Here is a 72,089-nt window from a genome sequence, read left to right as displayed (position 1 = left end):
TTGCGGCCCTTGAGCCAGAGCGGGCCGCCCTATAGAGGGCACAGAAGGCCCTGGAGGTGGAGTAGAGGGCTCGGTCGGAGGTGGATCAGGAAGTGCTCGTGCTCCAGAGCCAGGTGATGGGGATGGAAGACGCGAGTACCCGGTTGCGTGAACAGGTGGCCCGACAGGTAGAGGATTTCTCCACCCTTGAGGCCTCTCGCACCGGTGCGTACCCTTTTGTTTTCTTGTGGTGTTGATTTTTCCCTCAGCCTATTTCTAAGTTTGTTGCCCTTCCTCCAGAGTTGGGTGAAAGGGTGAAGGCGCTAGAGCGAGACTTGGAGATGTCCAAGGCGAGCTTTAGCCGGAACGCTGAGGAGCTGGCCAAGTCCCATGAAGAGCGATGCGCTCTCGAAGGGGATCTCGACCAGATCCGCAACGTTGCCCGACTTGTCGTCTCAGAAATCTTCGGGTTAGCGCCAAGTACCAGTACGCCCGCGGTCTAGCTGGCGGAGGTCCCGGGTGCGGTCAGGGACCTCATCAGGAGCGGGGTGTTTTCTAGGGCATTGGGGGTGCTGACCTTGGTGGCGACGCACCACCCTAACCTGGACTTTGACGCTATCTATAGTGGGTATGCTGAAGGTCTGAGCATGGAGGACATCCAATCCATCGGGGTGAGCTTGTTGCCGCACGCGCGGTCGGTGTCAGAGCAAGTCTCCACCGAGTGGGTGATGGACGTTCGCCGTCAAGACATGGCCTGAAGCATGCATGGAGAGAATGCTTCTGAGCCTGCGGATAGCCCGGAGCCTAGTTCGGGGGGGGGGGGGGGGGGAATGTCGCCTCGGCCTCGGTCGAGCCGAACATCGTGCTGCCAGGGGGTGAGCAGCCTACGCCTTCGTCAGTTGCGCCGCCAGCAGATGCCACGGGGTTGGTTTAATACCTTTTTTAAATACAAGTAGTTAGTAAATGTAAGAAGTTTAAGTTCGTGGGGGGAACCCCTGTGTAAAACATTCGTGTGCGTTTAAATGACTGCAATCAGTTTTTGTTTTTGTGATGGAGTTGCTCCGTTCAGGGAAGCTTGTTCCCTTTCGTTCCTTAGTTCTCCCTTAGCATAATTTTGTTTTAAATTTCTTTCTATCTCATACCTGCCCGTTTGTTCCGTAGGTCACAACCTTGCGAGCCCGGGGCATGGCCCACGAGGCTCGGCCGGTCGTGATCGTAGGAAAAGGTGGGGTGCGATCAGTCGGAATGTTCTAAAGCAAAGTTACGTAAGGTAAAACAAAGGAACGAACTACCCTTTTGTTCAAGTAGGAAGGTGTTTCTTCATTCAAAACCAAAAGAGTTCTTAAGGTAAAAACAAAAACAAAGGGGTAGTAGAGCCCCCTAGTGGAGCCCCCCGAGCGCCCCGAGCCGAAAAGTGTTCGGGTCGGGGTGCTCTTATGGGAGCGTTCGCTAAGTAAAGGTAAGACTGAAACTTAGGAAGAGAAGAAGAGACATAGCTATTCCAAGGTCATCGGAGAGAGCGTCATTGTCATTGTCCTTCAGTTGGTAGGCTTCCGGATGGATCCCTTCATACTACAGTCGTCTAGATCCTTGTCCGCTGCGCCCCCTTCTTCAGTCGCTGCCTCCTCGCCTTTTTCTTCCCTTGGCCTACCGGCCTACCTCAGCAGGCGCCTGAGGAGCTGGCAGTCCTTGTAGAGATGGTTCACGGGATAGTTGTGGTTGGTGCATGGGCTCTCCATGAGATTGTGGAAGTGGCCTGAAGGGTCTTGCTGGGGCTGCGTGCCCATGTGATCGGCCGCAGTGACCAATGCGAAGTTAGCTGGTTGGTGGTGATCGTTTCTGTTCCTTTTTCCCCTCTGTGTGGAGGGGCCCTTGTCTTGATCCTAGCGCCTAGCCTTACCTTTGTCGCGGCCCCCATTGAAGCGCGGCAGAAAAGGCGCTTGCTGGGGGTGTTGGACAAAGGTCCGTGGTTCCAAACTGTCAGGGCTAGGACTCCGGTCGACACTGCGCGCATCTTGGTTCGGCCTGAGCCACGCATAGATAGGTGGTCGTCATGGGGCGGTCGTCAAGTCAAGACAAGGAGCGGTTGTGGCTTCTTGTGCCGCAATCGGTGGTTGAGATGATGACAGGGTGTAGTGCCCCATCTGTTGCGTCCCTATTCCCCGGACAGGGAGTGAGGTCACGAGTCGGCGTCACGATACGGAGTACTCCACCTGTTGAACGGCGACGGTCTCCAATAGTGCTCGGAGGTTCTGGTGGATAGCCCGTCCGCGAGGGTCATTTGGCTCGGGCAAGTCATGCAGGAGCATTGCCAAGGCGGCAATGTTCTAACTGGCCCAAGCGAACTATGGGGGGTTGGTCCCCTAGACTGAAGCATTGCGCTGGGGTTGACGGGCATGACCCTAGGTGCCACTCGCAGGTCTATGCGCACGAGGCGCAGTGTGGTGCGCCGAGCGCGTTGGTGCAGTTGGTGGCTGATGCAGCCACTGTCATTGTTGATCCTCCCTGTGCTCACGTGTGAGCTCGGGGGTCTCCGCGTTAGGGGTCGGCGGGGCGTGGGTCCGGAAGGACTCCGTTACCCCTAGCGGCTGTTCTGGGGCGTCTACCGCAGCGTATTCCCAGGACCGATGGTGGCTAGGCACCACATCGCCGATGCTGGAGCCATCGCTCCTGACGTCGTCATCCATGATGTCGAGGAAGCAGGTGGGAGCATAGCTCGCCATCCCCACGAACTTAGACATGGGAGGGTGCGGTGCCAGCACCTTTTGGAGTCCCCGAGCGTATGCGTCCGTGGAAGACACGAGGCCATAGGGGAACTGGCCGTATGGCGGAGCGGGGTTTGAGCAGAGAGTTTGCTCAGAAAGAAGCGTAGGTGCCGCACCGTTGAAGTTGCATGTCCCGAAGTCAATGGAGGATGTCCCTCCGATGGGTGTCGGGTCGTGCGCCTCCTCGCGGAGGTAGAGTACGCCAAGCCGGTCAGCGACGAAGTCCAGGCTCCCAAAGTGGAAGGCCTGGGCTGGCTCGAAGATGGGTGAAACCCGCATCCTGGCGGGCGAGGGTGTAGGGAACTCCAGCGAGCCAAAACGAATCGTATCATCCGAGCCCGCCACAGCGGGGGTGGCAGAAAAATGGGCCATCCGATGACCAAAAGAGTGTTGAACGTACAGCGTCTTCCCCACGGACGGCGCCAACTATTGGTGTAGAAAGTGACCAACTAGTAAATATTTATAGTTTTGTTGTACGTTGTGATCGGAGGTGGCCTAGCACTCAATGACACAGGATTTATACTGGTTCAGGCAACGTGCCCTACATCCAGTTGGGGTCGGTCGGTGACTTTATTCCTGAGTCCAGGTGCTCGAAGTCTGTAGTGGGGTTACAAATAAGAAGGAGAAAGGAGGGGGTATACAAGAGGTTCAGAAGGCTCCGACCGAAAGGGTTGCGGTCGGAACTTGGTGGTGCTACGGTTGTGAGGGGTTGGTGTCGATCTAGTGAGTCTGAGCTTGAAGAAGTCGATCCCCCTAGGTTGGAGGGAGCGCATCCCCTTTTATAGATGAAGGGGATGGCTCTTTACAGGTGAGAGGGGGAGAGTACAGATATTTCTAAGCCTTACTACCTACGGTGATGAAAACTGGATAATTGTTGAAGCCTCCCAATCCTATTGATGTCACTGTAGGATGTCAGATGTGCACGGAGGATCGAGATATCTTCTTCAGGAAGGATGGACGTCGGTACCTGCAAATACTTCTGGATGCTTGGTGGCATGTGAGGAGTTGCGCTATGTTCACTCGGTATGGTAGATCCTAGAGCCCATACTGTGATCGATGTTCAGAGACACGTGGGGGCTTACCGTATGGAAGTTTCTAGCGGACCCTACAATACTTTGTGTCAGGGTGGCTGTAGAGCACTATTTCGCGTAGGGTATGTTCCCTGGTATAGTGGTTTTGACCTATGAGCCATGCCTTGCCTTTCTCCGCACGTCTTCTGGTTCCTTCCAAACGGGGAGCCCACAATCGGATGGCTGCAGTCGGCCCTTAGTGCGCCAGTCAGAGAAGAGCGGTGAGCAGGCTTCCCACGAGCCCCGGTCGTGGGGTCGGAGTCTCGGGGTCAGAGTAGGAAGCTACGTTTTGGGCTAAGCCTTCCGATTGGAGAGACTGCTTGGAGACGGCTGGTGCCTGAAGTGAGTGCTCCGATCGGAGAGGTGGGCCGAAGAAGCTAACAAGTGGGTGCCTGTTCTTACGGGTAGACCTTCCGGTCGACGACCGGACTGCCCTTCTGGCCTGCTGTGTTTTAGTTTTTTGGGCCGTCCCATGAAATATATGTTGTTTTCCTAGGCTGAGCCTGGGCGTGGGAGCCGGTCCTCGAGGGACCCCGGGTTTATGAACTCGACACTACCTTTTCTATATTCAAAGTACTTGGAGATTTTGTTTTTGATAAAAATATCATAAAACCGTAGTGTCACAGACTCCTCAATGTGAACAATTCCTACCAAAGCCATATATGACATCTTGCATGTTTTAAACCTTCTACATATGCTCTTGTTGTTGTATTGAGTTTGGTTTAACCTTGTTGAGAAATTTATTATGCTCCCAAGATTAAGATCACGTACACGCCACATATATATGTCACTTCTACACTGGGAGTACGCAAAAACATGCATTTAATTTCCATCAAATATATGATCTGTATTTTTAAAAAGTGTGATCTCTCTTTAAATATATGGTTTAGTAGAAGAGACATGGTGTCAGATGATTTAACTCTGGCAATACATAGCAACATGATCACGTAAGATGAATTAGATGGTAGCACACGAGACACAAGGATTTATACTGGTTTAGGCCATGGTGCGCATAAAACCCTAGTCTAGTTGGTGCTGCTGCTCTTCTCGTATTCATATGCTCGATTACAGGGGCTGTTACTCCTAGCTACGTAGTAGATGGGATGGAAGAAGGTAGAATTAGATGATATGATGCCAATCGTGAGGTCCCTACCACCTTTATATAGCCAGAGGAGGTAGGGTTATAATGAGGGTGATCGGCCTAACAGATTGGTTTCCTAATTTGTTTACAAAGAAATCTTCTAGATAGAATCAGTTTCTAGATATTTATTGCTACGCCTTGTCCTCCAAGCTGATGGATTCGCCTGGCCTTCGTGGCCTTCAACCATCATGGTCTCTGGCCCAATGGATGGACGTGGTCAAATATACGGGCAGTGCGGGTACCCCTGACCCATATATCGAATAGTAGCTCCCGCAGGACTTAATGACAAGCTAGTCGAATAGCTCCATCCTCGGGTGCTACGAACCCCTGTAACTCTTAGCACTGTGAGTGTCGATGAGCTCTTCTCGGGTGCCAAGGTCTTGAGTAGCAAAGTTTTGCGTCCTTGAGTGTCGAGGACTCATTGGCGCTCTGCTCGATGTGCAGAGGCCGCTTCTCGGGTGCTGAGAAGTTTGTTTAGATGGTAGCACCGCGTACATAGGAACTTGGTTCCTAGAATATTGTAACGCCTATACAAGCTTTAGTTGACGCACATCATTGAGTCTTGTTTGAAGAAAGGATCGATAGGACAGGGTGTCTGAACTGCCTCATCCCCTCCACCCATACTGTTGCACTTGTGACATGCCTGGGTCGTTGTTCTAGTAGACTAGAGAAGGAGAATTCAAGTGGAGCCTAACAGCATTCACTCGAACAGTTATGGTTGAAGATATATTTTAGAGATGGTGTGACCGGATCGAGATAGCTTGTCATAGGTCACTCAGGAGGTAGAGGTTGGTAATGACTTGACCGGCTCAAGATGACCTGTTTGAAGGTGTATTTGAGCAGTCATTACTGATGATACAGGCGGAGGCAGTGTGCCCCATAGATGCAGGTGGCGTGTCCGACTCGAGGTAGCCCTCAAGGGAGTACCCAAGGGTCATTGCCAACGATGTAAGCGGAGGTAGTATGCCACCGTAGATAGAGGTGGCATGACCGACTCGAGGTAGCCCCTAAGGGAGTACCCGAGGGTTGTTGCTGATGTTGTAAGCGGAGGTAGTGTGCCCCCGTAGATGGAGGTGGCATGTCCAACTCGAGGTAGCCCCTGAGGGAGTACACGAGGGTCATTGCCGATGGAGTGCCTGAAGGCGGCATGTCAACGTAGCTGGAGGCAGCCTGACGATGTTGCCTGTGGTGGCGTGACCGGCTCTAGGTAGCCCCTAAGGGCGTACCCGAGGGTCGTTGTCGACGGAGTGCCCAGAGGTGGCATGTCGACATAGCTAGAGGCAGCTTGACGATGTAGTCTTTATTATTGTACACCTACAAGGAAAATTATTAGCAAAGAATATCTTATATGGAATATGTAATTGTTACCTATTTTTTCGATTTACTCAGGTATTTTGGTGATTTTTTGTTCAGTCAAACTGTCCTTGCATTTTTTGGGGCCCTCCTTCCTAACCCGATGGGTAGTTAGTGTAACTATGGGTTATGGAGGCGATCCGAACTAAAATTTTACTCTGACCAAGTGTAGTCATTCATGGCTCCTAAAGCCAGTGATCTTGAATGCTCAAGGATCACTTGGGTGAATAGAGAACACATAAACCTCTGGGGGCTGTAGCGTATGCTATTTTTTTGAGTTAATAGTGGGTAGAATAGGTGAACGTCCACTTTCGGAAGCGGCAGGACTAAGCCTAACCAGCGGGGGCACATCATAAAACTTGGTTTCCAGATTTTGGAAACTCATACTTTGGTTGCAGCCATTGGCCAACCAATTTTCTAGTTTCTCACAAAGGGGCACACATCCACCGAAATAAGGTACTTTGGGCCCATTCGAACACTCAGGAGATTTACATAGCCTCGAGGCCAGAGGTTTTAGGATTGGCTGACGACCCTCCCAAACATCCCCTTCACTCTGAGATGGTAGTGTTCGGCTTTCACGGTTCTAGGCTGGAACCACCAATTGCGCCTGCTGCTTTGGAGGGCTACGTCGGGCTTTGGTGGGGCCCAAATGTTGGTCCACCCAGTTTTACCAGCAAGGTTTGGACCACTCGGTGGTCGTTGTTGAGTCAACTTCATGACAAGATAGTAGGTTGCTCAACTCTTTGGGTGTCGCAGACCCCTGTTATTTTGGGTACTGTGAGTACCAACAAGCTTCTTCTCTGGTACCGAGGTTCTTCCTAGGGTCTCGAGGGTTCTGTTGTGGTAGTAACACCGCTTATTTGGGAACATAGCTCCCTGGGCACTGTAAGAGATCGGCTTGGGTGGTAACACCTTGCAACTAATAGCGTAGCTTCCAGGGCGTTGTGAACACCTTGTTCGGGCGGTAACACCATGTTATCGAGAGCTTGGTTCCCGATGTATTTGGAATCTTGAGAACAAGATCAGTAAGTATTTATTCGGTAGTTGAATATGAGATAAGCATGTTGTAATGCAGGTGTTAATTTCCATTTATGAGCTATATTCATTGTGTTATGCACTTTATCGACTAGACTATAGCCTTGTGCGTAGGATGCTGACTATCGAGGCATGACCCGTGTAGCATGGGGTTTGCTGCATAGGTCGTTACTACCAACAAAGCACAGTACATAGAACATGTGTCATAAAAGTACTTAATGCAGTTTTAAGGGTTGTTGCCTTTTCTCCTTGATGTTGTTTTCCCTTTATAAATTGCTCAGCGTGTTGTGCACTTTGTTGACAAGACCATAGCCCCTGTGCGTGGGGTGTTAGCCATGAGATGGCATGACCCGTATAGCGTTGGGATGTGGCTTAAGTCATTGTCGTGACAAAGCTTTACACATAGAGTGTATCATGTAGGTACTTAAATCGCGGAGAAAAAAGCAAACATGCCCTAGAGTGTGATTATTATGTGTAGTATCTCCCAACTTTCTGCTAAGTTTGAAGTAACTTAGTAGAAAGTAAGAGTAAAAATAACATAATGAAAACATTATAGAAGCGACTTAGCTGATCCAACTGGTTGTTGGTGCCATTATTGTTGAGGTGGCGACATTGGTGTCGAACGCTACCACGGTGAGAGACGGCAGGAGGTCGAGAGCCATGACGAGAGGTCATGTATTACCAAGACTCAGGGAAGCCTATCGATAGCATGCTCAAGTGGTTGTTGTCGATGACGTAGTCAGAGACGACATGACCAGCCTAGAGTTGTTTGTCAGTGATGCACCCGAATTGTCGTTGTCGATGGTGTTGTCACCGTACGTACACCCAGCTCAATGATATGGATGACGAGTCGATGACGCTCGCCACAGCGTGCTGGTGATGAGGGCCGCCGTGGGACGATGACAAGTCGATGATGAGGGACACCGATGAGGGCCTCAGTTGGGTTCCTGCCGATTATAGTCACGTAGACACGAAGATACCCGAAGATATATTTCATAGAGTATTTAATCGAGATAAAAGCGTGACTTAGCTTTTGTGCTGATATATCGTGGTATGATACCCGCCACGTTAATTCATCTAGAACGAGTGACATCCACTTGACCAGCTCAATTTAAACAAACCAACCTCGACGACTCCCCTAGGAGCGCACTTGGCAACTCCTTTTCAGGATCAGATTGAGTATCATACCACGATAGCCTCCACAACTCAAGATTACATCTTATCATCAGAGGACATAATAATTCAGTGGAAAACATATATTACAAGTCTTATTAAATTTAACAGATTAATTATACAACATTAGAGAAGACGTTTACTCAATTCAATTATATGTAATGAGAACCAACTACTATCTTTACCATCTACAACTATGATATACACTCTCACTAGTAACGGGTAGCCGCCTTGCCCATGGGCGTCACTACCATAGCTTGGACGGCTCCTGCCATTCACTCACTTAGCCACCAATTATGGAGTGAGATGGCCGCCAATGTCCTTTACCTGCAAAACAACTTAATGGCAGCACCGTGAGTACATTACGTACTCGCAGGACTTAATTCCAACATATAAATATCTGGTGGATACAAAGGGATTAGTAGACATTTGTACATTTGCATAAAGGCACAAGGTTCATTAAAAGAATGGCATGCTCATGATTCATAATTAAAAGTATTAGCATTGACAGTTCATGATAGCAACATAAGTGTTCAACACATGTAATTCATATCATCATTAGGTATCATCATCAACACTACAATGGGTATAGAAGAAGGAACAACCAGTTATGTCCTGAAGGACTTTAGGTTTTCAAAAGACTCTGCGCAGAGGGTACAACTATACTCACACAGAAATACGGGACTAACTACCATACTCTAGGTCCTAGAATAAGGGTTGCCTCATGATTTCCAACCTTTCCCTAATCCGGTCAGAATGTCACATAAAGGTTCGACTGAATGCCCGGGTCAGGTTTCCACCATCATCCTAGTTCCTCAGGTCAGGCTTCTGTACTGTACTATAATGGTTTACCGGGTCGTTACGTACACCATCTTCCTGGCACCATCCCCCTTTCCAGTTTCACGGATAGACCTATCATAATTAATTACTTGGCTTACCACCCCCATTTGCGGTATGTGGTATGTATGGGTGGTTACTCAGACTCACTATCCCAATGAACGGTCCTTACCTGCTCCACGAGCTACGTTACTTGAGATCCCACACTCACAGTGACCTACCCCTCGCATGAGTAGAGAGTAACAAGGTGACCATTAGAATATATCTCAAGTTGAGGTTGGTCCTTAGTCATATTTAGACAACTATAAATCAAGTTGACATCCTCACAAGTGTTAGGTAATTAATCATCCTGGTGAAGCTCCTACACTCACGAGAGTGAGTTCCCTTCTCACACTCGACTTCTAAATGCAACTAAGAAGATAAGCAATTAAAGCTCCCATCCCGTTGGTTAAGTGAAGGCTCTAATTACTTAGTGGGTAGCTCTAAGTTAGTGAAGCAATATTAAGTTGTTAATCATATTCAAATGATATGCATACTCATAATGAGACAAGTAATAAGTATCCAAAGTAGGGTTCATAGTAGTGGGGTGCCTGCCTTTTGGATGAGCAAGGATCCCATAGCTTGGAACATCGCTGGGCGTCTCTCCGATATCACATGCCTATATATGTCCATGTATGAGATACTTATGTATGCATGACATTATATTAAACATGTAAGAGGGAGTGTTCAGGTATACATTGAAGGACTGTTGGTTTGTGTTATCAGATAGTCCGACGTGAATGTCAGACAGTCCGATGGTTCTAGGACTTAATGGGAAAAGGACATACTAGGAACATCGGACTCTCTAAACTAAGATCGGACTCTCCGGTATGAAGTCTATGCTCTCGGGAAACTCCTTTGTCTGTGATTTATAACTTATCGGACACTCCAGGGTGTGTGGCGAAACCTCCGATAAATTATAAGGGCTTAGCCTCTTCCGGTGGTAAAAAATGAGATATGCTTTTTGGTGCCGTATTTATGTTTAGGTGGTAGGAAATATTCTATGGAGCACGACGAAACTCATCAAACGTATCTTCTATGACCTTTACAAATTGGGGCTGTACTGACGTGGTACAACGTACAGTCCGCGAAGTCAGGCGGACAGTCCGTAAGGGACGAAGGCGTGCATCGGAGCATTTCACTGGGACAAACACTGGCGCCGATAGATAGTCCGCGAGAACGACGGACCATCCGGTAAAACGACGGACAGCTCGAGTGTAAAAACATTGGAGATGATTCCCGGGACATCCGGGCTCCAAATCAAGTGTGGTTTGTTCTTATGACTTTCTAGTGATGTAGAGAAGCTTGTACAAGTGTTGGATGTGACATGCATGATGTGTGTTGAGCTCAACCCCATCCATGGTGGTGGTCGCCATGGGTGAGAGGTGAAAGCTCATGGGATGGCCATGAGAGGTTGGGGAAGATGAAGTTCGGCTTTAGGGATGTGCTCACCATGTCTTGGGGAAGCTCCATCTACAGCAGTTCGGACCGGAACGCCTTGTGGTGGGAGATCGACGTTGGGCTTGGTCCATGTCTTGAGAAAGAAGATGACGAAGCTTGGGGCCGTCTCCTCCAACTCTGGCAACGTCGAGGGCGTGGAGGTGGTGCAGCAGGTCGCTGGCGTCCTCCAACAGCAAGGGTGGTCGCCATCCTCCTTCCTTCCCCTTCTTCTCCTCACTCCTCTTCCTCTTCTCCTCTCCTCCTCCCTTCTCACTTCTCTGTTTCTTGCTTCTCTGAATACTGAACGTAAATGAGAAATGGGGAGGGATAGAGAGCTGCTGGTGCCTTTGTGTGTGCGCGTGGGTTGACTGCATGCGTGACAGCAAGACATTTGCATGTTATAGGTGTCACTGTGATCTGACGGACAGTCCGCTGTGAATGACAGACGCTCCATCAGCGCACGAGCGTGTCTGTGTGTGACAACGCAATACCTGTTTGGGACACATGTCAACACGTGTTGATGGACAGTTCGCCGTGGGTGACGGACAATCCGCCAGTGCTGGACCGTGCCTGATAGACTAACTGTCGTGCAAGGATTTCGACAGACACTCCGCCATGACGGCGGACACTTTGACAGTGCACGGGTTGGCCAAGGTTATCCTAAGTCTATGAGATATCCTAGCGAACGGTCCGGTGGTGATGTCGAACGATCTACCAAGTCGGGCAGTGCTCGGTCTTGGCTGGGCTAAGCACATGTTGACTTCCAATTTTTTATGTACTTGATGTTCTGGATGCTTTTGACAATTATAGTGGTTTTCGGGTCGTGACACATGGACTATGCAAAAGTATAAAAACAATTATGGACACGTGAAGGTCCAAGTATTAAAAAAATACGAGCACATGAAGACTCATACTAAATAAAAAAAGAAAGAGAAAGAAAAAAAAGAAAAAGATAGCCATGTCTAAAAACAATAAGTTATATAGAGAGATCATATCTACAAAAGGAGTATACATCCACCATAAGATGCATTGTACTCTTTTCTTTATGTGAGTATATTTCTCATATAAAGTTTTTGATGAGGCAATGTCAACATAAAGTTATATGCTTATCATCTATTTTTCTCCACCAAAATTTTTGGAAGATGATATTTGACGCATATTGACTGTATGGTCAAGGTGTTTCTAGACTAAGACTTTGGGTTTATCTCAAAGGGTCTAATAACATTTATGGTTGTATATTATGGTGTTTCTCCTTATTTTTCACACTAAATTTTAATAGTTTTTTCTAGTATACCGGTATTACTTTGATTTTTTCGCACAGGGTTTTCTAAAGATTTATAATGATGCACAGCGGATCAGTTTTAACCGAACAACTTTAGCTTTTTTCACAGCACAAGTTCATAGTAAATTTTTCACAGCTTATAGCTTACAATAGTTTGTTCATATCTCACGTCTTAAAACAATTTTTCATAGCTCATAACAGTTTTTTCGAACCTCGTAACTGAAAGCTGAACCAAACAGACCCTGCTGCGCAGCGCTCTGCGCTACGAAAACGCCATCGTAACAATGCAGGCTTCTCCAAAGGACAGCACCAACAAAAAGCTGAAAAAGCGGGTGCACATCACTTGGGCCAAACCGCAGTATCCAATCGTCCTACAAGACAAGGCGCTGCAACACAGGATAAATACAAGACATCACAGAACTAAAAATATGTACTCCTTTGTTCAAAAAAATACATATTATTCAGGTTCAAAGCTAGAATTATGTTTTTATTTTGACGGAGGAGTATACGAAAGAACTTCATAGCTGATAGTTATGCCTGTACGCCCAACGTCAAGGGGGGCACTAGCAGCGAGGAGACTGCTCCGAAGGTCAGCTCACTCATAGATCTCGCCACGCCATTCTCTGACATCCCACGTCACATCGCTTCCACTCACCTTAGCACTCACCTGCAACTGAAGGGCAGGCAGACTCTAGGGCTAACGAAGACGGCGATCCTGATCTTCCGTCAGGTGATGGTAACTATCGTTGTGGCGGAGAATGACACACCAATCCGGCTTCAGATCGAAAGATCGAACCCTGCAATCTTAGCACCACAGCTCCTCTGGTTATCAACCGAGTCATGGACCAGGTTGACCTCGCCAAGAAGGCTAATCCCTGCCTGCGCAACGAAGAACACAAGCAAGAACAAGAAAGAACACAACCAAATTGTAGATGAATGATTAAACTCACGAAGTTGGGGTCTCACAAACCGATGAATGGCGAAACTGTTCTTGATAGATTAATCTAAGCAAAACCCGAAACCTAACGACAGCGGCGGCGTATGATTATAAAGGTCTTAGAGTTGTCGCCTACCCTGGACATGCCCCCTAATGGGCCCAAACACGATACACGGTCCAACGGACCAAAAGAAGGTGTCGCAGCACCCTGGCAGATTCTGGATGCTGACTTGTTTTGAAGATTCCCGTTGATTCCGAAGAGCTTTTGATGTGAAACTACTTGGATTGGCTTCCTTATCAAATTGCATTTCCATCCATATGTGGATCATCGAAAACGGAGTCCAGATGCGTCCTGGATGACCAGTTTAAGGCAGACTATTCCTGGATTCCGAGACAGACTCAAACTTGAGTTGCTTTGGGCCTCCACCTCGGGGACTCGAACCGAATTAGCCTCGGGCCTCCTTCTTAACTTAGACACCCTTGCTGACCTCCTTCCCCTTCATCCCATGCACCAAACATGGTCATATGCATGGGTGTCATGTCCTCATCATCCTCCCCTTCTTGATGAAAAGCCGACATCGGGGTCGATTGTGCTTGAAACTGATCCTGCACAACATAAAGGAGAACGGGGTTGCGATGATAAAGAAAACTGAAATAATTATGAGAAGGAACGTGACTAAGTTTCCAAGTTTCTAGCATGTCATCTCGCATAAAAATTTCAGCAAGCATGTAGACTCCATGATCCAAATGCACACGATGTATGTCAACACTATCCTGCAAAAGATTAGAACTAACCAAAGACAATGTAGGAATAGATGGTCGAGCAGACATATGTAGCAACCAACAATGCTCCCCTTCTTGGAAGTGAACTTGTTTCTTTAAGGAATATGAGAAAATGTTTGTATTATTATGGCTGTCCTCTAAACGATCATAATCTTGTACAACAAAAGGAGAATTCATATTATTACGAATGTATACTCGATGTATCATATATTGTCCCTTGTTGTTATATCTGCCAATAACATGATATGTGTGTTTAGAAAACCAAGGCAAATCAGCATATTTAAAAAGGATATCTTCCAAACAATCTAGGATACACAAAACATCAAATTCAATGTAACCTAAAGTATGTAAAGAAGATAACAGTTTGAACTCATCAATTTTAGTAGCAATATGAATGACATGTTTATTTTCAGCATAAGTCACTAGTTCCAAAACATGTAAAACTGAAGCATCTTCAACCAATTCATCTTTGTCACAAGGAACATCAAGCAAATTATCATGGGATAAAGATAAATCAAGAGAGGGTTCTACTAACAATTGCTCTATGACAGCATGGTTTATGGAGAGATTTAGTACATTAAGACAATTTTCACCTTCCGTGAGTGTAGGACCATGGGCATTACCTATGTTCTCAGCAGGAGGAATAGGTGCATGGTGAAGCGATGGTTTTGAATTTGCATATGAGGTTGTGAGCTCCTCGTTTTCTTCCACATCATCCTCTCGCTTATGTACATTATTCTGCCAAAGGTTAGTCATAGCAAGAGGAATAACAACAGACTCTTCCTCTAAATGGTGCACCTCAGCATGCGAAGTCAAAACAGGAGGTGGATTAACAAAGGTTTCTCGCATAAGAAGTTTCATATCATTCCAAGTTTGAGGTTTATCAGAAGAATCTAAAGACTCCCACCAAGATAAAGCAGAATGTCGTAAAACACTAGCTGCATTTTTTACCTCCTTCCTTGGACACATAAAGCGAGTAGCAAATATGTTATCTATGGCAATTTCCTACACCATGTACTCATCAGCACCTATACCATCATAAATCGGTGGATACGAACAACCTATCATTGTAAACACAAAAACAAGGAACAAACGGTAAAAGTTATCCCTATCAAATGACTGCGTGGTTGCAGTGATGTCACTTTTCACAGCAAGTGGAAGCGTCTTACCAAGCTCTTACAAAGTTCTTACCAACGCAAGCAGTGGCGATACAACCGGTGGCTGGTTCATGATACCTGTGAGGCAGTGGTACCGAGATTGCAAAGCCCTTTTTCTGTACTGATCTAAAGAATTTGTGAAGCTTGAAAGGCACACAAAGAGTAATATGTATATCTGGCACACAAGTCAGTAACAGAAAATAATGCTGAATTATAGTCCAAAGTACTTGTTCTCGTTGCTGATCTAAAATGTTCCAAGTACCAGGTGTGTGATAAAAGTATGGTGGATAGCAAGGTGACAGGTGTATAAAAAATAAGTATGGTGGATAGAAACAGCAACACAAATAAGGAACCAGACAGCACACGCTAACACAGCTCACTTTGGTCTTCTCTATGTGCTCCTCTAAATATTATTCCTCTTTTACCCCTCTCTTTTTTTCTATTTTTTGGGCTGTTGTTTTTTTGGCAATTTCGACTTTTTTATTTTATTTTATTGATATTTTTCCTTTACTTAGGAGACCAAAAGAAGTAACCATAGAAAATATGAGCAGAAACAAGTGTAAGACGTGGCCTGTGAAATTTTCAGAAAACTTGCTCAAAATCAACAAAAACCTTATGACCACAAAAAGAGGATCTTGTGATCACTTTTTGACCAATCTAAAATTTCTGAACCACAAAAATTCAGTGGATGCATGGATTCGAAATTTTTTTTCTGATCCATTTTGATATGTGGAATGTCGAAATCGGAGTTCGTATGCGAAAACTAGACCAGTTTTAAGAATTGGCTCCGAATTAGAGGACAAAACGGAAATAATATGCGAAAAACTGGTCACAACAGCAAAGATTTGATGGAAACGATAGGGGAAAACACACGAACTGGACTCTAACATGACCTAACCAGGAACAAGACCTCGACCAGGACACAAACTCAAGACGACGGACTCTAAAACTGAAATATGCAAAGGCTGTGGCGCGGAAGGTTCTAGGACAGGAAAAACGAGTATAGCACTGGACTATGGGATGAATGCGAAACACTCAAACTAGGGAATAAATGTGAACCTAACGGTATACCTTAGCTCTGATACCACTTAATGGAGACGGGGATCCCGATCTTCCGTCAGGTGATGGAAACTATCGTTGTGGCGGAGAATGACACACCGATCCGGCTTCAGATTGAAAGATAGAACCCTGCAATCTTAGCACCACAGCTCCTCTTATTATTAGCCGAGTCATGGACCAGGTTGACCTCGCCAAGAAGGCTAATCCCTGCCTGCGCAATGGAGAACATAAGTAAGAACAAGAAAGAACGCAACCAAATTGCAGATGAATGATTAAACTCACGAAGTTGGGGTCTCACAAACTGATGAACGGCGAAACTGTTCTTGACAGATTAATCTAAGCAAAACCTGAAACCTAATGATGGCGGCGATGTATGATTATAAAGGTCTTAGGGTCGTTGCCTACCCTGGACGCACCCCTAATGGGCCCAAACACGATACACGGTCCAACGGACCAAAAGAATATGTCGCAGCACCCTGGCAGATTCTAGATGCTGAATTGTTTTGATGATTCCTGTTGATTTCGAACAGCTTTTGACGTCAAACCACTTGAATTGGCTTCCTTATCAAATTATCTTTCTATCCATATGTGGATCATCGAAAACGGAGTCCGGATACGTCCTGGGTGACCAGTTTAAGGCAGACTGGTCCTAGATTCCGAGGCAGACTCGAACTTGAGTTGCTTTGGGCGTCCACCTCGAGTACTCGAACCGAATTAGCCTCAGGCCTCCTTCTTGACTTGGACACCCTTGCTGACCTCCTTCCCGTCCATCCCATGTGCCAAACATGGTCATATGCATGGGTGTCATGTCCTCATCATCCTCCCCTTCTTGATGAAAAGCCATCATCGGCGTCGATTGTGCTTGAAACTGATCCTGCACAACATAAAGGAGAACAGGGTTGTGAGGACAAAGAAAACTGAAATAATTGTGAGAAGGAACGTGACCATGTTTCAAAGTTTCTTACATGTCATCTTGCATTAAAATTTCAGCAAGCATGTAGACTCCATGATCCGAATGCACACGGTGTTTGTTAACACTATCCAGCAAAAGATTAGAACTAACCAAAGACAATGCAGGAATAGATGGTCGAGCAGACATATGTAGCAACCAACAATGCTCCCCTTCTTGGAAGTGAACTTGTTTCTTTAAGGAACATGAGAAAATCTTTGTATTATTATGGCTGCCCTCTAAACAATCATAATCTTGTACAATAAAAGGACAATTCATATTATTATGAATGTATACTCGATATATCATATATTGTCCCTTGTTGTTATATCTACCAACAACATGATATGTGTGTTTAGAAAACCAAGGCAAATCAGCATATTTAAAAAGGCTCTCTTCCAAACAATCTAGGTTACACAAAACACCAAATTCAATGTAACCCAAAGTATGTAAAGAAGGCAACAGTTTGAACTCATCAATTTTAGTAGCAATATGAATTACATGTTTATTTTTAGCACAAGTCACTGGTTCCAAAACTTGTAAAATCGAAGCATCTTCAACTAATTCATCTTTGTCACAAGGAACATCAAGCAAATTATCATGGGACAAAGATAAATCAAGAGATGGTTCCACTAACAATTGCTCTATGACAGCATGGTTTGTGGAAAATTTAGTTCATTAAGACAATTTTCACCTTCCATGAGTGTAGGACCTTGGGCATTACCTGTGTTCTCAGTAGGAGTAATAGGTGCATAGTGAAGTGATGGTTTTGAATTTGCATATGAGGTTGTGAGCTCCTTATTTTCTTCCACGTCATCCTCTCGCTTATGTACATTATTCTATAGAAGGTTAGTTATAGCAAGAGGAATAACAATAGACTCTTCCTCTAAATGGTGCACCTCAGCATACGAAGTCAAAACAGGAGGTGGATTAACAAAGGTTTCTCACATAAGAGGTTTCATATCATTCCAAGTTTGAGGTTTATCAGAAGGATCTAAAGACTCCCACCAAGATAAAGCAGAATGTCGTAAAACACTGGCTGCATTTTTTACCTTCCTCCTTGGACACATAAAGCGAGTAGCAAATATGTTATCTATGGCAATTTCCCACTCCATATACTCATTAGCACCTATACCATCATAAGTCGGTGGATACGAACAACCTGTCATTGTAAACACAAAAATAAGGAACAAACAGTGAAAGTTATCCCTACCAAATGACTGCGTGATTGCAGTGGTGTCACTTTTCACAGCAAGTGGAAGCGTCTTACCAAGCTCTTACAAAGTTCTTACCAACGCAAGCAGTGGCGGTATAACCGGTGGCTGGTTCGTGATACCTGTGAGATAGTGGTACCGAGATTGCAAAGCCCTTTTTCTGTACTGATCTAAAGAATTTGTGGAGCTTGGAAGGCACACAAAGAGTAATATGTATATCTGTCACACAAGTCAGTAACAAAAAGTAATGCTGAATTATAGTCTAAAGTACTTGTTCTCGTTGCTAGTCTAAAATATTCCAAGTACCAGGTGCGTGACAAAAGTATGGTGGATAGCAAGGTGACAGTTGTATGAAAAACAAGTATGATGGATAGAAACAACAACACAAATAAGGAACCAGACAGCACACGCTAACACAGCTCACTTTGGTCTTCTCTATGTGCTCCTCTAAATATTGTACATTTTTTGCTCATCTTTTTTCTATTTTTTGGGTTGTTGTTTTTCGGAAATTTTGACTTTTTTATTTTATTTTTTTGATACTTTTCCTTCACTTAGGAGCACAAAAGAAGTAACCACAGAAAATATGAGCTGAAACAAGTGTAAGACGTGGCATGTGGAATTTTCAGAAAACTTGCTCAAAATCGATAAAAACCTTGTGACCACGAAAAGAGGATCTTGTGACCACTTTTTGACCAATCTAAAATTTTCAAACCCCGATTATGCAGGGGATGAAAGAATCCAAAAATTTTTTCTGATCGATTTTGATATATGGAACGTCGAAATCGGAGTTCGTATGCGAAAACTAGACCGGTTTTAAAAATTGGCTCCGAATTAGAGGACAAAACGGAAACAATGTGCGCAAAACTGGTCACAACAACAAAGATTTGATGGAAACGATGGGGGAAAACACACGAACTGGACTCTAACATGACCTAACCAGCAACAAGCCCTCAATCAGGACATAAACTCAACACGACGGACTCTGAAATTGAAATATGCAAAGGCTATGGCACGGAAGGTTCTAGGACTGGAAAAACGAGTATGGCACTGAACTACAGGACGAATGCGAAACACTCAAACTAGGGAATAAATGTGAACCTGATGGTATACCTTAGCTCTGATACTACTAAAATGGAGACGGGGATCCCAATCTTCTGTCAGGTGATGGTAACTATCGTTGTGGCGGAGAATGACACACCGATCCGGCTTCAGATCGAAAGATCGAACCCTGCAATCTTAGCACCACAGCTCCTCTGGTTATCAATCAAGTCATGGACTAGGTTGACCTCACCAAGAAGGCTAATCCCTGCCTATGCAACGAAGAATACAAACAAGAACAAGAAAGAACGCAACCAAATTGTAGATGAATGATTAAACTCATGAAGTTGGGGTCTCACAAACCGATGAACGGCGAAACTGTTCTTGACAGATTAATCTAAGCAAAACCCAAAACCTAACGATGGCGGTGGCGTATGATTATAAAGGTCTTAGGGTCGTCGCCTACCCTAGACGCGCCCCCTAATGGGCCCAAACATGATACACGGTCCAACGGACCAAAAGAAGGTGTCGCAGCACCCTAGCAGATTCTGAATGCTGACTTGTTTCGATGATTCCTGTTGATTCCGAAGAGATTTTGACGTGAAACCACTTGGATTAGCTTCCTTATCAAATTGTTTTTCCATCCATATGTGGATCATCAAAAACAGAGTCTGGATGCGTTCTGGGTGACCAGTTTAAGGCAGACTGGTCCTGGATTCTGAGGCAGACTCGAACTTGAGTTGCTTTGGGCCTCCACCTTGGGGACTCAAACCGAATTAGCCTCGGGCCTCCTTCTTGACTTGGACACCCTTGCTGACCTCCTTCCCCTCCATCCCATGTTCCAAACATAGTCATATGCATGGGCGTCATGTCCTCATCATCCTCCCCTTCTTGATGAAAAGCCGTCATCGATGTCGATTGTGCTTGAAACTGATCCTGCACAACATAAAGGAGAACGGGGTTGCGATGATAAAGAAAACTGAAATAATTGTGAGAAGGAACGTGACCATGTTTCAAAGTTTCTAGCATGTCATCTCGCATAAAAATTTCAGCAAGCATGTAGACTCCATGATCCGAATGCACACGATGTATGTCAACACTATCCTACAAAAGATTAGAACTAACCAAAGACAATGCAGGAATAGATGGTCGAGCAGACATATGTAGCAACCAACAATGCTCCCCTTCTTGGAAGTGAACTTGTTTCTTTAAGGAACATGAGAAAATGTTTGTATTATTATGGCTGCCCTCTAAACGATCATAATCTTGTACAACAAAAGGAGAATTCATATTATTACGAATGTATACTCGATGTATCATATATTGTCTCTTGTTGTTATATCTGCCAATAACATGATATGTGTGTTTAGAAAACCAAGGCAAATCAGCATATTTAAAAAGGCTCTCTTCCAAACAATCTAGGATACACAAAACATCAAATTCAATATAACCTAAAGTATGTAAAGAAGACAACAGTTTGAACTCATCAATTTTAGTAGCAATATGAATGACATGTTTATTTTCAGCACAAGTCACTGGTTCCAAAACATGTAAAACTGAAGCATCTTCAACCAATTCATCTTTGTCACAAGGAACATCACGTAAATTATCATGGGACAAAGATAAATCAAGAGATGGTTCTACTAACAATTGCTCTATGACAGCATGGTTTATGGAGAAATTTAGTACGTTAAGACAATTTTCACCTTCCGTGAGTGTAGGACCATGGGCATTACCTGTGTTCTCAGCAGGAGTAATAGGTGCATGGTGAAGTGATGGTTTTGAATTTGCATATGAGGTTGTGAGCTCCTTATTTTCTTCCACGTCATCCTCTCGCTTATGTACATTATTCTACAGAAGGTTAGTCATAGCAAGAGGAATAACAACAGACTGTTCCTCTAAATGGTGCACCTCAACATACGAAGTCAAATCAGGTGGTGGATTAACAAAGGTTTCTCGCATAAGAAGTTTGATATCATTCCAAGTTTGAGGTTTATCAGAAGGATCTAAAGACTCCCACTAAGATAAAGCAGAATGTCGTAAAACACTAGCTGCATTTTTTACCTTCTTCCTTGGACACATAAAGCGAGTAGCAAATATGTTATCTATGGCAATTTCCCACACCATGTACTCATCAGCACCTATACCATCATAAGTCGGTGGATACGAAAAACCTGTCATTGTAAACACAAAAATAAGGAACAAACGGTGAAAGTTATCCCTACCAAATGACTGCGTGGTTGCAGTGGTGTCACTTTTCACAGCAAGTGGAAGCGTCTTACCAAGCTCTTACAAAGTTCTTACCAATGCAAGCAGTGGCGGTACAACCGGCGGCTGGTTCGTGATACCTGTGAGGCAGTGGTACCGAGATTGTAAAGCCCTTTTTCTATACTGATCTGAAGAATTTGTGGAGCTTGGAAGGCACACAAAGAGTAATATGTATATCTGGCACACAAGTCAGTAACAGAAAGTAATGCTGAATTATAGTCCAAAGTACTTGTTCTCGTTGCTGATCTAAAATGTTCTAAGTACCTGGTGTGTGACAAAAGTATGGTGGATAGCAAGGTGACAGGTGTATGAAAAACAAGTATGGTGGATAGAAACAACAACACAAATAAGGAACCAGACAGCACACGCTAACACAGCTCACTTTGGTCTTCTCTATGTGCTCCTCTAAATATTGTTCCTCTTTTGCCCCTCTCTTTTTTCTATTTTTTGGGTTGTTGTTGTTTTTTGGAAATTTCAACTTTTTTATTTTATTTTTTTTTTGATATTTTTCCTTTACTTAGGAGCACAAAATAAGTAACCACAGAAAATATGAGCTGAAACAAGTGTAAGACGTGGCCAGTGGAATTTTCAGAAAACTTGCTCAAAATCGACAAAAACCTTGTGACCACGAAAAGAGGATCTTGTGACCACTTTTTGACCAATCTAAAATTTCCGAACCCCGAAATAATGGGGGATGGACGGATCCGAAATTTTTTTCTGATCGATTTTGATATATGGAACGTTGAAATCAGAGTTCGTATACGAAAACTAGACCGATTTTAAGAATTGGCTCCGAATTAGAGGACAAAACGGGAACAATGTACGCAAAACCGGTCACAACAGCAAAGATTTGATGGAAACGATGGGGGAAGACACACGAACTGGACTCTAACACGACCTAACCAGCAACAAGACCTCGACCAAGACACAAACTCAACACGACGGACTCTGAAATTGAAATATGCAAAGGCTATGGCGCGGAAGGTTCTAGGACAGGAAAAACGAGTATGGCACTGGACTATGGGACGAATACGAAACACTCAAACTAGGGAATAAATGTGACCCTGATGGTATACCTTAGCTCTGATACTACTAAAATGGAGACGGGGATCCCGATCTTCCGTCAGGTGATGGTAACTATCGTTGTGGCGGAGAATGACACACCGATCCGGCTTTAGATCGAAAGATCAAACCCTGCAATCTTAGCACCACAGCTCCTCTGGTTATCAACCGAGTCACGGACCAGGTTGACCTTACCAAGAAGGCTAATCCCTGCCTGTGCAACGAAGAACACAAGCAAGAACAAGAAAGAACGCAACCAAATTACAGATGAATGATTAAACTCACGAAGTTGGGATCTCACAAACCGATGAACGGCGAAACTGTTCTTGACAGATTAATCTAAGCAAAACCCGAAACCTAACGATGGCAGCGGCGTATGATTATAAAGGTCTTAGAGTCGTCGCCTACCCTGGACGCGCCCCCTAATGGGCCCAAACACGATACACGGTCCAACGGACCAAAAGATGGTGTCGCAGCACCCTGGCAGATTCTGGATGCTGACTTGTTTCGACGATTCCCGTTGATTTCGAAGAGCTTTTGACGTGAAACCACTTGGATTGGCTTCCTTATCAAATTATCTTTCTATCCATATGTGGATTATCGAAAACGGAGTCCGGATGCGTCCTGAGTGACCAGTTTAAGGCAGACTGGTGCTAGATTCCGAGGCAGACTCGAACTTGAGTTGCTTTGGGCCTCCTCCTCGGGGACTCGAACCGAATTATCCTCAGCCTCCTTCTTGACTTGGACACCCTTGCTGACCTCCTTCCCCTCCATCTCATGCGCCAAATATGGTCATATGCATGAGTGTCATGTCCTCATCACTCTAGGGCCGAAACCACATCTTCCATTGATGGACGGTCAACACCCTAGATGTTTCTCCCAACTTTGTGAAACACCTTTAGGGTTTTAGTTGGCATGTATGTGTATCCATTTCAATTTCAATTTATATGTGTTGGAATAGAATTTAGTTTAATTTTACTATAATCCACTTCGACACACGTGGATTAAGATAAATACATGTGCAACCAATCAAGTCCGAGTCAATCGAATTGAAGTCCGTCATGCAACTACGTGGCCAGCCTTCCAAGCCATAGGAATTCCATTTCACTTCCCAGTTTAAAATGACGCTGAGCGCATAGCACCTCAAGCAACACAGCACCAAAAGAATAGACATCTGATTTCTCTGTTAATTCGTGCACAGGATCGCGAGCGTTATGATCCTCAGTCTTTATCCTTGTCAAGGGAGGATCAGTCACTTGGTAACCTGTAATTTTGGCTACCAATTCCTTATCCAGGACCAGGAGAATATTCTCCGGGCTCAAGTCGCGGTGGATGACAGAGGATGCCACATGTGTGAAGGCAGTGCAGGCCACGAGCTGCACCGATGCTGATCTCCAGACGCTGCTTCCAGGTAAGTGGATTTAGGGTCGCGAAAAGGTGCTCACCTAGGCTTCCTTGATCCATGTAGTTGTACACCAGGGTCCTCTCACCATTCTTACCACAATAACCAATAAGTGTCCTGTACATAAGCACGAAAGAAATCTTGGTTATACCGGTGCCACCAATGCTCTACAGTCACCATGGTTGCTCCATCATCGATCACTCCACTGTAAAATCTACCAAAACCGCCCTGACCAAGAAGCTGCGACTCATCAAAGTTCCCTGTCGCAGCCACTATCTCTGCAGATGAGAAGCGACGGTACGGGGGTGACACAGCAGGGAAGTTCACCGGCTGAGCTGGCTTGGTCTTCCTTGCCCAATAGAAATATTCCACACTCTGCTTTCCCACAAGTGAAGCTTTCATTGCTTTGGCAAGACGTTCTACCACATGTTTCATCCCAAGACGTTTTTCCCTGTTCATCACCAGGGCCCAGGCACTGAGCTGCTAGCTTTCCCAACTCATCAAGAATTTTCATGTTTCTCCAAGGATCTACATCATGTTCATTTCATCGTAATCGATCGTGGATTATTTACTGCTGCCTGGTTTGGTGTGAGAGAAAAATATTGTTCCAGCTTATAATCCACGATCGTATAAGCCCAGCCGAACAGGCTGCTAATTCGGAGTCAAGAAACTTCCTCACATCTTTGATCCTGCCTCTCTCATGAGCTTCAGAAAATATAGTAACCAGGCTTGCTTCATTATCTGCTGTTACCTTTTTTGTAGGGGTTTTTCACTTTTTCCTAGTTAACAATTCCAAGAGGACAACTCCGAAACTATAAACATCACTCTTGGCAGTTAGACGTCCGTCCTGAGCAAACAGTGGGTCCATGTAACCTATATGCTGCCTATTACATTAGCTGTATATGGTGTCTTGTCTGTGTTGACTAGCCTTGATATTCCAAAGTATGATATTTTTGCATTCAGGTTGCCATCTAGAAGTATATTATCAGGTTTGATGTCCCCGTGCATGACCTGAGTATACATGTCAGAATGCATGTATGCCAATGCCTCAGCACACTGTGTTGCAATTCTAAGTCGTATTTCCAAAGGGATGGGAGTGTTGTCATGGTGAAGAATGGCGGCCAGATTTCCATTAGGGATAAACTCGGTAACCATCATCAGGACATCAAGAAGAGGAGGAGACACCGAGGCGAGATAGCAGAAAGCGAGGAGAGAGATGCAATACCCGATCTACTTTTGAAACATCCAAATGAAACATTTGCAACATACGTTCGAAAACAATTAAAATACTTGCAACATACGTCTGAAAACACTTGAAAAAGCCATTGCAAAATATATGCAACATCCAGATAAAACACATGCAACATATGTGTGAAACACGTGCAACATATAGATAAACACACTTGCAATATACGTTGGAAAAATAACTGAAACATTGGGAACAAAATCTTGCAACATACATATACAACATATGCAACATCCCGATCTACTTTTGCAACATCCACTTGAAACATACTTTTGCAACATGCGTTTCCAGCGTATCATGGAGCTTGACGCCACGCCGCGGCACATGGAGCTCGCCGGTGCGCCTCTAGGCGAGGACCTGCTCGGCAGCCTGGGTGAGCACCTGCGCGCAGGGGCAGATCTAGAATTTTCATCCATTGATGTCACTAAGCTATAGTCTTACCATACCTTTATGATCATCTACCGTAATACATTGGTGTTCTAGTGGTATTTGTACAAAGTCATTGATGTCGCGTGACATCAGTGCTTATATTGTGGATCCGCCCTTGCCTGTGCGAGGCGCGCAAGCACCTGCTCCGTGGCCTGGGCCGTGCACCCTGGGCGCGGCGGAGGACGGGGCTTGGCGCGGTAGGGGACGGAGGCGCCGTGGGGCGCGGGTATGGGCAGCAGCGGCGCACCGGAGTGAATTATGTTTTTTTCGAGAACAGGCCCGTTGGCCCATGTTTTATTAAGAAAAAATAGAGTTTGTTACACGAAGCATACAATTCGCACTCACTCGAGAACCAAGATTGTTGCCCTACAGTGAAGCCGAATGTATGCAAAACCATATTCTCCGTAGGGAGCTGAGGAAGGAGTATGTGTGCTCTGCTTTCTAATCGCATTTGCGCTGCATCTGCTGATGCCGCCATCAACAGCCTGCATGTGCCCAAGTCACCAGTCCACTCTGTTGAAGATAATAACGCGGGACTGCGGGAGGCCGAGTCACCTGTGGGCTGTGGCGCACGCTGTTTGAGATGGGCGAGGGCTGTTCCGAGTAGCCAGCCGCCGAAACAGAGAAAATAGCTACTCCCTCCGTCCAAAACAACAAAAGAACGTAGACGTGGTTTGTGAGGAGTAACCAATCTTAAATAAAAATAATAATAGTTATGATACTTAATAAACTTACTTATACTGCTTTTTATAAAATTAGCCAAATTTGAAAATATTTTATCATTACTTCTGCTATATTTCAGGTACTTAAATTTTAAAATGATTTTAGGTAACCTTATTGTACAACCAACCATTAAAGTAAATTGCTACTTTTTATGATTTTGTTATTTGTGTTTGTATCATAGCCTTTCAAATTTTTGTTCTTATCCTACTATAGAAACAATTGTAAATTGTCGATTGTCTTTGTGCCAACATGGATTAGATTTTGTCGGGTTTGTAGTTTTTTCTAACGGGTTTTTTATTCTTGAAATAAAAAATTGTAGATTATGCCTACATAAATTGCAACGAACTAAATCTTTAATTTTAGTATAAAATATATTCAATAATCATTGTCTGAAATTTAAGCACCTGAATTTTAGTAAGTCCCTTTGACTATACGAGGAGTGAGTAACATCGACTCGTTGCATGTAGGTTTCGTCGGAAATAGGAACGGCCTTGTTGCAGATTTTGGGATTGAATTAGAGAAATGAATTAGAAACAGTGAATCAGAGTTCCTGCGTTCTGTCTCGAAACTTTCATAGCAGTATCTTTGGATGAATAAAAAGCAATATACAATTGTACAAGCCAATCGGAGTTTGTAAGTACAGCAGCTGACAAGCTACTTTGCATGACATAGTAATACAGGAATCCTGACCGCACTTTTTTTTTGCGACGAGAATCCTGACAGCACTGAGAGATCATTACCACAACTCACGAAAACATGGTGAGGTAGTGAGATTAAGCTCGCTGCGTGGTGCTCGTCAGGAGCTGCCAGAAGACGACGTTGATAGGTACCACCAGGCCATGGAGTCCTTATTGCTGTCAACCTCCAGGCTCATTGCATCACCTGCCCTGCTGCCACCAGCCTCTGCACTCTCCTGCAACTGAAGTGTGTACTCCAGGTCGGCAATCACATCCGCCATTGATGGCCGGTCAATACTCAGATTAGCAAGACACTTCTCACAAGTTTCGACAAACTTGAACAAACTGTGTGGATCCATCTTTCTCTTTAGGTGACAGTCGACAATCTGATGAAGGTTGCCCTCTTCCTTGCAACGGACCGCCCAGTGTAACAGGCAATCTTTTCCCAGAAATGGCCGGGCACAGAGCACCTCAAGCAACACAGCACCGAAAGAAAACACATCCGATTTCTCAGTTAGCCTGCCGGTAGAGTCGTATTCAGGATCGTAGATATTACCGTGCGCATTGCATATCGTGTCGGTGATTGGATCAGTCTCGATATTATCTGAAATCTTGGCGACCCACTCGTTATCCAGGAGAATATTGATCAGCTTCACGTTGCGGTGGATGATGGCCTTCTCTGCACATGTGTGAAGGTAGTGAAGGCCACGAGCTGCGCCAATGCAAATCTCTAGACGCTGCTTCCAGCTAAGGGGTGACTTCATAGTGAGGGGTGAGTTGTGTGTCTCAAACAGGTGATCACGCAGACTTCCATGAGCCATGTACTCATAAACAAGGATCATCTCATCCTCGTCACAGTAACCAATCATTGGCACAAGATGACGGTGACGAAGCATCGATCTAATCTTTACCGTGTGTCGACACTTCTGACACTTGATAGCCACCATATTTGTCCCGCTGCCATCAATCATTCCACGGTAAACCCTACCAAATTCACCCTTACCAACAAGAAGGGACTTGTCAAAGTTTTGTGTCGCAGCTTTCATCTCTGCAAACGAGAACTTGCGGTACAGTTCCGGAGAGGGAGGTGCAGGAGGCAGGCACTTGGTGGCCCAAGAAAACCAGCCTCTCCGTTTTTGTCCCTGAAGAGAAGCTTTCCTGAGCCTGCGAAGGCGCTCTGCCACAGCAATCATCTCAGGACGTCTGACCCTTTCCATCCTCAGGCACTCACCTGCTAGCTTTGCAACCCCTTCAAGAATGTTCATGTTATCTGGGTTAGCGATTTTGTCATCAAAAACCCCTCTAATTTCTCTTGAAAGAGCATCTGTACATAGGTCAATGATGCTGACTCCCCCCACTTTCGTTGTTGCCTTTTTCCTAGTGATCAGTTCCAGGAGGACAACTCCAAAACTGTACACATCACTCTTCACAGTGAGACATCCATCCCGAGCAAACAAAGGGTCCAGATAACCTATGCTTCCTTTTATATTACCAGTGTACAACGTATCATCTGTGTTGACTAACCTTGAAATTCCAAAGTCCGATATTTTGGCACAAAAGCTGTGATCTAACAATATATTAGCAGGCTTGATGTCACCATGGATGACCTGAGTATACATGTAAGAGTGCATGTATGCCATTGCCTCCGCACACTCTGTGGCGATTCTAAGTCGCATGTCCAGTGAAATGTGACCACTGTCATGGTGAAGAACATCACTCAGGTTTCCGTTAGGGATGAATTCAGTGATCATCGTTAGAGCATTTTCCTCCATACAGTAACCGATGAGCTTTACTACATTCTTGTGGTTGATTTCGCGATGGACAATCAGCTCTTTAGCAAAATCTTCATCTTTCACATTGTTGATAAACCTCTTCACTGCAACCATATTTCTGTCCTCAAGAACTCCTTGGAATACTTCTCCAAAGCCACCTCTGCCGATCATAGTTCTATAGCTGTTGGTTATGATTTCTACATCAGATTTTGTGAAACATCTTATGTTATGATTACTATGCACCATCCACCTTGACTTATCAGCCCCTGGGATCAGTTCTTCAACCTTATGTTCTGGAAGATTCATCCTGTGAAATAAGGTAGTAAAGCAGTAAATAGCAGTTAGCTCTGACTGAAATCCTCAATGGTAGCTGTAGAAGATAATCTTGGCCTTTTTTTACGAATATAGGTTTTTTTTATAGATAAAGTGAATATAGGTACTCCTACCTTAGTGGTGGTGGTGTAGTGTATATGTGCAGAAGTAGAACTGTACCAGAGATGTACCAGTAATTGGTAATCCCAAACAAATAGATGCCTGTTCCCTCTGCAGGGCTCCTAATATCGTTCCTAAAAAGACAATTGCAGTGGATGTTCAGAGTGCTGACCTGAGAATTGTTCCCAGTCTTATGCAATTCAGTTTTAGTCCAGCACAGTTTAGCAATATCAGGTCAACTCAAAGCATCAAAGAAATATCAGGTGATTTATAGCTAGGCGGGTGTTCCATCGACCAACACCGACGTTGTAGTGATTTATGTGGTAGAACACAGATAGGAACTACATGATGCGTTAGAAATGATTTAGCCATAATTCACAGAGCATCTCCTCTAGCTGATTTATATGTTCTGTCTTGTTGGCCTTTTGGGTAGCAACGGGACCATGACATCACTATATGTTCCATTTTCTCATAAGAAAAAAAAAGGTAAGATCGATCTGACCATTATTGTGGTAAGTAGAACAAGGAAAAAAATACTATACATATGATGCAGACAGGAAGCATCATGCTCAATCTTTCTTTCTACTCCAGCTAGCAGCTACTGTGTAAGTTTTTGCTTGATCTCAAATAAATATTTGCACATCAACATGAAAGCCCGGGACAACAAAAGAACAAGAATATAATCTAGAACGTGAATTGCATCCAACAAGACGGCGATGTATTGACATACCTGCTGTAGTTACGGATGGAACTGCGGATGCATAAGCGGAGCATGAATCATCTCCACCCAACAGTTGACCCTCGCATCGCCATGGATGGATGGGCCGGGGAGTAGGCTAGCTACAGAGAGTTTGGGGAGGACGAAAATAACATATGCAAATGGAGGGTGGCTGACAAGCAAGTCAAGCGTGAACTGAAGGCATTAATTAATTCCGTGTCTTTCATGTCATTGTGCAAATTGGCACCCATGGTGTTGGTGGAGTCAGATTCATTGACTTAGCTCTTGTATGAGTCACTGTCAATTCTCTTGCAACGGCTTACGGCTCCCGCGTTTGCAAGCATATGAGGAGCCCAGACTTGACGGTTGTGACCGAGGTCCACCGTCGGCCCTTGGCACCCGCCGGCACGCGCCCTGCGGGCCGGAGCTCGCCATAGAGCACGTTGTGAGAGAGCAAGTTCCTACGCTACGCATTATAGGCTTTTGTCATGGGGACGGTTTTCACTGTGAGCGGGTCTGACAAAGGGCATTAGGCCAATGAGGCAGTCTGTCGAGCAGGTGATCTGCTCTGGCACTCCGAGTCTTGAGTGCGTCGCCGGTCGCCCGTCGCCAGGCACCCACCAGTCACCACACCATTGCGCGCTATGCGCTATGCGCTACGCCTCGCCGACCGCCCGTCACCCGGCTCACCGCCGACGCCGAACGGAAGCCTGCAGCCGCGGACACGCGTGGGCAGAACCAACGAACGCAGGACCGAGCTGGGTGCGGATCCATACGCTTGGCCATGCAATAGAAACTGCAGGGAGCCGTGCTGCCGGCCATACAGCGAAGTAGGAAACTTACTTTTGAGGTTAGATGAAAGTGTTGCGTTGCGCGCATGCCGGCATTAGAGTTGGAGCCTTTGAGCAGAGCACCACCTATGGCACTCTCACATCAGCTCTGGTCTCCGCGGCAGGGAGGCCGGTGTCCTGCCGAGATGACACAGAGGGAGGGATACATCCTCACAGAAACAAGGGTGAGAAACAATTCTGTAGTGTTTGCGTAATGCGCTAATGTACCATAGTTGGCATGGAGTAACTGTAGAATGCAGTAAACGAATCTCCAGCCTCTCATTCAACCGAAGGGCAAACTCCAGGTCCCACAGTGCATCTCGCATCGATGGAAGGCCAAAGAGGACTTCGAGTAGCACAAGGCCAAAACAATAGACATCTGATTTCTCAGTACGCAGACCAGTGCGCAAGTACTCTGGATCGATGTAACCATCAGCTTCACAGACTTCAGTTGGGTATCCAAAAGATTGGGAAATCTTAGCAAGACATTCCTCATCCAGTAGAATATTTGACGTCCTCACTGCCCCGTGGGTGAGCTGTAATCCGTGAAGGTAGCACAGGCCACGAGCAACACCAATGCAGATCTCCATGCGCTGAATCCAGTTAAGGGGTGGCTTCCTGGTCCCATAAAGGTGCTCACGTAGATTTCCACCAGCCACGTACTCGAAGACCAGGAGCGTCATCTCCTGCTCATGGCAATAACCAATCAGTGGCACAAGATGACCGTGACCGAGCTTCGACATAATCTCTATCAGGCTATGGAAGGCACGTACACTGTACACATGCGTAACATCCACCAAGGTTATTGCCATCCCATCGATCTTGCCACGATAAACTCGATCAAATAAACCACTATCAATAAGGAGTGACTTATCAAAGTTGTTTGTCGCAGCCTCCATCTCTGCAAGCCAGAACTGGCGGCATAGACGTGACGCCAAACTATTGGCACGTTCGCTTGCATCTGCACTCTGCTGCCACTGAAGGGCATGCTCCAGTTCTGAAATCACATCTCCCATCGACGGACGATCAATGCCTTGAGGAGCAACACATTTGAAAGCAGTTTCAGAGAACTTGTTAAGAGACCACAAATTAATTCCTCCCATCAGGTATGGGTCAACAATCTGATCAAGATTCCCCTCCTCCTTGCATCGCAATGACCAACACTTCAAGTCCTGCAGTTCTTGTCCTTCTTGACGAATTCCCTTATAAGAACGCGCAGAGAGGGTCTCCAATAACACAACACCAAATGCATAGACATCTGATTTCTCAGTAACCACACCGGTATGGTTGTACTCAGGATCGAGGTAGCCAAATGTTCCAGCCACCAGTGTCTCGACTGATGTCCCAGTCCTAGAGAAAGATCTGTAATCTTAGCAACCCATTCCTCATCCAGCAGGATCTTTTTCATGGTCAGCTCACGATGGATGATCTGTTGTTCGTGAAGATAGCGCAGACCACGAGCTGCACCAATGCAGATCTCTATACGCTGCCTCCAGGTAAGTGGCGGCTTCTGCTCCCCGTGGAGCTGGTCATGTAGATTTCCGCTAGCCATGTAGTCGTAGACCAGTATCATCGCATCCTCTTCAACGCAGTAACCAATCAGTGGCACTAGATGACGGTGTCGGTACTTTGGCATCATCTCAATCTCAATATAAAATTCATTAACTACGTGCTGTGGAAGCCAGTTAGGATTGTAGTTGTAGATACACTTGATAGCCACATTGGTTTTTCGTCCATTAATCTGGCCAACAAGGAGTGACTTATCAAAATTGTTTGTTGCAAACTTCATCTCTGCAACAGAGAACTGGCGGCACACGCCTGATGGCAGAATATTAGCCCGGTTGTTCACTAAAGCTGGAACTGCTGGAATGCTCTTCCTTACCCAAGAGAACAGATCTACTCGCTGCCGTTCCTGGTCCTGATATGATGACTTCCGTAGCACCCGAAGACGTTCCGCCACATCAATCATCTCAGGACGTTTGTCCCTCTCCATCCTTAGGCATTCACCTGCTAGCTTTGCGACTCCTTCAAGAACCTTCAAGTTATTCTTGCTTGCAATGTCAACATCTAACATATCTCTCACACCTCTGACCCCCCTTGTAAGAGCATTACTAAATGCGTAAACATTGTTGACGTTCTCAACTACTGCCTTTTTCCTAGTGATCAGTTCAACAAGGACAGCTCCAAAGCTATAAACATCATACTGAACAGTGAGACGACCATCCAAAGAAAACAAAGGGTCCATGTAACCTATGCTCCCAATTACATTCTCTGTGTACAGTGTTTTATTTGTGTTTAACCTATGCTTACAACCGTCCCATCCCGCAGCGGACAGCACAACGGCGCGCATCGGCGCACCGGCAGTGAAGAAGAACCTACAGATCTGCTTGCACCGGGACGGATTCGGCTCGACGCTGACCTAGCAGGTGTGGAATCCATGGCTGGGATGAGATTTGAGAAGAATGGGAGAGGATCGACAAAAGAGACAAGGAAGAAGAGAGGACTGTCAGCTCTGAACCGGCGTTCCTGACGCCCGGCGAGCTCGCGATTACAATCTCCAGAGCACAGAAAACCAAGAATGCTTGGAACTCAGGTTTTTTTTTTTTGCTGCGCAACAACTACAGCGTTTTCTTATCTTGAGTTCTTTTATTGTATGAAAAACACACAGAGAGCATAGCTCTCGGAGGCCGACTGCACGTCGCCTGGTAGCGCGTCCATCCCCACGCGTGCGACGTCGCCCACTCCCGATCACTCGGATCATGGCGAGCTATTCTCGGCCACTTCCCCTACACGCACGGCGACCACAGAATGACGGTGCTCGTGCGCATGCATAACAGAAAGTAAACATGCAAAAACTAACTGAATGACAAAGCAACTAACTGAACCATGCGATGCAAACTGAAGAAGAAAAAAGAATCCTATGAACAAGACTTACTAACAGATCTCCTCCTAAGCCTTGTTCATGGTCTGCATATCAATGACGCCGATTTTGGAGCGCAGTTCACAGAACCTTTCTCGCCCCAACGCCTTCGTCAGAATGTCTGCAAGCTCTTCAATTGTCCCAACGGACTCCAGTATCACCCTGTTCTCCTCGATGCATTCTCGTATATAATGATATCTCACATCTATGTGTTTACTGCGGTCATGAAAAACTGGGTTCTTACTTAGTTGAATGGCAGACTCACTGTCGATCTTCAGTGTGATGGCCCTGCTCTTCACGCCTCTAAACTCAGCAAGGAGACGGGCCAACCAAACACCCTGGCAGGCTGCAGTAGTGGCGGCAATGTACTCGGCTTCGCATGAAGATAAGGCCACCACTTTTTTGCTTCTGAGACTGCCATGTGATGATGCTGGAACCGAGGAAGAAGAGAACGCCCGTGGTGCTCTTCCTTGTATCAATGTCACCGGCCAAGTCACTGTCGCTATAGCCAATGAGTTGTGCCTCCTTCTTCCTCTGGTAGTGGCAGCCGAAATGCAGAGTTCCAGCAATGTACCTCAGCACCCTTTTTACAGCCACCATGTGCTCTGTAGTCGGAATTTCCATGAACCGGCTAATGTATCCCACAGAGTAAGCCAGGTCCGGCCTTGAATTCACCAGGTACCAGAGGGAGCTCACTATGCTCCTGTATTTTGTTGCATCAACTAGAGGAGCAGAGCTGGACTTACTGAGCTTAAGTCTAGACTCCATGGGAGTGTGACTTGGATTGCATCCAGTCAGGCCGGCGCCTTCCAGAATCTTTGCAGCATAGGCGCTTTGACAGACTGTGATGCCGCTCCCCATCTGCGTCACCTCTAGCCCGAGGTAGTAGCGCAGAAGCCTGAGGTCGTTCATCTTGAATGTCGCCTTCATTTCTTCCTTGAAGGTGCTGATGTCTCGTGGATCCCCTCCGGTGATAACCAGATCGTCCACATAGACGCCCACGATGAGGGGCGTGCGCCCACACCGCGGAGGTAGACAGCATGCTCTGACGTGCTCCATCGGAACCCGAGCTTCATCAGGGACTCATCGAGCTTGGAGTACCATGCTCGTGGGGCTTGACGGAGTCCATAGAGGGCCTTGATCAAGTGGAGCACCTTTGTTTCTTGGCCCTTCAGCACGAACCCCGGCGGCTGCTCAACGTAGACACCCTCCAGGAGCTCACCATTCAGAAAAGCAAACTTGACGTTCATATGGTGGACAGCCCACCCTTCGCTTGCAGCGAGCGCCAGCAGCAGCCTCACAAACTCTAGGCGTGCAACCGGGGCGAATACTTCATCGAAGTCGATGCCCTGGCGCTGGACATACCCCTTGGTGACGAGCTAGGCTTTGAACTTGGTGACGAGCCCGACTTCATCCCGCTTCGTCTTGTAGACCCACTTGAGGCCGATTGGACGCACCCCTAGTGGTGGGTCAACGAGCCTCCAAGTGTTGTTCGCCTCAATAGAGGTGAACTCGTCGAGCATAGCGTGGCACCAGTTCTCATGTTCCAGCGCCTCCTAGAACAATGTCGGCTCGGCCTCGCTTGCTAAAGCAGCTGCTCCTCCATCTGCCGTGCGGCGAAACCTGACGGCGTGGCTGGCCCGAGCACATTGTTGATGTCGCGGTACCGAAGTGGGGAGTTGTCGTCATGGTCTGCATCCAGCGCATTTGCGATGCGCCGGCACCTAGTGGCGACACGAACTCCACTGAGTCCACGTCTTGTAGTGGGGTTGTGCCCGGCGTCATGCTCCCAGTGCCTTGCACTGGTGAGGCATTGGCCGACGATGCTCCAGGCATCATGCTCCCTATGCCTTGAGCCGGTGAAGTGTGGACTGATGACGTCGGCGAGGCCGAAGGTGTAGCAGCAGCTCTAGCCGATGAAGTCATGCTCGATGTCGTTGTCGTGGTGGTCGATCCGGGCAGTGGCAGGTGTTCAACGACAAAGTCATCCACCTCACTGCACTGGCCCTAGGTCTAGATCCATTGCGCCGCCTCCTCAAACACTAGGTCGCGGCTGACAAGCACGCGTCGGGTCACCGGGTCATACACCCGATACGCCTTGGAGCCGGTTCATAGCCGATGAAGATGGTGCGCCTGCTCCTGTTGTCGAGCTTCTTCAAGTTTGGCGTTGTTACCTTCATGTGTGCAATGCAGCCGAACATGCGCAGGTGTTGAACGCCAGGGACGCTACCGGTCTAGAGCTCATAGGGGGTCTTGCCACCCACGCTCTTGGACGAGGATCGGTTGAGCAGATAAACGGCCGTGTGAAAGCTCTTGTTTGGTTTTGGTGAATTGATGAAACCCTAAGTGCTAACCTAGTTTATCAAGTGATCATGAGATAGGTAGCACACTTCAAGTAGAGAAGCTTATGAAGATCATAGCATGACAATGGTGATGGCATGGCGATGATCAAGGGCTTAAACTTAAAAAGAAGAAAGAGAAAAACAAAAAGCTCAATGCAATGGTATAACTTGTAGGAGCTATTTTGTTTTGGTGATCAAGACACTTAGAGAGTGTGATCACATTTAGGCTTGATAGCCGTACTATTAAGAGGGGTGAAACTCGTATCGGAATACGGTTATCAAAGTGCCACTAGATGCTCTAACTCATTGCATATGCATTTAGGATCTAGTGGAGTGCTAACACCCTTGATAATATTTGTGAAAATATGCTAACACATGTGCACAAGGTGATACACTTGGTGGTTGGCACATTGGAGCAAGGGTGGAGAAGTTAGAAGTGAAAACAGAGGTGATGCCAGCGTCGGTCAAGTGACCGGACGCTGGATCCAAAAGCACCAGACGTTGACTGCCTGTGTTCGGTCGTGTTGACTGGCGGTACAGTGGCTAGGGTTTACCACCGGACGTTGTGCTATGTTCGGTCGAGGAAAACTGGTTTTCAACCCTTACTGTACTCGACCAGACGCTGAGGCTCTAGCGTCCGGTCCATTTTGCTGGAGCGTCCGGTCAACTTCGTAGCCGTTGGAATCTGACGAACAACGTTTGAAGCTAGTGACGAGTGGCGTTCATCAGTGGACCGGACACTGAGTCCTGAGTCCGGTCAGTATGACCGGAGCATCCGGTCAGAGCGCAGTGTGCCCAGTGAAGGGGTACAACAGCTCTATTTTGTAGGTGCTTCTATTTAAGCCCCATGGCCGACTGTGGCTCACATCTTTGGCCATTTTCATTGACTTAGCAACCTTGTGAGCCTAGCCAAAGTCCTCCCACTCATCTCCATCATTGATTCATCATTATAGTGAGATTGGGAGTGATCCAAGTGCATTGCTTGAGTGATTGCATCTAGAGGCACTTGGTGTTCGTGTTTCACTGTGGATTTTGCTTGTTACTCTTGGTGGTTGCCGCCACCTAGATGGCTTGGAGCAGCGAGGATCATCTAGCGGAGGTGGTGATTGTCTCCGACTCCGATCATGGTGATTGTGAGGGGTTCTTGACCTTTCCCCGGTGGAGAGCCAAAAGGTACTCTAGTGAATTGCTCGTGGCTTGTGTGATCCTCATCTTGTGTTGGTTGTGCGGCACCCTATTGAGGGTTTGGCATGTGAAGCCGATTAGCACGTGAACCTCCAAGTGAGTGAATCGCCACAACAAGGACTAGCTTGCCGACAAGCAAGTGAACCTCGGTAAAAATCATTGTGTTCATCATTGATTCCGAGGTGATTGGTCTTCATTGTTATTCATCTTTGTGATTGATTGGTTCTTCATCTACACGGCGGTATAACTATCCTAATCACTCTCTTTACTTTACCGCAAACTAGTTGACAAGCTCTTTAGTGTAGCTAGTTGTGAGAGCTTGCATGCTTAGTTGTGTGGCTCTTTAGTTAGCCTTTTGAGAGCACACTAACATAGGGTAGTGTCATAGCTCTTGTGTGAATCGACACTATCTAAACTAGAATTGTGGTAGGTGGCTTGCATTTCGAGTAGGCTAGCGCAACACTCGCTTCGCCTCATAATTGTCTAACCATTTTGTTAAGTGTTGTTGTAGAAATTTTTATTAGGCTATTCACCCCCCCCCCCTCTAGCCATTAGGACCTTTCAAGTGGTATCAGAGCCGAGGTCACCGTTATTTGAGGCTTAACAACCTTCGGTGTAAAAATGGCTCAAATCAACAATACCAAGAAGCCACCCCAATTTGATGGCATAAATTATTCCTATTGGAAGGCTAAGATGACAACATATATCAAGTCAATCAATAGGAAGATTTGGAAGGTGGTAGAAACAAAAATTGAGATTGAAGATGAAGAGACTCCCACCACCGCCGAAGAATTGCTACTCCAAAACAATGGCATTGCTCTTAGTGTCATCCATGATGCTTTGGATGAGAGAACATTTGAGCAAATCAAGAACATTGAGAGAGCTCATGAGGCATGGAAGAAATTGGAAGAATCATTTGAGGGCACCAAGGCAATCAAAGGTGCAAAGGCATACATTCTCAAGGATAAATTTGCTAGTTTCAAGATGAAGGAAGATGAAAGTGTGCCGGACATGTTCCATTGGATGGAAGTGATTGTAAATGATCTCAAGGCACTTGATGAGAAGATAGAGGATAAGGAGTTCTCAAATAAGTTCTTGAGATGCTTACCCTCAAGATTTGGTACATTGGTCACTATTCTAGTGAGGTCCGGTTTGGATACAATGACACCAAATCAAATTTTGGGAGATATCATGACCGATGATGCCTATAGAGATGATGATGAGAAGGAAGAAAGGAGAGAGAAGAAAGAAGAGAAGAAAGATGACAAGAAGAAGAGCGTGGCATTCAAAGCGACATCATCCAAGGACAAAGCAAAGCAAGAAACATCAAGTGAAGAAGATGAATCTTGGGATGATGATGATGATGAAATGATGGCTCTATTTGTCAAGAGATTTGGCAAGTTCATGGTGAAGAAGGGCTATCATGCTAGAAGAAAGAAGTCTTCATTCAAGAACAAAGAAGAGTCAAGAAGGTGCTTCAAGTGTGGAAGCAAAGATCATCTTATTGCTCAATGCCCATACAATAGTGAAAATGATGATGACAACAAGAAGAAGGATAAGAAGGAAAAGAAAGAGAAGAAGGACAAGATGGCCTTCAAGAAGAAGAAGGGTGGTTCATATGTAGTCACTTGGGATAGTGATGCTTCCTCAAGTGATGATGATGATGATAGTGATGATCACAAGACCACTAAGAAGAAGGTTCTTGCAAGCATTGCCATAAATGAGAAGCCTTCTCTCTTTGAATCTTCATCATGCTTCATGGCTAAGGCCACTAAGGTACAATCTTGCGATGATGAAAGTGATGAAGAACATGATGATGATGATGAACATAAAAATGAAAATGATAGTGATAGTGATGATGATGAACCTACTAAAGATGAATTATTTGGCATGCTAGAAGATGCTAGAGAACACTTTGATATCAAGAGAAGGGAATGCAAAAGCTTGCGTAAGGAACTAAAAGCCCTTAAGCAAGCCTTTGATGAGCTCAATGCATCTCATGGGAGGCTAGAGGAAGCCAATGAGAAGCTTGGCAAAGCTCACAAAAAGCTTTAAAAGGCTCATTCCTCTTTGCTTGATGAGCAAAATAAAAAGAAGCATGTTGAAACTTGCAATGTAGGTTTAACTTGTGAAATAATTGATGAACCACCATCTATGCCTATCATTGTTGCTCCTACTAACCCTTCTTGTAGCACTTCCACTTCTACCTCATCTAGTAGTGATGGTTTCACTTGTGATCCCTCACTAGTAGTTGAGAATGAGAACCTCAAGAAGGAGGTCACTAAGCTCACTCACAACCTAGCTAAGGCTTATGGTAGTGAGGACCTCTTGCTTATGGCCTTGGGTAGCCAAAGAGCTTCTCTCTACAAAGAGGGATTGGGCTATACCCCCAAGAAAGGCAAAGCGGCCTTTGCTCCTCACAAGACTAATTTTGTGAAGAACAATGGTCGGTTTTGCACTAGTTGCAAGCAAGTGGGTCGCAAAGAGCAAGAATGCAAAAATAAGAACAAAAATGCTAATGTATCCTTTATTAAGCTTGATTCATGCTATATGCTTAATAAGGGTACAAATGGTGTAAAGGCTAAGTTCATTGGCAAACCATGGATGAGCTCAAAGAAGAAAACCATTTGGGTGCCAAAGAGCCTAGTGACTAACCTTCAAGAACTCAAGCAAGTTTGGGTACCTAAAAAGAATTGATCTTCTTTTATAGGTCAATTATAAAGCCAGAGGAAGGCATTGGGTTCTTGATAGTGGGTGCACTCAACACATGACCGGTGATGCAAGAATGTTCAACTCAATCAACACCAATAGCAATGATGGTTATGATAGTATCACATTTGGTGACAATGGCAAAGGCAAGGTCAAAGGGCTTGGTAAGATTGCAATATCCAATGACATAAGTATATCCAATGTGTTGCTAGTAGAGAGCTTGAATTTTAATTTGCTATTCGTGGCTCAATTGTGTGATCTTGGATTCAAATGCATATTTGAAATAGATGATGTAGAGATCATAAGTGTAGATGGCTCTAACTTGATCTTCAAAGGCTTTAGATATGAAAATCTATACTTGGTTGATTTCAATGCTAGTGAAGCTAGATTATCTACATGCTTGTTCACTAAGTCTAGCATGGGTTGGTTATGGCATAGAAGGCTTGGTCATGTTGAAATGAAACAATTGAATAGATTGATTAAGCATGACTTAGTTAAAGGCTTGAAAGATGTTGTGTTTGAAAAGGATAAGTTTTGTAGCTCTTGTCAAGCCGGCAAACAAGTTGAAAACACCCATCCTAAGAAAAGCATGATGAGCACTAGTAAAGCATTTGAGTTATTGCACATGGACTTGTTTGGGCCAACACAATACACTAGTATCGGTGGAAATAAATATGGATTTGTGATAGTGGATGACTACACTAGATACACATGGGTATTCTTTCTAGTGGACAAAAATGATGTATTTGCAACATTCAAATCATTTGTCAAAGGCATTCATAATGAGTTTGAAACAACCATCAAGAGAGTTAGAAGTGACAATGGTAGTGAGTTCAAGAACACTAGAATTGATGAGTTATGTGATAAATTTGGAATTAGACATCAATTTTTGGCCAAGTACACTCCACAATCAAATGGCCTTGTTGAGAGAAAGAATAGAACACTCATTGATATGGCAAGGTCTATGCTTAGTGAGTATAATGTGAGTCAATCCTTTTGGGCCAAAGCTATCAACACGGCTTGCTATTGTAGCAACCGCCTCTATTGTCACCGATTGAAAGAGAAGACACCATATGAGCTCTTGAATGGTAGAAAGCCCAACATTGCATATTTTTGGGTCTTTGGTTGCAAATGCTATATCTTGAAGAAAGGCACAAGATTGGGCAAGTTTGACAAAAAATGTGATGAATGATTCCTACTTGATTATTCCCCTACAAGCAAAGCATATAGAGTTTGGAATTTGGATAATGGTACTCTTGAGGAAGTTCATGATGTTGAATTTGATGAAACCAAGGGTTCACAAGAAGAGAATAAGAACTTAGAAGATGTTAGAGGCATTCAACTTTCAAATGCCATGAAGAACATGGATGTTGGTGAATTGAGGCCTAGGCAAGTGAATGATGATGAAGATGATCAAGTGCATGTGCTCTCCAACTCAAATGTGCAAGATGATACAAGTCAAGATAGTGCAAGTGGATCTCATAACACTAATCAAGATCAAGTGACTAGTACATCATCTCAACCCAATGATCTAGCAAGTGCAAGCAATCAAGTTCCATTGCTCCAACCAACAAGCATTGCAAGAGATCATCCTTTGGATACAATCATTGGTGATATTTCAAGAGGTGTGCAAACAAGATTAAGATTGGCATCATTTTGTGAACACTTCTCATTTGTGTGATCCATTGAACCAAAGAAGATAGATAAAGCTTTGAAGGATGTTGATTGGGTCAATGCTATGCATGAAGAGCTAAACAACTTCACAAGAAATTAAGTATGGAAGTTGGTAGAAAGACCAAAGGGACACAATACGATTGGAACCAAATGGGTCTTTAGAAACAAGCAAGATCAAGATGGGATAGTAGTAAGGAACAAAGCAATATTAGTAGCACAAGGATATACACAAGTTGAAGGTCTTGACTTTGGAGAAACATATGCCCCGGTTGCTAGATTGGAAGCAATTAGAATCTTACTAGCCTATGCTTGTGCTCACAACATAAAGCTCTATCAAATGGATGTTAAGAGTGCATTTCTCAATGGTTATATTAATGAAGAAGTATATGTTGAGCAACCTCTCGGTTTTGAAGATGACAAGAAGCCCAATCATGTGTACAAGTTAAAGAAGGCATTGTATGGCTTGAAGCAAGCACCTAGAGCATGGTATGAGAGATTGAGATATTTTCTACTCTCTAAAGGGTTCACCATGGGCAAGGCTGACACCACTCTTTTCATCAAGAAGATTGAAAAAGATCTATTTGTGTTGCAAATATATGTTGATGATATCATATTTAGATCAACCAATCAAGAATTTTGTGATGAGTTTGGAAAGATGATGGCTAATGAGTTTGAAATATCTATGATTGGAGAATTGAGTTACTTCCTTGGTCTTCAAATCAAGCAATTGAAAAATGGTACATTTGTGAGTCAAGGCAAATATATCAAGGACATGATCAAGAAGTTTGGTATGATTGATAGCAAAGTCATTAGCACACCAATAGGAACCAATAGCAACTTGGATAGTGATGCAAGTGGCAATATGGTAGATCAAAAGTTGTATCGGTCTATGATTGGAAGCCTACTCTATGTGACCGCATCAAGGCCGGATGTTATGTTTAGTGTATGCATGTGTGCAAGATTTCAAGCCTCACCAAGAGAAAGTCATTTGAAGGCTACAAAGAGAATATTAAGGTACTTGAAGCATACACCAAATGTTGGTTTGTGGTATCCCAAAAGAGCAAAGTTTGAGCTAGTTGGTTACTCCAACTCGAATTATGTGGGATGCAAGGTTGAAAGGAAGAGCACCTCGGGCACATGTCAATTGTTGGGAAGATCACTTGTTTCATGGTCATCAAAGAAGCAAAATAGTATTGCATTATCAACCGCCGAAGCCAAATATATATCCGCCGGTAGTTGTTGTGCACAAGTACTTTGGATGAAGGCCACTTTGAGTGATTTTGGAATCAAGTTCAAGAAAGTGCCATTGCTATGTGACAATGAGAGTGCAATCAAGTTGACAAACAATCCGGTTCAACATGTAAGAACAAAGCACATTGATGTCCGCCACCATTTCATAAGAGATCACCAACAAAATGGGGACATTTGCATTGAGAGTGTAGGCACCGAAGATCAACTTACCGATATATTCACCAAGCCATTGGATGAGAAAAGGTTTTGCAAGCTAAGGAATGAGTTGAACATATTGGATTTCTCAAATATGTGTTGATGCACCCCCACTCATATGACATGCCTCTCCTTCGAGCAATCCAAGGTAAAAGTTGATTGGCATGACATACATCCTTGCTAAGGACATGTTTAGTGCATCTAGTCATATTTTCAATCTTATTAGGACTTTGCAAGTGGTTCTATCTTATTAGGCTCATTCATGAAAATCAAATGAATTTTGATGTAAATATGGTATCACTATTGCTTCTATGTTTGACTTGATCTAGTGATGGCATATGACATGTTTATGGGCTTCTAAACCTAGTGTTTAATTTAGAAAATGAACTATAAGTGTTTAACTCAACATGGTACAAGATAACCCTTATTTGGAGGTGTGAAGAAGCTTGTCCTTGGATCAAACCGAGTTAAATATCTTTAGCAAATAATGTAGAATTGAACCAAATTTGGGAAAATGACCCTCACCCCATTGATTGACATTGATAATCTCGACCCTACAAGTAATACTTTCTATATTTAGAACCTTTGTGGTCATTGATGACAAAGAGGGAGAGAAACAAAGATAAGGGAAATAAGGGAGAGAGAAACAAAGATAAGGGAGAGATATGAAAAAGGAAAGGGATCTCAACTAAAATTTTGAGCACACAAGTAGGGGGAGCAAGCTCATGAACTTGTATGGTGCATTTGTATGTGCATTTCATATGTTTGCTTGCATGGCACAAGTATTAAATTTAAACATCCATGCTTGTGTGTTGAATGTTGTAAGATTGAATGATGAAATGAAATCACTAGATAACTTTTATTTCCAAGAAAAGTCTTTACAAGTGCTATCTTTCAAAAATATGTTTCCAAGTGAATTTGAACTAACCATGGTGCTAAGGATGGTATATTGGTGCACTCCGATTGGTATCACGCTTCAAAGGTCCATCTTTTATACCTTAGCATCATTTGGTAGACATTAACTCCTACATTTCCTATCTAAGCATATGTGCAAGCTACAATCCAAACTCTTAGCACATATGTAGGGGGAGCAATTGCTACCACTTAGGGTTCATGAAATTTGTTCATATCCTTTTACACATGGTAAATATGCTTGGGCAAGCAACATGGATTCAATTGAATTTCAATTCATATCTTTGTATAAGGGTTGTCATCAATTATCAAAAAGGGGGAGATTGAAAGCTCTTGTTTGGTTTTGGTGAATTGATGAAACCCTAAGTGCTAACCTAGTTTATCAAGTGATCATGAGATAGGTAGCACACTTCAAGTAGAGAAGCTTATGAAGATCATAGCATGACAATGGTGATGGCATGGCGATGATCAAGGGCTTAAACTTGAAAAGAAGAAAGAGAAAAACAAAAAGCTCAAGGCAAAGGTATAACTTGTAGGAGCTATTTTGTTTTGGTGATCAAGACACTTAGAGAGTGTGATCACATTTAGGCTTGATAGCCGTACTATTAAGAGGGGTGAAACTCGTATCGGAATACAGTTATCAAAGTGTCACTAGATGCTCTAACTCATTGCATATGCATTTAGGATCTAGTGGAGTGCTACCATCCTTGATAATATTTGTGAAAATATGCTAACACATGTGCACAAGGTGATACACTTGGTGGTTGGCACATTGGAGCAAGGGTGGAGAAGTTAGAAGTGAAAACAGAGGTGATGCCAGCGTCGGTCAAGTGACCGGACACTGGATCCAAAAGCACCGGACGCTGATTGCCTGCGTCCGGTCGCGTTGACTGGCGGTACAGTGGCTAGGGTTTACCACCGAACACTATGCTGTGTCCGGTCGAGGTGGACCGGACGTGTCCGGTCAAGGAAAACTGGTTTTCGACCCTTACTGTACTCGACCGGACGCTGAGGCTCCAGCGTCTAGTCCATTTTGCCAGAGCTTCCGGTCAACTTCGTAGCCGTTGGAATCTAACGAACAATGTTTGAAGCTGGTGACGTGTGGCGTTCATCAGTGGACCAGACGCTAAGTCCTGAGTCTGGTCAGTATGACCGGAGCGTCCGGTCAAAGCGCAGTGTGCCCAGTGAAGGGGTACAACAGCTCTATTTCGTGGGGGCTTCTATTTAAGCCCCATGGCTGGCTGTGGCTCACATCTTTAACCATTTTCATTGACTTAGCAACCTTGTGAGCCTAGCCAAAGTCCTCCCACTCATCTCCATCATTGATTCATCATCATAGTGAGATTGGAAGTGATCCAAGTGCATTACTTGAGTGATTGCATCTAGAGGCACTTGGTGTTCGTGTTTCGCTGCGGATTTCGCTTGTTACTCTTGGTGGTTGCCACCACCTAGATGGCTTGGTGCAGCGAGGATCGTCGAGCGGAGGTGGTGATTGTCTCCAGCTCCGATCGTGGTGATTGTGAGGGGTTCTTGACCTTTCCCTAGCAGAGAGCCAAAAGGTACTCTAGTGAATTGCTCGTGGCTTGTGTGATCCTCATCTTGTGTTGGTTGTGCGGAACCCTATTGAGGGTTTGGCATGTGAAGCCAATTAGCGCATGAACCTCCAAGTGAGTGAATCGCCACAACGAGGACTAGCTTGCCGACAAGCAAGTGAACCTTGGTAAAAATCATTGTGTTCATCATTGATTCCAAGGTGATTGGTCTTCATTATTATTCATCTTTGTGATTGATTGGTTCTTCATCTACATGGCGGTATAACTATCCTAATCACTCTCTTTACTTTACCACAAACTAGTTGACAAGCTCTTTAGTGTAGCTAGTTGTGAGAGCTTGCATGCTTGGTTGGTGTGGCTCTTTAGTAAGCCTTTTGAGAGCACACTAACATAGGGTAGTGTCATAGCTCTTGTGTGAATCGACACTATCTAAACTAGAATTGTGGTAGGTGGCTTGCATTTTGAGTAGGCTAGCGCAACACTCGCTTTGCCTCATAATTGTCTAACCATTTTGTTAAGTGTTGTTGTAGAAATTTTTATTAGGCTATTCACCCCCCTCTAGCCATTAGGACCTTTCACCGTGGTGACCGCCTTGCCCCAGAATTCGCCCGGAAGCCCCTTTACCTTCAGCATGCTTCGAGCGGTCCTAACCACAGACTGGTTGCGGCACTCAATGACGCCGTTTTGTTGAGGGGAGTATGGCGCCGTCAACTCACGACGAAGTCCCAGCTTGGCATAGTACTGCTTGAAGTCTTTCACCAAGAATTCTCCTCCTCTGTCCGTGTGGGGTGCACGAACCAGCTTCCCCGACTTGCGTTCCACGGCTGCCTAGATGCGCTTGATCACCGCGGGCGCCGTGTCCTTGCTAGGAAGCAGAGCCAGCCACATGTACCGTGAGTAGTCATCGACGAGAAGGAGAAAGTACCGATTTCCACTTGGTGTCGGCGGCGTAATGGGCCCGCAGAGGTCACCGTGGAGCAACTGCAGCACCTTTGATGAGCGCCCCAAAGCACGTTGAGGGAACGGCGCCCGTCGGTGCTTGCCGGCAAGGCAGGCGTCACACACCTGCTCCACTTGGGTCAGCAGGGGCATGCCACGGACAAGGCCATCTCTACCCATCTTGCACAGCACGGCAAAGTGGAGGTGGCCGAAGCGGGCATGCCACACCCAGGCTTCCTCGTCACCCTGCACCGCCAGGCAGATCGGCCGTGCGATGTCGACGTTGAGCACGTAGAGTTTGCCTGGGTTGTGATGAATCTTGGCAAGGAAACGCTGCTCCTCATCACGAACCCACATCACGCCATCTTCCACCAATACTTGGTACCCGATCTCGTTGAGCTAGCCGACAGAGATGATGTTGGCGGTGAGGTGGGGCAGGTAGTAGACATTGGCGATGGCACGGTGCTCGCCGTTCTCATAGGACAGCAGGACGGTGCTGATCCCCTCGATGTAGGTGATGGAGCCATCCTTGAATCGAACAGAGCCGGTGACACCGACGTTGAGGCTAGAGAATGACGCCCACGCCCCGAGCATGTGGTTCGACGTGCCCATGTCCAGAACCCATCGCTTTGGGTCCTAGTCACCGGATTCGTCGAAGGCGGCGAACACCTTGCTCTCAGTGAAGTGGAGCTGGCTGTCGTTGTCGTGGATCGATGGGGGAATCGGCAAAGATGTAGCAAGCGGCGGCGCTGCGGAATGAGGACGAACCCTCTCCTCTTGGACGGTACTGAGTGCGAGAAGCAAAGTGGGCTCATCATCTTGGGCTACGTGGGCCTGCTCCACCTTCTTCTTGCTTCGACAATCCTTGGCCCAATGGCCCTTTTCCCCGCAGGCATTGCACGCATCGTCGGCGATGATTTGGCCTGAGTTCGAGCCAGCCCGTGAGTCGCTGCCGCTGTTGTTGCCGTGACCGTGGCTTGGGGAGTTTGATCCGCCGTGGCTAGAGTCCTTGTCTCGCTTCTTGTAGCGCTCTAGCCACTGCTCCTCCGTGAGCAGTAGTTTGCCAGCGATGTCCTGGGCCAGCGTTGGTTCGTCGTCGGTCGCCGCCTTGAGCCGCCCAGTGACCTCTTCGACGGAGAGTGTGTCGATGTCGAGGAGGGTCTCGATGGAAACTACGAGCTGCTTGTACCTTGGTAGAGCGACGTGGAGGTACTTGGCCACCACCTTTGGCTCCTGCTTCGGGTCACCGAGGATCGCCAGCCGCTGCATGATGTTGGAGAGGCGCAGGGCAAAGTCCTCGACGGACTCCCCATCGCGGAACGTGATCTGCTCGTACTCAGCACGAAGACTCTACGCCGTCGACTTCCTCACGCGCTCGACTACGACCTCCCGTGGGCACCGCGTTCTCGGACGGCGGGCGTCGCGGGTTCGCGAACAGCGCGACGGCGAGCAGCTTGGAGACAGCGTGCGCGGTGGAGTCTTGCTGCTGGAGCCACTGCCCTTCTCCTTCGTGCCTGCCAGCGGCGGCGAATGGCCTTGACGATGTCATGGCGGCGCGCTAGGCCCTCTCTCACAGCTCTGATGCCAATTGTCAGCTTGAACCGACGTTCCTGACGCCCGGCGAGCTCGCAATTACAATCTCCAGAACACAGAAACCAAGAATGCTTGGAACTCAGGTTTTTGGTGTTGCGCAACAACTGCAGTGTTTTCTTATCTTGAGTTCTTTTATAGTATGAAAAACATAGAGAGAGCAGAGCTCTCAGAGGTCGACTGCACGTCGTCTGGTAGCGTGTCCATCCCCACGCGTGTGACGTCGCCCACTCCCGGTCACTCGGATCATGGTGAGCTATTCTCGGCCACTTCCCCTACACGCACGGTGACCAATGACGGTGCTTGTGCGCATGCATAACAGAAAATAAACATGTAAAAACTAACTGAATGACAAAGCAACTAACTGAACCATGCGATGCAAACTGAAGAAAAAAAAAGAATCCTATGAACAAGACTTACTAACAAGGACAAGCTGGGAGGAACCGGATCCTCGAACTTTATCCTCGACTACGCGATAGAGCAGTCGAAGCACGAGGACAGTCAGCTGCGGATGGGACGTCTGTGCTCCGGGCTCCGGCTCGCAGTTCCCACCAGAATCAACGATGACCGCACTTCTTTACTATCTGGGCCTCGGCCCAAAATCAACGATGCCGCTCACTTTTCTGGCCGCCGCCGCTGCTGTTTTGGCGCGAGTTTATTTTCTTTTCCAGCGAACGCGACTACACGAGAGTCCGGCGACGACGTGCACTGTCAATTTGGTTCTCCGCTAGCCTCCTTTCGTCGAAAAAAAAGAAGCTAGCCTCCTTTGCCTCGCCAGGCTAGGCTAGCCTTACCTTGCTAAGGTGGGAGAGCCAAATTCACCAGCTTAGAGTAGAACTTATCAGCCAGCCTTATCAGACATAGTACAGTGTTCTTCTCTTACAACAAATCAGCGAACAGTATTTTTCAGTCCGGCTTTTCAGAGAAACAAACAGGGCATCCTTGCCAGCACAGAAAACTTGAAAAGTTGCAAAAGATCCAAACACTTAACTACCATGTGATTCCCTTGCCTAGCAAGGTGAGGCAAGGGGTGGCTAAAGATCCAAAGGTTTGCTGTTGTGCACATCTTTTCATGTGTATATAGGTTGCAACAATATTTTTCTAATTTAGTTGACATCCCTCTCCCTCGTTAGATTGTGCTGGAATTGATTAAAGAAAAGATCAACTTGCTTTTATCAACAACAGAATCAGCATATTTTGAGATGTAAGAAAATAGATATGTAACCCATATATAATTGTTCTTTTTTTTATCATGAGGTCAGATAGATTTTAGTTGTTTATTATACCACCATGAAATTAAATATTTTGTGCTTTTTAGGGATGGTTTTCCACTTAGTTTCTTATTTAAAGTTGAGGAAAAAGTCTAAATAACCACCTGACGTATCGTGGGTGGCTTACTTAACCTCCAACCTACAAAATCATGTATCTAACACATTAAACTTTATGAAACTGGCCATTTTACACCCTGAGCTGGTTTGCGCATCTTGTTTTGCCTACGTGACACTCCAACTTGATAGTCATTGACACGGTAGCTACGGCCCAGCTGTCAGGTGGCCCTATCTCTCTCTCTACCCACGTCTCTCTCTCATTGATAGGTGGTCCCCACCCATCATCCCCTACCTCTAGCTCCATCTCCTACTTCCGTCCATTTGTCGGACGGCACCAAGCCATGGAGCTAGCCAGCGGCGGAGAACATAGAGGAGGCCATGACGAACTCGTCGACGGGGCTCACGGCGCCGGGAAGGGAGCTGGTCATGGTTGCTACTACGAGGAGCAGAGGTTGACGGTGGTGAGATTCGATGAGCATGGGAGGAGACACTGCGAGCATGGATCAAAGCCAAGGAGTGTTTGGGTGGGCTCTTTGTGTCAGTGCGAATCAAACAAAAGTGGAATCGTGGTGGGGGACGACTCCAGTGAGGATATCAAAATGGCAGCGGCGGCCTGCTTAGCCATGGCGATGGCGGTGGTGGATGTGGGTGCTAGAGAGGGGGAGAGGGCACATGAAGGGATGAGACAGCTGCAATGAGCGCGAGGTCCTCAGGTTGTGCTTCAATAGGGAGGGGGCTAGGGAGAGGGGCCAGGATGAAGTTCAGCTCCCATGCCATTAATGGCGGCATCACCGTTGATAGTCGGAGATCACATGGGAGGAGAAAAGGAACAGGGCTAGGATGGTTGTTGTGTGATTCGCGACTGAGACCGGTTGGAGGAGGGGAGGGGCGCACCTGGCCAGCTCCATGGCTTGGTGTCGTCCCGCCATGGTTGGGGAAGGCAGGCAACACTGGAGGTAGGGGATGATAGCTAGGCCTCGCAGCCACCGTTTCACTGCCTGCCAAGTTAGAGTGACACATAGGCAAAACTAGATGCCCAAACCAGCTTAGGGGGTAAAATGACCGATTTGGCGAAGTTTAATGTGTTAGATACAATGTTTTGTAGGTTGGAGTTAAGTAAGCCACCCACGATATGTCAAGGGGTTATTTAGACTTTTCCTTGAAGTTGACATGGAATTAAGTACTATAAATAAGGCTTGGATGTTTTGGGTGAGCTATGGTGGTCACAAAGGCTTTGAGGTTAGAAAAAAGATATGCGAACAAAAGAAAATTAGATGGAAAGATTAGGTCATGTACTTCCCTCCGTTTGTGTTTACTTGTCAGCAATTTTTTACTGTAGCAAATTTGACCATCTGTTTTTTCTTCTAAAAAAATCTTAGATACTTCAATGTATATAACACTAATGAAGTATGTTCAATAAAGAATCATATATGTGAAAACTTGATGTATCTAAAAATCTTTTGTAGAAAAAAACGTATGGTCAAAATTGCTACAGTGAAAATTCGGTGACAAGTAAACAAAAACGGAGGTAGTAGATATGTTTGTGCAAACAAGGGTCATAGATTGCAAGATAAAAAAGATCATCCCACAAAGTGTATGTTGGTATATATTAACGCACACAGAATAATCCGCAAGCGCATGGATATTATACCAATGTAGCACTTCACCAGGAGTACCCAGTTTTATATCGAACTCGAGAAAACATGTGTGAGAATAACCAAATCTAACTTAACACAACTTCACAATCAAGGCCAGATAATATGAGCGTAGAGGAGATCACAGAGGTATTCTAGTTCTAACTTCGGTAAGCTTTGTCTTCTATTGTTCAGTTCTAGGGATATTACTAGAGAAATCACAAGCAGAGTATATTTTCTATAGCAATAAGGTCCTGCTAGGCCTACTAACGGGAGGTGGACTACAAAAGATTCAACGAGGCTATAAGAGTCACCCTCACGAGCTACCACCGATCCAGAAAGTAGGGTACATCCACGAGTAACCGAGTCTAAGCACCATGCTTACACTATGAATACTACTTTAACCCAGGAGCTACAAGGATTAAAGTACTCGAAAAGAGTCACAAACCTGAAGAACAATATGAACAAGATGCTTACATGAATTAGAAGTCGATTACCAGAGAAATCTCAGAAGCAAGCTCAAGAAGAACTTGATGCCGCTAGGGTACAAGCCGTAGAGAGAGCACCGATAGGCTAGGACTCCATCGAAACTCTTCCCTCTCACTCTATCTCTCTATCTCTAATACAAAACTAGATCCTATTGAGGACTAATCTTATCTTGATTGCTAGCTCTAATCCTGGTGGAAATATAGATTAGGGTCTAACTCTATCTCAGGATCTAACTTGGCATGCCCTGGGGGTGCAGGTAGGTATATATAGGCCGGAGCATCAATCTTGGCCTTCGGATCAAACCGACTTGAATAAATGGTGGAGATGCAATCCTTAAGGCAGTGGAGAACCGACATAGCAACGAGGGGCTGCCAGGTGGGTCCCACTTAGCAGGGGCTCGGGCTCCACTTTGGTGATTCGCCTTCTGGAGTCTTCTAGAGTCTTTCCACGCTGTTTATCCTACGGAATATCGTGATTTCTTTTAACGAATAGGTCCCCCTTGGCGGTTTTCTGATTAAATCCTGCTGGAAACATAGATTTACCAAAACTCATAGAATTTGTTGGTTTAAACCCCAAAGTCTATGTTGGTGATCTATTTTAATCATTTATCCAAGGTACATTGACGGTTTGTGATGAATGTTAACTACCGTCAATAGTGTCCAAGAACTAAAACTAGAAATGATTATCAAGTTTGCATGGGTCTTGTAGTAATTGGAAATCTTAATGAAAATTTTACCCTTGAGAAGCACTATAAAGTTACCGGTGATCCTTCAAACTAAACCAGTACATGCAACTATGAGCAGTTCAATATTGTGTGGCCATACTCTAAAAATCCTTGATTTGATAAATATCAAGTCACTCCTAGCAAAGTATATATTGAAGAGATGGATACGGGAATTGCGTAGTAGGACAATATAAGACATCCAAGGCCGAAATATACTAGAGAATCCAAAATTAGATGATATGCTTCGCTATAGATATATGACTCGCAAATTTCTTAATTTGGCACATCGAGCTGCTTGTCATTTAGGGTGCACCTTATTAGTAAACAGCACACTTAACATACTTAGCAAGCAAATCGAACAAAAAATAAGTGATTTTCCTAGTATTATGGATCCTGTCATTATTCTCACAAATGTTGCTCCTCTATTGATTTGGTGAGTACAGCAAGCCTAAAGGAAAAGGAGGTGCAAACAAAAGCTCGAAGCACAAAAAAAACTTGGCTTGACAAGTCAGATTGTGTTGCCACATATGAGTATGGGAAGGAACAACTACAAAATGTATTGAATGAAGTATCTTCTAGAGTTTCTCTAACTGTAGACTTCTGGACCTCCAAACAGACATTAGGCTATTTGTTTGTCACTTGTCATTTCATCATGGATAATTGGATAATCCACAAAAAAAAATATCAGTCGCTCTCGTAGAGACACCTCATGATGGTAGGAACATTTTTAATTCAATGTTTAAGAGTTTGAATGAGTGGAATCTGGAATATAAAGTTTTTACAATAACATTAGACAATTCTTCAAATAATGATTCCTTTGTGAAGTGTTCGTAAGAAAATCTAGTAGCCAAGCGTTTGCTTCTAAGTCAAGGCGCCTGCAGTTTGCCTAATTGACTTCTTCCTTATTGCTAATTTAGGCTGCAGTTTGCCTAATTGACTTCTTCCTTATTGCAAATTCAGGCGCCTGCATGATCTCCATGCATGTTCCTACGCCTAACTCCTGCCTGCATGATCTCGTTGGCCTCTTCTTGCCTAACTAGCCCCTATTCCTGCGCCTATAACTATTCCTGACCATAGCATATAAACAAAGATAGAGCAAGTAAAATAAGTAATTTTTATTTGTCGTAGGTATTAAACATGAATTTCTACTAGTCATGTGACATGTCTCCCAAGGTTCTAACTCACACTGGCTGATTGACTAGTTACAAATAATTGCACTGGTTGTGGTCCCGTGAAGAAGAGAAATAAAATCATGGTATCATAATAAAAAATACACCTATTACATCGGATGCACGATTGCACTGTACCGTACGTTATAAAGGCACTCATCGACGTTTCCTCCCTGACAAGAGAACATGCTGACGCATACCCTGATCACAATTTGGAACAAAGTGACCAAAACAAGTGTGAGGTGGTATCCTTGATTGTCATATAATCATAATGAACTCCCCTTTTGGCCTAGCAGTAGGATCTACCATAAGTTCTCGAATTGTCACCTTTGGTAGTTCCTTCTTCCCTGAGTCATCATGGGCTTTTGTACTCCACGCCAAGTGAAATGGAGCACCAGGGGTTAACTCTAGGTCTGTCATGTTGTTGATGTCGAAAGTGATCCGAATCAAACATCAATAGGGCCTTGGACGCCCGGGCCGCTATGGACCGAAGAACGCAGCGAGGATATCACTCTTTCGTGGTGAAGAACGGAGAGGTCTACAAGCAAACCACCAAAGGATAACCAACATGCTTACGTGACGAAGAACCGGCTAGTTTTCGGGCAAACTAGCAAAGAAACCGTCGAAGCTCTCGCCCGGGAGGGACCCCGTCAGGGCAAGGACGTCGTCGGGTTGCCCTAGGCTGGCCGGCAAGCCTAGGGCGCCATCCTTGGTTGTTGGATCAAGGGATGAACAGTATGGGGGTTGGAGAAGAGGGCAAAAGGGTTGGAGTAGAGGTAGTAGATTGATTTGTTTGACGATTGGATAGATGGGAACTCAATCGGCCATGATCCTCTCATATATATAGAGGGGGTGGTCTTATCCCAGTAGGAAACCTCTCCAAGCCTTATTTTCCAAGTTTCCCATGAGTTTAGAACAGTTTGGATCGAAATCCAAAAGGCCATATCCGAACAGGATTTTCTGTCAGGTATGTCGGAAGTCCCGACTTGGGTCGGAAGTCCCGACTTGAGTCGGAACTCCCGACAGTCAGAACTCCCGACTTTTGTCGGAACTCCCGACGTAGGGATAACCCCAGACACCCGAGCAGATTTCTTCAGGCTTCCCGGCAGTCCCGACTTGGGTCGAAACTCCCGACAACGAGGCATCTTTCCGAGGGCATAACTTCTTCATTCGGACTCCGAATTAGACATTCCATATATGTTTCTTGACCGTCTCGACGAGAGGAACGCAATGGTGAAGTCCTGTTTCACATTTTGACAACTTCACAAAATGAACATTTTTTGTTGTCAACATATGCCCCCCTGTTTTCAGGTGAATGATGCATAAACCTGAAAACACTTAATCAAATAAATTAAAACCAAATAGCGACGATTCCCATCTCATCGGCTGCTCAGCGGCTAAGGGCGATGTATACATCGGCCATTTTTTCTAAGGGCGATACATGTATCGGCCATTGTTTGGTGAGCACTTAGGCTTCTTGCCAAACACTTGGAAAGTACCTTTTCAAGTACCTCCCGTTGATTGCTCTCGTGAGACGTTCACCTTGCAATGTCTCTAGCACATATGAATTTCTGAATATAACTTTGACCACTTTGTAAGGACCTTCCCAATTCGGTGACCACTTGCCAAACTGATTGCTCTTCGATCCAATTGGTAGTATGGTTTTCCACACCAATTCTCCCACTTGGAAGGATTTGCTCCTGACTTTCTTGTTGTATGCTTTGGCAACTCGAGCTTTATCTTTCTCTATTTCCTTGAGAGCTTTTAATCTCACATCAGTCACCTCATCGATATTATCCATCATCAAATCATGATACACAACAGCTGATAAATCATTTTGTTTAGCAAGCCTGTATGCATCCAAATTCACTTCGACTAGGCAACACGGCCTCTTGGCCATATACTAACTCAAAAGGAGTAACCTTTGTAGCACCATGCCTTGAAATGCTGATGTGCCCATAGAGCCTCAGACAAAACTTCATGCCATCTCCTTGGATTCTCCTCAATTTTCTTTTTGATGAGCTTGATCAAAGTCTTATTACTAGACTCAGCTTGGCCATTGGCTTGAGCATAGTATGGAGATGAATTGAGTAACTTGATCTTATATAATTCGGCAAATTCCCTCACCTCTTTAGACACAAACTGATGTCCCTTGATCTGTAGTTAATGTTTGAGGGATGCCGAATCTATGAATAATATGCTCAGTAATGAACTTAATTACTTCCTTGTGTGTCATATTCTTCAAAGGAACTCCCTCGGTCCACTTAGTAAAGTAATCTGTAGCAACTAACACAAATCGGTGTCCCTTCAAAGATGAGGGATATATTTGACCAATGAAGTCTAACCCCCAACCACGAAAAGGCCATGGTTTGATGATAGGATGAAGCACAGCAGTAGGCACAAGCTGAAATATTTCTAAACTTCTAGCACTCTTCGCAACCTTTATAGTAGCGAAAACAATCGGACATCATAGTAGGCCAATAGAAACTGGCTCTACGCAATAACCACTTCATCTTTGGGGCCGATTGATGCGTACCACAGATGTCCTTCATGGACTTCTCCCATAGCCACTCTTGCCTGATCTGATCCCAAGCACTTAAGCAGCAAATCTTCGGCGGTTCTTCGATAGAGCTCATCATTATGCAATACATATTTGAAAGCGCTCCGCCGAACACTTTTACCAATTTTGGCACTTGGATCACGTAGATATCTCAACAAGGGAGTCCTCTAATCTTCTAAATCGGCCCCAACATCACTAAAAGTTATATCGGGTCGACTTGATAGCTTCTCAAGCGAATTGACCGGGTTGGTCACATGGGAGTCGGCTGAACCAACTGGGCCGGTAGGCTTAGCCGATTTAGAGGTGTCGGCTTGGCCAACTAGGGCAGTCGGCTTAGCCGACTTGGCCATAGCAGAAGAGTAGTCGGCTGAGCCAACTTGGTCAGTTGGCTAAGCCGACTGGTCTATACCTACACAGGAAAAATTGAAATCTTCATGCATCGGCTGTTCTTGAATATGGAAATTATGTCCACTGACATCATAGCCAGATGCTTGCTGAGCTAACATGTTGGCCTTTTGATTTTCATGCCTCGGAATATGATGAATTTGAAATTCGGCAAAATAATCAATAACATCAAGGCAAGCATCAAGACAAGCTCTTAGTGACCCTTCTAAACATTGAAATTCACTAGCAACTTGCTGTACCACCAGCAAGGAATCACCATAGGCTTCAACATGTTATACCCCATGGATTGCAATATGGCCAAGCCGAATAAGAAAACTTCACATTCGGCTCAAATATTGGTGCAGATATAATTTTAATCGGCTTGATGTCTCCAATAGCACCATTATGAGAAATAATGATTATGGCAACACCTTGGCCTTATTTGCAAGCCAACTAATCATATTGTCACATCCATGAAGTAAATCAAAATGCATATATCATGCCCTCCGGGCCTTAAGGCCATCAAAGTAAATTCTATGGGGGCTTTCTAATAGCACGATGGTTGCAAGCATTCATCGACTATATTTTATACTAAGGGCGATATCAAAATATCGGCCATATGAATTCATCCACAAGAGCATGCATAACCGAAATAAATATTTCGGCTCCTGATCATCGATAAGTAAAATAATTTGGCAACCCTCCATAACATAAAGATCCACACCAAGGATCAAAATAAGAAGCTAAGGGATAACCATGCATACCGGGGAATGAATTTCACATAGGCATAGGCAAAGAATATGGATGATGCCATGACCAATAATTTTGATGATTTAGTGCAAACCTCCAACTTGGCAATTGTTTCTTGAATCTCCTCTCCTTTGTTTTTGTTGCACCACTTGCTTGAACATCATCCTTCTGGGCTTGAATACCTCCTTTAGGAACCCATGCCAAGCCTTTTCCTTTTAGCTTCTCTGCACTAAACTTTTGTAACTTATTTTCTTGCCATTTTAGTAAACCGATTGAGCATATCAATTTTATTTCTGTTTTGGACAACAGCAAATCTTTTTTGATTTTGGGCACTCTCATCTTCTCTTGTTTAGATTTGGCACCTAGAATATTAACAGATGATTTTTCTCACTTCTTTGCCATCAATAGCCAGATTTTTCAGCAATGTAATCGTCTTTTCGATTGTTAAATTCAGATCTGAACTTTTCTTCTTTCGACCATCATACTTCACGCGGTAAATTTGCTTTACCACTTTCTTCTTTGGTTGAGCTCCAAACCGGTTTTGATCAAAATGGTCTTTACAAGATGATGATCTCTCTGAATGTCTAGGAGCTGCATACTCTATATATTGTGGCCTAAAATATGGTGAAACATGTGCCTCTTGATCAAACCAGCCCCAAGATGAATAAGGATGAAAATATACGGGCTGTGGTCCATATGACATGGTAATTGGCTGCTCAAAAGAGAATATGTTGTTGCTGCGTGAGATCTATCTCCTTGCCAATTCCACTCTTGAGACTTCTGCTTTGGAGGCAATTTTGATAATTGGATTTTCTTTGGCCGATTGGTGACATTTGGTTTTGCTATCTTCTCATATTTAGCTAGAAGTTCCTTCAAGCTAAGCTTCAGCCTTCTACTTCTTTGTTTGTCAAGGCCTTTACCTCCATTAGCTTTACGAGCATCCTCCTTCTCCCCATCTTGACAGGCATGCTCCAAAGGAGGATTCTTAGCCGATTCCCCTTGCTCAACGAGATCAATCGGCTTTTGCTTTGGTTGGAGAGATTTCAGCTGCCCCCAGTGTCTTCTGGAACTGTGATAACTTTGCTGTCCTCTGGAATATCTTCTATTTGCAATTCATCAACAACAACCTTGCCTTCACTTGAGGGCTCCACATCTCTCTCTTGGGCGTTCAAGCTTTGAGCTTTGAGTGAATCGGCTAATAAAAGCCGATTCGAAACCTGTTTGCCATCAAGACCAATTGAATCCAATTGGTCTATGTGTTGAGCTTCAGAAAATCTCAATCGTCCTTTATCAATGGCCTGATTGGATGACTCGACGAAACACATTGCAATCAGAAGTATTATGATCAGATGAATTATGCCATTTGCAATATGCAAGCTCTTCTAAGTTTTGAATAGATGGCAAAGCATTGTGATCAATGATTCTAATAAAATTATTCGTAAGTAGGATATCAAAGATATGATCACAAAAAGTAAAGTCAAAGGTGTACTTTGATTTCTTGAGCCAATTCTTTTGTGGAGTTGGCTTTAAAGCTAGGCAAACGAATGAATTGGATTTGTTATCAATCCATTCGGCCACACCTTTGTAATTACTTACAGGAAGCTTTAACTTTGACGAATTACCACTATCGGCCTTGCCATATGGAACAATGTCTTGGCCGATAGAATCTGAATTTATTTTATTATCAACAAATAAATTGCTATTCTCAATTGGTCTATTATAACAATTAGCAAGGATATCTCTAATAGATGCATAAATTGAAATAGTATGACCAGATTGAAATTTGAGCAAAATATTTGTGTTTTCTACCTTGTTGATCATGTTGAAAAAGTGCACATCCCTGATTTGCATGATGTTGCTCTTCATATCCAGAGAATGATCAACAATAGGTGCCGAATCATCCGAAGATGCATCGACAGCTGTCGAGACCGAAAAGTCGGCTTAGCTGACTGGAAGCCGGCTAGGCCGACTTGGGCACTAGCAGGGGCAGTCGGCTTGGTCGACTGGGAAGTCGGCCTAGCTGACTCAGGGAAGGCGACAGAGGTAGTCGGCCTAGCTGACTCAGGGCAGGCGGCAATCGGCTCAACTGACTTTGAAGTTGGCTCAGCCGATTCTGAGTAGGCAGGCAGGCCTCCTTTGTTGCTTGTAGGTGCTTGATCCCCATCAATGATGCGGTAATTACTAGATAAATGTACAACCCCTTTAGCTCCTAAAAAATCAAGTCTAGCTGGTTTCTGGCGTTTTCCATGCTTTTCTATAGCAAGACTTGTTTTTTGAGATGTGATTGATTCGGAAAGGATATTGTATTGTTCGTCTTTTGTAGCCGAACCTTTGCTTACATCTGAATCAATTATTTCTTTCATGCCCACTAGCAATCCTGTTTTAGCCGATGACTCAACTGTGATCGGCCTTTTCTCTTTAGTCTTTCTAAAATATTCATAGAATTGCTCCTCTAATTGAGACCATGAACCAATAGTACATTGTGACAAAGATGTAAACCATGCAAAGGCAATACCGATGAGAGATAAAGGAAAAATTTCGCACTCTCATATAGTCTTCTTTACCGGCAAAACCCAAGCTGTGAGAGATATATACTAATATGTTCCATATTGGTCTTATCATCTTCACCACTAAATTCATAAAAATCAGGTACCCACCAACCATTAGGAAGTTTTCAAGTAATCATAGCATAATGGGTACGGTCTATGATAAGTGGGCACCTTCCATTTAGAGGAACCATATGGATTCCTAGCATGGGCTAAATCTTCATCGATTCGGCTTAATTTGAGAGCAACAAATGAAGCCGAATCATGATTGTTTGCAAGTACACACATTGCTGAATTTTCATTGATTCGGCTACAATTATTAGCAATATGTGGAGCCGAATCACGAGTTTTAGCACTCGAATGCCTTGCTGAAATTTCACTAATTCCGGCTATGGTCATGAGCGAAATACAAAGACGAATTGTGAGCATTGATCTTTGCATAAGGTGCTGAATTTTTATTGATTCGGCTATAGGTTACTAGTAACACGTGAAGCCGAATCATAAGTATTAGCACTTAAGCACCTTGCTGAATTTTCATTAATTCGGCTCGAGTTGGGAGTAACATATGGAGCCGAATTATGAATAGGAGCATTGGCATATGGTGCTGAATTTTTAGAGCAATTGGCTAAATAATTAGCATTGTTATAGCCAATTCTCTCATTCATCGGCATGTCTTGTGGTAGAACCACATATTGTGAACTTATAGCCGATGAATAACAATTTACGTGTTATATGTTGCTAGTAGCATCAAAACTCAAAGAATTTACAACATGCATCGGCTCTTGACCATAATATTCATAATTATGATGTGTATGTTGAGGAGCATTAACAAAAGTATTAGCCGATGTAACATATCTAGTATCATTACAGCTAGCAACACCAACATGAGAGCTCATAGAACTTGCAAAATAACTATTAGGATCATATGATGCATTTGCAAGTTGTACCTCAGGGTGATTGTAGTAATATTATGATGCAACACCTTGGTACTTCATGATTTATAACTTAACCGCCTTGCTGAATTTTCCGATAAGCAGAACTTACTGCAAAATCGCAAACAAGATCACAAGGGGTCAAAACCAGATGCGATCGACCTTTTGGGCCAGATGCAACGGTAATGGCGAGCTCAAGAAGATAGATCAATGAGGAGTAAGGCTAGGTCAGAGAGATCAGCTATAAGAGATAGCCGAACCAATCGTCCCCAGTGGAGTCGCCAAAAAATGTGTTGACATCGAAAGTGATTAGAATCAAACACCAATAAGGCCTTGGATGCCTGGGCTGCTATGGACCGAAGAACGCAGCGAGGATATCACTCTTCCGTGGTGAAGAACGGAGAGGTCTACAAGCAAACCACCAAAGGATAACCAACGTGCTTACGTGACGAAGAACCGGCTAGTTTTCAGGCAAACTACCAAAGAAACCGTCGAAGCTCTCACCCGGGAGGGACCCCGTCAGGGCAAGGACGTTGTCAGGTTGCCCTAGGCTGGCCGGCAAGCCTAGGGCGCCATCCTTGGTCGTTGGATCAAGGGATGAACAGCATGGGGGTTGGAGAAGAGGGCAAAAAGGTTGGAGTAGAGGTAGTAGATTGATTTGTTTGACGATTGGATAGATGGGAACTCAATCGGCCATGATCCTCTCATATATAGAGGGGGTAGTCTTATTCTAGTAGAAAACCTCTCCAAGCCTTATTTTCCAAGTTTTCTACGAGTTTGGAACAGTTCGGATCGGAATCCAAAAGGCTAGATCCGAATAGGATTTTCTGTCAGGTATGTCGGAAGTCCAGTCGGAAGTCCCGACTTGGGTCGGAAGTCCCGACTTGAGTCGGAACTCCCGACAGTTAGAACTTCCGACTTTTGTCGGAACTCCTGACATAGGGATAACCCCAGACACCCGAACAGATTTCTTCAGGCTTCCCGGAAGTTCCGACTTGGGTCGGAACTCCCGACAACGAGGCATCTTTCCGAGGGCATAACTTCTTCATCCGGACTCCGAATTAGACATTCCATATATGTTTCTTGACTGTCTCGACGAGAGGAACGCAATGGTGAAGTCCGTTTCACATTTTGACAACTTCACAAAATGAACATTTTTTGTTGTCAACACATGTCTACATCATGACCCCGTTCAGCAAGTGCTTTAGGATACGCGCCAAAAACGGACATGTTTCTCTCAGTTATTCTCCTAGTCCCGTTTAGCATGCAAAGCCAGAAACGTACGTCGAGATTCGTTCTCAAGGCTTCTCCAAGCACATTTGCTGTGACAAGTGACCATCCCAGTTGCAACTCCTTGGATAATTCGTCCACGATTCTTAACAATTGAGGATGTTCCATGGGGTTTGTGCTTCCGAATGCGAGTATCTTGAAGAGGTACCTGAACTCCTCATATGGCAGGGTATTGAGAAAAATTGGCTTGACAGTTGCAAATGTTTCGAAATTTCTAAGGTTGCTGATGATCACCACCTTGCTTCCTTTCTTCATATTTGTCACAGACGAATAAAATTTTACCCAGTCCTCCTCATCCACTACTGAATCAAACTCCACAACTACCAAGATCTTGCCCTTTGCTAGCCTTTCATGTTCTTCTTCTACTCTAAAAAGATCACCTTCATTCAAGTGTAAAATCAAAGAGAAGTGTGAAGTAACCCTCTTGTCATTGCATACATGAGCGACCAGAGTTCTTTTTCCTACCGAAAGATCGCCGATCACCGAAAGAACCGGCGGCGGTGAACCAGCTGAACTGTTCTGGTGCAACAAGAAGTTGAGGAGCCTTTGCTTTTCAGCATGACGCCCAAACATGAAATTGTCGATGTAAAGATGTGCATCGTATGGTCGACGCGACAAGCGTTCACAGCCACCCAACAGCACAACAAATTCTGTCATGTGAGCAACAGCAGTTTCTAATCTGTCCAGTGTACCATCCAACGACTGATCAAGGCTAACGGGCTTTTCCTTCCTTCCAAAGGTACTTTGAAAAGACAAGGCAGATGGGTTGCTAACCTCCTCCATCAAAGGATTAGGATTTCCACAGCTAAAGCTGTCTAGCAGGACGGGCGGAGCCAAGATGAGCACCTCGGGGGGGGGGGGGGGGGGGGGGCTGCTAGTCAATAGAGATTTAGAATAAATGTCGAAAATTAATGGTGAAATCACATTTTTTCTACGGTAAATACAAAGGAAAATCACTCTCACAGGGGTAAATACAAAGCAAAATCACTCTCACGGGGGCTACAGCCCCTAGCTCCCCCCCCCCCCTTGGATCCGCCAATGGCAGGTGGTAGCCTCGGTACATGGCGTGTGCGAGCACCTGCAGCTGTTCCACCATCCCTGAGTTGGTGATGTGCCGCCGTCCGCCTCCTCGACGACTGTCCGAACCCTCAGGAGCAGATGCTGCAGTCTCCCCATCTTTTGCTCCTCTGAGGCTGCGTTGTTGGAGTACTTGCTCCTCAGGAAGGAGATGAACTGGCTCACGACCTCACCAATCACTGCAGAAATGGCAGTCTCCATCTTGAGAGGAAAAAAAAATCACCTGCTGTGTAAGGAGCGGAAGGAGATAGGAGAGCAGGTAAGAAATAGCTTAGTTGGTATTGACTGATCAAATTGGGTCACCATACGTCTCGTCTCCATCTTGGAATGATCATTTTTTTCAAAGATTTTGACTTCACCGCACCAGAGGAGACGGGAGAGGACCTTCCCTTGGTCTCTAGACTCTAATTGTAATAATGCTCATTGTTCATTCACACTAAGGCACGCACGTTTTTTATGAAGGATGCCTGCCCTCAATGACTTTGTATGCGGTGGAAAACTTAGTGATTGATTCGGAATTTTTGACGATGCTTCCACTACTGTCTACTGCTGTTGAGAGCAATTGATGCAGGCTTTTAAAGGTGATCATTTTATGCTTAGGGTGTGTTTAGTTTCCAAAATTTTTTGCCTCCTACAGTAAAATAGTATGTTTGGACATATGTATAAAGTACTAAATGTAGAAAAAAAAACAAATTACACAGTTCTCGACAAAATCGTGAGACAAATCTTTTAATCATAATTAGTCCATAAAAAGCCTTAAGTGCTACAGTAACCCACATGTGCTAATGACTGATTAATTAGTATCATTAGATTCATCTCGCAGTTTCCTGATGGGTTCTGTAATTTGTTTTTTTATTAGTATCCAAAAACCTCTCCCGACATACTTCCGACACATCCAATGTGATACCCAAAAATTTTCACCTCCCCAACTAAACACACCCTTATATTCTTATGAACTAGCCCAAACATGAGACGAAACTAAATTTGGGCAAGTAAGGAACACAATTAGCAGATGAGAGTGTGTCCCTAACAAGTGACCTCTTGTGTCCTTTGGGGTGGGGGGAATTTTCCTTCTGCCCCTGATAGGAACAATTACAAGGTCATCACATATGTTGGGGGCCTTTCGCCCAAGCATGGCACTGCAGCTTGTCCGCGGTGGGAAACTGTTGGATGGGCAGTCAGTTGGCTGCTGGACCTGGGACGAGACCTCTTTTGCCTTCTCGCTAAAGTCTGGATGCCTTCAAAGACTGAGACATCTGGATTACCAATAACCACATCCACGGATTACCAATAACCACGTGCTGATTTACAGTAATGCAATAGTGCATTATGTTCTCGAGTTTATCAGATCTCAAGGCATTCTACACTTATCCATAAGGCAGGAACAGTAGCCCGACACCACCATGCTCTCAGTATCTCAGTAAATGTTGTTGTCGAACACCCAGGGCTCATGTTGGAACAGCTCGCGGCCGTTCATCTGCACCGCTCCCGAAGCGATATCAGCAGCTCGCTTCTGAGCTGCTTCAGCTTTCCTTGCAGCTTCCTCTGCATCCTGCAGGTCAGGAACACCAACAAAACATCAGATAAATGCCTCCTCTAACAGACGGTACAACATTTCCTCTGTCAGACAAAAAAAAGTTTTAAACACCAGAGATAAATCCTAGTATACATCAGAGCATCGACTAACTAAAAAGAATGCTTCAAAATCACTATGTAATTAATTATGCTGCTTGGAACAAACAAATTACATCAAAAGAGAACAAACGGACTTTCAGTAGCATCTGGTCTCAGTAAAGCATGGAATCTTCCCTAGCTCGCACCTGATACATGACAGAATAACAGCCACCAAGGGCATAGTGGAATACATCTGTAGAGTACAGTATCGACACGTGGGTGTGGAAAAAGTGAGCCAATGGAAGAAATAGACGCCTATAGATGGATAGAGACATTAAAAAGGATCTCCACAGTCCAGTGCAACCAAGTCAGCTCATTTGACTTTGCGCAATCACAAGGCAAGGTCAACCAACTAAGATTCCTAGGAGGTGGGCGACTAGTGGTGATACATGTTCAAGAAAGCTGCTGCCAGTCCAATCAAGACAAATTTGGAAGGCGCAAAAACAAAACAAATGCAAATTCTTCGCAGGGGTGGCATTGCCAAACAAAATCCTAACCATCAGACATCGTAAGAGGCAGTTGGTCTCTTGACCCACCCACTACGCAAGCTATGCTATGCCAGCCAGGAAACTGAAAGCATATCCTGCATTCATGCTACATTTTTGTTTATCCAAAGAGGTTCTCTGCAACTTGCTTACTTGGACTGGGATGCAAAAATGCAAAGTGTTAATTCTATCCTCCAATGGATAAAGTTTCCATAGTGGATGGTGGGAGACAAACAGCAATTTATCCCTAAAGGAAAAGGAAATATTTAAGGGCGGAGACCATTTATACATGCTAGAATCTGGGAAAGAGAAAAAACAGTGAAGTCTTCAAATTGAGGAGAGTTTCTCAAGGTAGACAACAGATCATTAACTAACACCAGCCTTCTCAAATGAATTACAGAAGACGATGACGATTTGAGTTCTCTTTGATTATATCACATCAGAAAGCTCATAAATTTAGATGCATTCTGCAAGACAAAGGTTTCCATGTGACACGATGAAAAACTGAGGAAAAAACAGGAAGAGGAATGTCTAGCAAGAATCAAGAAACAAAGACCTATAATGTCAATAAAACTTTGTCATATATGCACCCTACAAGTTTGCTTGACAGGTCCATATATGGAAGAGGGTGAATTGGAGATCATCACAAATCATATATGTAAAAAGATATTTGTTCACTGAATCACTCTAATAGAGACAATTTAACTCATATTTTGAGGGGTGCCTCAATACAATTTCATATCAGCATCATTGTTGAGAACCAATAGTACCAGTAAAAGTTTCTCTGTCTTATCAAGTAATAGTATTTCACTTCACTCTCATGCACTTGGAATAGCAGAATAAAAATAAGCATATCCAGCTTATCGTAATGCAACAATAACTGAACTCTTGATACACACCGCAGCACTCTCTGGATTTGATTGCTTTAGTAAAGCTACATAAGATTTGCAGAAACATCCCAGAGAAAAAGAAAAGAAAAACAAAGATGAAAGAGAACATGTTAATAGTGGCAACAAATAACACTGTGTCATGGAGGTTGTAATTTCCTAGATACTTGATAATCACGCAGAGAAATGTCACGGCTGAAGCAGTGAACTGCCAGATGACAACATAACCTCAGGGTATGACAGTAACAAAATTCTCCCTACACTTAGCATGGACATCAATAGCCAGAGCCAGAAAAGACGATAAGAACTGCGTACAGGAATATACAGGATTCACAAAATGTGTGCTTCAAGTATAAATAGAAATACAGTGCATGAATTTGGCAAGCCCATTTGGTACTTGAGCAATAAGAATGTGAATTGTGAAGATCAAGATACGGATGAAACAATAATACCTCCCCAGTCTTGGTAAGGTTACTGATAAAACAGTAACACTTCGTCACTTAAAGATGACCACACAGTTTAACATATAATCAAAACAAGACTAGATTAATTAAACAGAAACTGCAATTATTCAATCACTGAAAAAACAACCGGCTCAAACTAGATGATAGCAATTTAGATACTTGTGTTTATTTGTTACCCATATAGGCTTACCCGTTTCAATTAAGAGCTGCCCTTCCATCTATACGTGTATTCATATCTTTGTAAGAAATAAAAGTACAAATTATTCTTTGTATTCACAAAATTTCACGATTCTTTAGGCAACCCAAATGGCTAATGAAATGGAATGATTTCTCGTGCTCCTATAATGATGAACTGTCAGTTAATATCTAAGTAAATTCCCTGGCGTCGAAAAAGGTGTCGCATCTTTGCCACGGGAATGAAGCTTAATTCAGCGAATCAAAATCACCTCTACATGTTAAGCTTAGTAAACGGGGAATCCCTAGAGATCGCAAACCTAATTCAGCTACTGTCAACGGACAGGAAACTAGATCGAACCCTAAATTGATGGTAAAAGAAGTAGGCGAAGTTTTAATGGGGGAAAGGGAGGAAGGAAGGACCTTGCGCTGCTTCCAGGAGAGAAACTGCGCTGCGGAGATGGGCTGCGCCCTTGCCGTGGTCGCGGGCTCGCCGGCGGCGGGCGGCGGCGGGGGAGTACCCTCGGCTTCCGCTCCCATCGCGAGAACGTGCGAATCTCTGGGGGAAGAAGTTGTGACGACTGGAATACGGAGAAAGGAAACTGCCTACGGAACGGATCGGGCGCGATAGATCAAATCAAACCGGGAACCCGTTCTAATCCAAAAAAATCCGGAACCCGTTCTGTTGAGTTGTTCTCTCCTAGGAAATGGTAAAAGGCAACGCCGCAACGGGTTTGGTTTGCCACGTGTATGGCTTCACATAATTTTGATTGGTGCCATCGAATTTTGGCAATTGGCATACACTTGCTTATTTGATCCCACAATTCCACATTCACACATGGCATCCATGGCCAAGCCCAAAGCTAGGTAGGAGTATGTTTTAAATAGCAAGTTATAGCATTTAGTGAGGAGCTCTGCTCGATCAGCTATATCCTACTGTTTAATACGATACTTTGCATAAACAAAGTCATAAACTGAAAGATAAAACAAAAATATGAATTTGTTGTTAGTTAAGGACTGACAACTTGATTAGGAGGCCGTAAACATGGTTGTTAAAAAGCATCAACGCACACGCTATGTCTCTCGCTTGGTCACGGTGAGTGCGAACGGTTGCAAGATGATGTGATTCGGCGGATGGATGCACATAGATTGTGTTTGACGTGTTAGAAATTACCATATATGATACGCCGACGATAGCAACAACAAAATGTAGGATACTAGTAGGCTCCTGGTATGTATGGATGCTGCTCGTAACAACGGGACGACTGAGAGATCACTACTCATGATGGTTGCCCCGGTGTCAGGTTGTGCGCCTAAATGCATACCAAAGTGGCGACTGGTGTAAAGGAATCGCTAGACGACAACACATGTGACGAGTATGCAAGGATGTGGTCATCCATTGGAAAGTAAAAGAAAACAGAAAGGAGAGGAAATCAGGGTGAGGGAGAAAAAAAAGCCTACGCATCATCGACTATAAGAGGTTCTTGTCGTACCGAGTAGACGAGTATCTTTTAACACTTTTTAGTTATAGATAGGTAGAGCGTACGACTGCAGCTGTACTGTAAAGTTGTTTCGTTACAGGCCATAGCCTGCCACGCCCCATGTGTGGTGGCGCCGTGGATTGGTGTCTAAAACCACCATCACACTTTGTGGCGAGTTTCTACTCTATCTTTTCTTTGGTCGCCTCAACACCTTTCATCTTGTGGCGTGCCGCTAACACTTCTTAGTTATAGGTAGATAGATAGAGTGTTCGCTCGGCTCAACGGCAATGGCTAAAGTACTATAAAGTTGTTTCGTTACAGGCCATAGCCTACCATGCCCCATGTGCGGCGGCGGCGCGGATTGGCGTCCAAAACCACCACCATACTTTGTGGCGGGTTTCTACTCTATCTTTTTTATGTCCGTCTCAACTTCTTCAACAACCGAACAACAGTTTTCATCTTGTGGCATGTCGCTGGTTGTGGCATGGCAATTAGCGGTGTGCAACCAAACAACCCCTATAGCTGCAGCCGAACAGCCCAAGAGAGATTGTAGGCAGAGACAGTGAAGAGATAAAACCTGATAAATAATAATGGGAACAAATTAACACGGCCAAACAAACCACAAAACCACCCATGATTCGAGTTCATGCCAACAGGGGCCTGTTTCGGCTAGTATTAAAGTCGGCTGATAAGCCGGTTGAAGCTGTTTTGTTATGAGAGAAAAATACTATAAATTCTAGCTAATAAGCCGACTGATAAGTTCAAGCCAACATGCCGCATGCTTATCGGGACGCCGACGCCACTGTGTCCCGTCCGATCGGTAAGGAGATCGGTCGGTCGGCAGTCGGGGGCAAGCGTCAGTCAATGTCATTGTTGTTTGCCTTGGGCGGGGGCGCTCAGCTTTTGGGTGAGCATGGCGCGCTGAATGCATGATGGCCGCTCCGTGTCTGTCTGTCTCCGTGACTGGAAAAAGGGACGGGGCGCGGCGGCGCGGTGCGGCAAAAGACGTGGACGACGAGTTGATGAATGAGTCTGCTTGGTCCCCGAGAAAGCGACGATCCGCCGATCGCCAGAGCTCCGGCGCAACCAACAAACCCCCTCGAAATGAAATCGGCCGGAGTTGCAATCAGAAAGAGAAAGGGTGAAGAAGGCTCAGCTCGGATCAGCCTGTTCGTTTGGCTATAGCTTGTCGTAAACGATCGTAAATTTTCAGCCGGAACAGTATTTTTCTCTCACACAAACCGGCCAGCAATACTTCTTCACGAACCAGCAACGATACGAACCAACCAACCCCCATATCCCGTGCGCTGTCGACCGTTGGCCTCTCTGCATCCGGCTTCCATTAAGGCATCCGCCGTGCCGCGTGCTCTGACCATTCCACTCCCCGTGTCCCACCAACCAGTCAATTCACTGGTACTTTTTATATCACTCACGTTATAACGATGTTAAATATGTAAGGCTGTCCGCACCGCGCAGCGGTAAAGGCGACGGTACGCCAGCGACAGCGTACCGGACGTCCGCACCGCGCGCCTGTAAATGGCCCGGGAACGTACCGGCTGCACAGAAAAACGCCACAGAGCCCAAACGCGAGGGAGGAAACGATAAACACTGTAGTAATACTGTAGCACGGAGAGAGAAAAAGTTTGTGAGAGAGAAAGAGAAAGAGAGGGTGGAATAAAATATGGAATAGTGGGTATAGAGTATGAGATAGAGATAACATATGTGCGGAAGAAATAGGTATAGAGTAGAGAATCTCGATGACTAGGATAAAATATTTCTTTTCAGAGATGAAAATAGAGATGACGAGTGCGGATAGCCTAAATAATCCACCGGCGTGCTGCCCGCCCACCCCGCTCCACTCCGCTCCTCCCACTCGAACGGTCGAGCCATCATGGCCCTCGCCTCCCGCGCCGCCGCCGTGGCGTGCGTCCTCCTGGCGCTCACCGCCTCCGCCGCGGGGGCGGGATCCTACTCCCCTGCCCCGGCGCCCGCGGTGGACTGCGTCTCCCAGGCCGCCACCCTCCTCGACTGCCTCGACTACGTCCAGCAGGGGAGCGCCGTACGGCCGGCCAGTCCGCTGCCTGCTGTGGCGAGGTCAAGACCGCCGTGGCCAGCCCCGTCATCGTGGGCTGCCTCTGCTCCCTCGCCGGCTCCAAGAACCCGGGCCTTCCCATCGACATCAATCGCGTGCTGGCGCTCCCCGGGGCCTGCGGCGCGTCCAACGCCGCCTTCAGCAAGTGCAACAGTGAGCACCGCCCCAGCCTTTCCTCCTCCCTGCGTCTCCTAGTGCTTGTTTCTTCTTCCTTAAATTTCGTAATGTCTCATCATGTGTACAAGAAACTTAGTACTATGCCATCTCCTCCAAAGTTTCTCCTGCCCCCCCCGAGAATCCATGCCTAAATTATGGATCTCTTTTCTTGGGATTTTACAGTTCCTTTGATTTTTCTTAAGAATTTTATAGCAGTGTAGATAAAGGTACTTTTTTTAAAATTAAGTTGGTTTGGTTATCCTCTGTTACTCTAAGCAATTTTGATATGATCTAACAGTCTCATTCTTTGCTTTTGCTTTGCTTGCAGTTTCCGCGCTTTCCCCAACCGCCGAAGGTAACTCTACTCCACTCTCTAGATCTCCTCTATCTATCTGTTTCAGTTTTTTTTTTACGTCCGTCTAATCTCTGTGTAAGGACTAAGGACATGCGCCTTTATTATACCGTGGATGAAGGGTAGGGTTGTAGCAACAATTGGAACATACTGATCATGCTCTATGAATTTCGTTGTGTTAGGCTTGTTTAGATCTTCAAGTATGAACAATTGAACAGAACAGACATATTATGTCAGTACTGTATAACTTCAACTGGAAAAATAGGATCTGAATTTTTAGATGTCTTTTTTTCAAGAATAAAGATTCTTTTTAATCGAGGGGAAAAAAATTAGCTGTCACAGAGTACAGTACAGACATATCAAATGCCAACAAAAATGAGTTGTCTTTCTGCTAGAAGAAGCTGAGCTGTGACATGCTGAGGCCGCGTTTAGTTCGCTGCCGATTCGGCACCGGCTGAAATCAGTGACACTGTAGCAACACTGTAGCGTTTTGTTTGTATTGGGTAATAATTGTCCAATCGTTGACTAATTAGGTTCAAAACGTTCATCTCGCAAAGTACAACCAAACTGTGTAATTAGTTTTTGATTTCGTCAACATTTAGTACTCCATGCATGTACCGTAAGTTTGATGTGACGGGGAATCTTCTTTTTGTATAGTGCCAAATTCTGGAATTTGGGGCAACTAAACATGGCCTGAAAACATCTTCACATGCATGAGTAGTGTTCCGTTCCTTTGGCATAAATATGGGTCCGCAACAGTGTTCTTTGCCCGCAACCAATTCTCACCATTTTTTTTTTCATTTATAGCCTTTGTATCTTTGCGAGTGATTGGATCGCACGTGCATACGAGGGAAAAAAAACTTTTATGCCTCAACTCACTGTACTGGGGTAAAACTGTCTGTTAGCGAATGGTTCAGTTCTTTAACCATCGCCTGATTCAGTTGAGCTGTTGAAAGCAATCCGTAAGCTAGTACATTGTTAGACCGAATGTGTGTGAGTTGACTCTGCAGCTCATCTCAATCTCGTATGAGACAGACAGTTTTATTACTTCAGCAGAGTAGTGGCTCATGGCATTGGTAGTAGTATATTCTTAGGTTAGCATTCCAACCTGGAACATTTCATTGTTTGTCCTTAATCTAGCACTGGGTCGTTGATGGCCGTGCAAAAGAACCATTACTTAATTCCTGGAGATCTGCACAGTTGTCACGGGCACAGTCTGACTGGCAAGTCACGGGAGTACTCGGCCTTCAATCAATCAAAGTAGACGCAGCCAGCATTTCTCTTTAATGCCTGTGGAATATGTTGACTAGATCTGTGGCCAAACTGGAGTGAAGAACCGTCCTGAAGCGAAGGCAAGTGGC

At 44.9% G+C, this 72,089-nt stretch overlaps 3 protein-coding genes and 3 pseudogenes across 4 annotated transcripts; 1 reads left to right on the top strand and 5 right to left on the bottom strand.

The window, feature by feature from the left end:
- Positions 1-26,953: 26,953 nt before the first annotated feature.
- Positions 26,954-30,099, bottom strand: LOC136498165 (uncharacterized). 2 transcript variants are annotated; one of them, XM_066494120.1, is made up of 3 exons: positions 29,993-30,099; positions 29,277-29,396; positions 26,954-29,137 (listed from the first exon to the last, which is right to left on the bottom strand). In XM_066494120.1, the coding sequence occupies exons 1-3, from the start codon at positions 30,034-30,036 to the stop codon at positions 27,178-27,180; spliced, it is 2,124 nt and encodes a 707-aa protein (XP_066350217.1). In that variant the 5' UTR covers positions 30,037-30,099; the 3' UTR covers positions 26,954-27,177. The 2 variants fall into 2 exon arrangements, with proteins under 2 accessions (XP_066350217.1, XP_066350224.1); XM_066494127.1 differs by lacking the exon at positions 29,277-29,396 and having other exon boundaries at positions 29,993-30,024.
- Positions 30,100-30,908: 809 nt separating this feature from the next.
- On the bottom strand, positions 30,909-33,160 carry LOC136465641 (uncharacterized; annotated as a pseudogene).
- A 599-nt stretch (positions 33,161-33,759) lies between these two features.
- Positions 33,760-34,789, bottom strand: LOC136465631 (uncharacterized mitochondrial protein AtMg00810-like). The gene is made up of 2 exons (XM_066464290.1): positions 34,168-34,789; positions 33,760-34,076 (listed from the first exon to the last, which is right to left on the bottom strand). The coding sequence occupies exons 1-2, from the start codon at positions 34,787-34,789 to the stop codon at positions 33,760-33,762; spliced, it is 939 nt and encodes a 312-aa protein (XP_066320387.1).
- A 26,971-nt stretch (positions 34,790-61,760) lies between these two features.
- On the bottom strand, positions 61,761-63,517 carry LOC136465605 (disease resistance protein RGA2-like; annotated as a pseudogene).
- Positions 63,518-64,198: 681 nt separating this feature from the next.
- Positions 64,199-67,247, bottom strand: LOC136498155 (uncharacterized). The gene is made up of 2 exons (XM_066494112.1): positions 67,071-67,247; positions 64,199-64,515 (listed from the first exon to the last, which is right to left on the bottom strand). Exons 1-2 carry the CDS (start codon positions 67,185-67,187, stop codon positions 64,381-64,383), a joined length of 252 nt encoding a protein of 83 aa, XP_066350209.1. The 5' UTR covers positions 67,188-67,247; the 3' UTR covers positions 64,199-64,380.
- A 2,716-nt stretch (positions 67,248-69,963) lies between these two features.
- The window catches only part of LOC136498146 (non-specific lipid transfer protein-like 1), a 3,236-nt pseudogene continuing 1,110 nt past the window's right edge, over positions 69,964-72,089 (top strand).

Source organism: Miscanthus floridulus, chromosome 1 (assembly GCF_019320115.1).
Source record: "Miscanthus floridulus cultivar M001 chromosome 1, ASM1932011v1, whole genome shotgun sequence".
NCBI classification, from domain to species: domain Eukaryota; kingdom Viridiplantae; phylum Streptophyta; class Magnoliopsida; order Poales; family Poaceae; genus Miscanthus; species Miscanthus floridulus.
The sequence above is the reverse complement of the archived record's forward strand: the minus strand, read 5'-3'. Positions and strand labels throughout refer to the sequence as shown.

Coding starts and splice junctions, on each gene's coding strand:
- LOC136498155 (XM_066494112.1), bottom strand. CDS start 67,187: ATGGGAGCGGAAGCCGAGGGTACTCCCCCGCCGCCGCCCGCCGCCGGC. Junction 64,516..67,070: donor TCTCCTGGAAGCAGCGCAAG/GTCCTTCCTTCC, acceptor CCTGACCTGCAG/GATGCAGAGGAAGCTGCAAG.
- LOC136465631 (XM_066464290.1), bottom strand. CDS start 34,789: ATGGAGCACGTCAGAGCATGCTGTCTACCTCCGCGGTGTGGGCGCACG. Junction 34,077..34,167: donor GGGCGTTCTCTTCTTCCTCG/GTTCCAGCATCA, acceptor CCACTACTGCAG/CCTGCCAGGGTGTTTGGTTG.
- LOC136498165 (XM_066494120.1), bottom strand. CDS start 30,036: ATGCTCCGCTTATGCATCCGCAGTTCCATCCGTAACTACAGCAG. Junction 29,397..29,992: donor TCCATCCGTAACTACAGCAG/GTATGTCAATAC, acceptor TTGTCTTTTTAG/GAACGATATTAGGAGCCCTG. Junction 29,138..29,276: donor ACTACACCACCACCACTAAG/GTAGGAGTACCT, acceptor CTTATTTCACAG/GATGAATCTTCCAGAACATA.